This window comes from Zosterops lateralis, assembly GCF_965231275.1.
Source record: "Zosterops lateralis genome assembly, chromosome: 6".
Lineage (NCBI taxonomy): Eukaryota > Metazoa > Chordata > Aves > Passeriformes > Zosteropidae > Zosterops > Zosterops lateralis.
This window is the reverse complement of record NC_139761.1, coordinates 56,306,553-56,377,271: the sequence shown is the minus strand read 5'-3', so window position 1 is coordinate 56,377,271 and position 70,719 is coordinate 56,306,553. Positions and strand designations below refer to the sequence as shown.

The window sequence follows — 70,719 nt, the reverse complement described above, 5'->3', positions numbered from 1 at the left end:
AATGAATCTATCGAAGTCTGGCACAAATCTGAGGTTAAAGATATAGGAATAGTGCTTTTGAAACCTCAATTTTTCAGCTTTCTTCTCAGGTTTGTTCTCTGCAGAAAAACAGGGAAAGAAACTATGAGAACCGTGCACTGCTTTTCTGGAGAAGAAGATGAAATTCTAGATTAAATTAAAGCCACTGCCATTTTATCATTGATTTTGAAAGAACCAAGGTAGAGAGAGACAGTAGAGTGAGAAAGGCCAAAGCAAATGGCCTGGATTAGGTCTGCAACCTTTGAAGATGAGCATTTACAAGACACATTTGCTCCCCTTGCAGTGAGATTCACGAAGATTTCCCTACAGAGCCAATTTCCAAATGTACACAAAGGAGGCAAAGCTGGGCTCCCAGGTTTAAGGAATAATATGTAGGAGCTCTTGAACCAAGTGAAAGCAGTCAGCAGAGGTGTGGGTGCTCATGGATTTGTGCCTTTGAGGCCTTGAAATTTTGCTGAAGAAGCACAATTGGTTAATAGGGAGCAGAGGTGTTTCACTCTGGTGAGGTGGATGGGACACAGGCTCATCAAAGACTTCAGAATCCAAAAGCTCCTGTTGTTCTTGAAAAGAGTGGTAATGTAATGTAAAGAAACAAGAGTCCAGAGCTGTTTTGTGCCTGAGCAGCCTCCTGGTTTAAAAAATTAAAAAGGAGTTGGTGCTAGAGAAAGGGCAGGCAGACCCGTGAAGTGGATACTGATGTTCCCCATTTGCTTCTCATTCCTGCCAAATAATTCTTATACAGTGTTGGGAAAGACAATTCAATTTCCCTGGGCCAGTTTTTCTGACATGGAGGCAATAAAGAATGATTTCTGTCCCCAGTCCTTTTGTTCCTTTTGTCCATAAGAGCAGCAACTGTTCAGGATCAGGGCAGCATCTTATTGGATGTATTTTCAGTGCTCAGCATAGATGTCTCCCAGTCTCAGATGTGGCCTCAAGGCACCACAGTACTACAAAATTAATTACCTGAGCTTGTGTGTTTATTTAGTTAATTGTAATAACTTCAGTTGGGGTAGTGGGTCTAATTTTAGCTCAGTGTAAATCAGTTCATATTTATTGATTGGCCTGTTCTCTCCATTGCTTGTGACAATATTGGTTCACAAGCAGGATGTCAATAGGCACATGGACTTTTCTATTGTTTGGGGCTTTTTTTTTTTTTTTTTTCCTGTGAAATGAGCAGCTGAGGATGCCTTACTGCCTGAAAGTTAACCGACTTAGGACATACTTCAAATATACCTGATGCTAATCAATCTATGGAGATGTAGAAGGGTTATAACACAACCAAACAGCTTCAGGAAGAATGCCTGAATTGCTGGAAGGTATGTTGAATGTGTGCTGACTCACCACCCTAAGAGGCATCCTCCTGTGCCTCACCTCACTGTCCCAACCTCTGCCTTACTGGCACAAAAACACTCTTTATTATCCCGGAGAAAATCGGGTCAAAGTGCAAAGCAACCATTCAGCACCCAGGGAAGCCAAGCAGAATTATTTCCTTGATGACAAGAGGCAGAAGGATTTTTGAAGACCCTTCCTGTGGCTGCTGGCCACTTTCTCTCATCGGACTCAGTTGTGGTTTTGTGTGTTAAGATGTGCTTAGCACCTCGCAGTTTTCACTCCTGACAACTTTTCTGCCTAGTTCAGAAGGGTCGCTGAAATGTTTAATCAGAGAGTGCTTGATATTAACACTGTTTTCCAGAATGCTGTCTCTGAAGCTGAAAGAATATAGAAGAGAACAAATTATCACCATGATTAGCAGTAGATTTATCACACTGTGGTTGATAAATCACATCATTCCAATTTGATGTTGCATCAAATCAAACTCGCTTCTTTTTTTGGGGGGAAAAAAAAATCCAACGGATTTTCATCTCCAACAGCCTACAAGTTTCACAGAGACATCAGAAGTCTTTAATGCAGGTTTTCAGAGTAAATGAAACCTTTTTTTCGGTGTGGTTGCCTTTGTAATAACAGTCTTCTTATTTGTTGGATACTTATGTAACATAAGATGAAAAGACATTTTATAGCCTTCTGGCAAGAGGACTTAAAATTAACAGCATACCTGTGGCTGCCCTAAGCCAGGGAGGGAGTCATTTTCAGGCCATGGGAAAACTGCAGGTTTGCATCCTTTCCCTTCTTCTGGCTCACCGGCCTTCGGTATTTCCAGGGACTTGATGTTTTCCATCAAAGCATCGCCTTGCACGCACAAAAGAAAAAAAAAAAAAAAAAAAAAAAAAAAAAAAAAAAAAAAAGAGAAATTAAGCAATTGGTTCTGGTGAAAGAGCAGGAGAGCAAGGTGACAACTGTGACCGAGGAATGTGCTGGGTTAACCCATGCTCAGGTGTTTGTTTGAATGCCCGGCGGGGCTCTCAGGCTGGCACAGAGTCTCTGTCCCCTCCCCGGTCACCTCTGGCAGCAAAGCCCAGCAGAGGCGGCGCATCCCGGGGGAGGAATCCTGGCCATCCCTTTTGGGGGCTTTATGGGCCATATCCTGTGGGCAGGCGGCCTCCCCCTGGATCCCGAGGGATGTTTTACAAAACAATCGATGGCCTTTCGCGCTGACTCCCTCTCAGCGTGCGGAAAAGGGAAACCACAAAAAGATAATGATCTGGGGTTTGATCTCACCCCTAGCGGGCTGCCAGGAGGGCAATCCCATTGACTCCAGCTGATTTATTCCAAATGACTTTCACAGGCTTTGGGCTGGGCCTTTGAACAGATGTAAACTTGATCAGAACCAAGCCCGATCACATTCATGCCCATTCTTGCTTTGAATATTTGTCTTCCCGTAGCACGTTTTCACCTGGAACCCGAATGACCTCAGCACAAAGCTCTTTTTTATTTAACATTAAGTTGACAACTATTTTCAAACAAGTTAATTACTCTCATTACGAACGCGAGGCGCTTTTAATCCTCAAAGCGGCGGGGCTGGGAGATGGAATTCCCTGCACATCCCCATTGATTACTGACAAATAGATCCGTCGGTGCTGCGGATCCCAAAGAAATGCAGGTCACGGAGATGTGTCTGAGCTCGCTGGGTGGAGCGGGATGTGGCCAGGAAGAAAAGCCAGGCTCCTTGGAGAATTCTTTGGGATCCTGGGCTGTCCGAGCCCTGGTGATGCTGCCATCGATACCGGTGCTGGCATTTGGGAGGCGCCCACCTGCGGGCAGGTAAAGACAGGGCTCTGGGGAGTGGATGAAGTGACCTTCGGCTTCATCCCGGCGCTTCCAGCGCTCCCAGGATCAGCAGAGCAAAGGTTTTACCCTTCCCACCCAAGACTCTGGAGGTGAGGGATGCCGCAGTCAGCAGAGCATGGACAGGATTAGGAAATCCTGCCTGGAAAAACAGCTCTGCTCCCACAAAAGCCCAGTGAGATCAGTAAGGAGGCCAAGCCCCTGGCATTCCCAGCTCGGGGAATGTTGCAGAGCATCCCCTGGGGGATCAGCCCTCCCGCTGCTGCCTCAGACAGCCCAACACTGGTGGCCCTGCAGGATTTGGGCTGCTGGAGCTCCTCCTGTGAGCAGCAGCCAGGGCCCAGAGCACGGGGGATGGCAGCGCCATTGGATCAGAATGTGACTCACCATGGAGCGAGCCCCGTCAAGCAAGATAAATACAATTTGGTTGTCAGCTAATCTATTTTTGTTTGTGTTCCCCATGCATCCAAGGCACTGATTGCATTGCAGTCTACCATGCTGGCAGTAAGTGCACGCTGCCACAATGCTCTTTGCTCTGTGAGGAGAACATTTGTGAATACAATGGCAGTGTTTGTCTGTCAATATTACATCACTGCTGACGTACCCCCGCCCCAGCTCTCCGGGTGCAATAATATTTTTTGGGTTTCCAGGAGTTAAGTTATGGAAAGGCAATATTTCAGCATTTAAGTAACCAAAATTCTCGTCTAAGAAACACTTCTGCTATCTGTCACCTTCATCTGCCAGCCCTTCCTTCCTTCCTGCATCTCTGTGACTGTACTTTCGTGGCTTGGTAGAGCATAGCTTTGGACTTTGATCTAAGAAAGCAGGCCTGGCTGGGGCTCTTGCTGCTTTAAAGAGGCCTTGTAGGATGCTTTTGCACCTCCATCGTTGAACTTTTATCAATGCAAGCAGCTCTCAGGGGTGCTCAGCACCTCCTGAGAGAATTCAGGCTATGCATTTGGGTTATTTCTGCACATTGTGCTTCCTCCCACTTCGTTTTTTAGTTTTGTTTAGCATTCACTTTGACTTCAGGATGGCTATTTATGGAAATTTAAAATTTTCATGATAAAGAAAGTGGTTTGCAATGAGAATGAGAAGAAACCATTAACAACAGAGAGGGAAACTTTCTATCTTGCATGGTTGGCACATCCACTACCAATCGCCAAATTTTGCAAAGGAATAAACAGGCAAAGGTGTGTGGCAAAAAGGAAGTGAAAAGCATCATAAAACGTGACAGTTTTGACTGTTTCTAGGACACCAACAATAAAACAAACATGCTGCCTTTCTCCAGGTGATCTTCATATAAACCAAATTGGCACACCAGATCAGGCATTTATCTAGTGCCACATTTTATAGAAGTCTTTTTAGACTCAAGTGAAAAAAACCTCGCTGCAATCACTCCATGATCAAATCTTTTTCTGAGAATCACAGGGAGATAACTGATTATTTGTGCAGCCCAAGAAAAAGCTGTGGCTTTGCAAAGCTCTGCCATACCCGTAATAGGACTTCAAGGTTTCTGCTGCTTCTCCTAAATCTGGCTGCAACAAATGTGGAAAGGATTGAAACTAAAATATTAGCAAAGAATTTACAGCAGTTTGGAACCCAGATAGCTGTGGGATACTTTTCAGGAGTGGCATGAGCATGCACTGACTGCCCATCATCCTGTTTGCCCTCCACTGTGGTCCTTCAGGCCTTCTGCTGCTGCATTTTTACTGATTGTGGGAAATTCTTGCAGAGCCTGCTGGTTAATCATGATGGGTTTAAACAAGTTGTTAAGTGATGTGGGAAACCATTGCAAAGACATTCAGCTGAGGCTGCAAGGCTACACAGGCTTGTGTATAACCCCTTTCCATCTGATAGTGCTATCGTGGCTGTGTGGGAGCCTGCAGCTCCTATCAGCCTGGGCTGATGCTTCATGCCACATTTCTCATGCAGATGATTCTGTCTCCCCGGATTTAAGCCCTAGGCTGGGATGAAAATGAGTGAAGTAACTTGTATTCTCCCTCTGAGTACATAACACTGCATTGTGTTGCTTGTCAGGTACCTTATGAGACAATAGCTAATTTTTCTCACATGTGGCATAAGATATTTATCATCATTATCATTACTTTTATTGTGTGATATCATTTAAACTTGTCCAAAATTGCATACCTGGGTGTAATTGCACCTCTCTCCTGATCAGATGAGCCAGACATATGAGATAACTATGCCATGAATGGAGCCAGGGCCCTGAGCTGGTTGGGCTCCCTCAGCTTGGGAGCAAAGGTGCCTGAGAGGGTTTCTAAACACTCTTCTGTCAAAAGAGCAGGAAAGAAGGTCCAGCCTGAGCTGAGAATCTGGTTTTCCTGCTAAGAAGCTACAGTGGAGCAGAAGAGACCTGTGTCTGGCTGCTGTTTCCACTGGGGTGAGGACTGGAAGTTCAACAGCCCCACCATGGTCAGTGCCAGGGAAAATGCTGAACTCCCAGTGGGGGAACAGAGCTGTGGCCTGATTCCTGACCTCTGCCAACTCCTGCCTGCACTCTCCAGTGGGTGTATCTTAGCAGGGACTTTTCCTGAGGGTGACTTGGTGACTTGTAAAAGGGGGATGCCTCAGGGGCTGCCTGCAAGGCACACAGTGAAACCAACATCTGTCTTGGCAGGTCTCCTTATCTTCAGGCTGATACTATCAAAGGTCTCAGTCTATCCTGGTTTGGGACTGCTTGTCTCTCTAGGCAGTGAATGACTCCTGAAAGTGGCTAAAGTTTGGATTTGAAGGTGGGTTGAGGCACTGTGATGGCACCCAGTTCTGAGGGGTTTGCTCCCTTTCCATCACCATGTCCCGTGGCCATTCCTAACTGAGCCCAGCCACCAAATCCTCCTTAGGGCAAAAGCAGCTGAGGTTTCCTGCATTTCTGTGAGGGAGCCCTCCCCAAGCACGGCACCCTGCCTTTCCTTTGGTCCCTGTGTTCAGAACTAGAACTCTCCCTTTGTCATTCTGCCTCTCGATCCTCCCAGGACATGCCTCACCAGAGATGGAACTGGCTCCCATGGCTCAAGATGAAATTATGGAAAGGATCCATGCAGGCTGTGCTGAGGAGCTGCCATGGTCAGCCCTGGTTCTCCTGCACTCCATGGTGGTGTTTTTGGGGAGTTTGAGAGGTGCAATGGGATCCTCTGTGAGGAACTTCACCATAAACTGCTGGGATCAGCTGCCTGAGTTATGGATGTGTGCTTTAGTTTTCTGTGGAGGAAAATCCCAAGGTTTCAAACCAACACATTTTTTCACCTGCATTTTTTGCTTTCCACTGAGGTTGTTCCAACTGTGGAAGCATCAGCAGGGAGTAATATGACTTAAATTCCTGGGAAGCCTTACAGTTAGGGGAAATCACTGCAGACCTTTTTTAACAGTTGGACTTGATGATCTTTTCCAGCCTAAATGATCCTGTGGTTCTATAAAATCACACCAGCAGAGATAGCAAAGGAAAAGCACACCAAAGTCCCCACTCTTCGGCACTTGCAAGCTTAATTAAAGGGTAATGTAATCACACCAGTGATTAATCATAAACTTTTTATCAATGGCAAATGAAAGACAGGGACTCCAGCTCACATTTTGCTATTACTGTAACTTCATCAAGTCCATGCCCTCAATCATTTCCCACCTTCCTAACTGTGAGTCAGAAGCAGCTTCATGGAATTATACCAGGGTAAAACCAGCCCAAGGAGATCCTGACAAGGTAATAGGATCCCTTCCTTAAACTCCCATACCTACAGAGAGCCAGACAAATGGATCTGAATCCATACTCCTGCCGGGTGATAAGGGACATTTTATGGCACAAGCAGTGCATTGCTTTGTAGATAAACTGCACGTTCCTTAAGGACACTGAATTCAGAATCCCTGAGGCAAGGGAGTGCATTATCCTTGTTCCCAAAAGCACAGGCATGAAAGACACCGGGAACCTCATCCTGCTGAATAATGCTGTTACTATAATAGGAGGGGAACAGAGGGGAGGGGGATACTCTGCCACAGCCAGCAAGGATAAGATGGCCAGGAGTTTACATATTCAGCTTCCCATGAAAGGAAAATAACAGCCTGCCCAATCCCTTCCTGCAGCTCTCCTCCTTGTGCCACTGCAGCAAAGGCCAGTGCCAAGCTGAGCCAGCCCGTATAGGAACATATAAACACAGCCAGGAATCAGACTTGGCAGCAAATAAAGCCTGGGGTGGGAAATACCTCTCACTTGAAAGTATCTGCTGCTTGTAAGAGGGTCTCTTTGTAACAAACTCCCACGCTTCAGCCTTAAAGCTTAATGGCCTGTGAAAGTTATTATGCAACGTTTTTAGCATTGGGTTCCGTTCTGACGGGACTTTATGATCTGTATTACAGGGGAACGCTGCTAAGCTAATCATGCCCATAATGAATCTCTGTAATGGAATAGGTCCTAAAATCTCCACTTTTCAGAAATGCAGAAAGACAGAACTGTCACTGGTGTTATTTTCCCCCTGCTTCCCCCCAAGTCCATCTGTTAGAGCTGCTAAAGATCAAGGGCCATCATTTCTTTTCTTCTGCAGACTGAACGGTGGAAAAGGCACTTGGCTTCCAAGAGCCTAATTCTTCACTTTTTTATTCCCAGGCACAGACTCTTCAGGCACTATCAATTTGCCTTTTTCTCTTTAAGGCATGCCTGGTATAAGTCATGTCTGAAATATAATTCCTTATTTCTGCTACTGATGACAGCTTAAATGATTAAAAGGAATTTTTAAGTTCTTTGTAGGTTTCTCATTTTCATATTATTGTTATTTTCCTTTCTGCATTTCATTCAGTTCTGGTAGTAGCAGAAGGAGCCTTACTGGAGTCACTTTTTCCTTCTGTTCATTAAAACTAATTCTATTCTGTTTGCTTTTGATGAGCAGTTAAAAGAAAAGGAAATAAAAACGCAGGTACTAAATAGCCTGAAACACTCACCAACTGCATATACTTACAGAAAAAGTGAATTTGCATCCTACAATTATCAAGAAGGGCCCTTTAAGCTTGAAACAGGAGCAGATTCTTTTAAACTTTCCCAGAGAATAGCAGTGACCTTGCAGATCAGATAACCCATGGTCTCCAAGAGTTCAAATATGTCATCAAGACTTTATTTTACTGCTCGATGTTCCTTGGCCTGGTTGCTCCAACCAGGCTAATTGCACCACTCCCCCACCCCTCAAAAAAAAAAAAAAAAAAAAAAAAAAACAAAAAAAACACCAACCCCACAGCAGGACTGCACAACCAGAACCAACGTCAGCAGAGCAGAGCTGGGCACATGGCAGGAATAAGGATAAATGAGGCACTGTGTGGAAGGCTGCAGCTCTGCTGAGTGACTCTAATCTGATGGGTACCACATATTAAAGCCAATGGAAACATCTGATTAAAAACCTGCTAGGTCTTTGCTCAGGGTCTTATCACAAAGCCCTCACAGGCAGGCAGCCAAATGCTAAGCAGGAGCACAAATGGTCCATGATGGAAATCCACAGGCCCACAGAAACCTTGCCTGAAGGATACCTGGGGTCCTGAAACCTCTGCTGCCTTTTAGTGTCTGCAGGGAGAGACTGAGATCTGCTGTCACCACCCCTAAGAATCCAGACAGCTCTGCAAGCATCATCTGCCCCAGCCCAGGACTTCTTGGGGTGTGTCCAGGAAGCCTCAACCTTTCCAAGAGGCCACGTGCCTCTGTGTCAGGTCAACACCCTTCAACTGCTGTGCTTTTACTTCAGAAAAATTCCAGTCAGTCTTTTCAGGAGACCAGGGTGAGCATCCCAAAACTCCAGCATCTGCTGTATCACACTAAGACGGATGAGCATCCCAAAACTCCAGCATCTGCTGCATCCCATTGAGAAGGGTGAGCATCCCAAAACTCCAGCATCTGCTGTATCACCCTAAGATGGATGAGCATCCCAAAACTCCAGCATCTCCTGCATCCTGCTGAGAGGGATAAGCATCCCAAAACTCCAGCATCTCCTGCATCCTATTGAAAGGGGTGAGCACCCCAAAACTCCAGCATCTCCTGCATCCCACTGAGAGGGGTGAGCATCCCAAAACTCCAGCATCTCCTCATCCCATTGAGAGAGCCAAGCCTTTCAAAGCACTCTGTCTCCTCTCACTTGCTTTGCAGCCAGCTTGCTTTCCCTGACACATTTTCTGTGCTGTTCCCTTCCCCCTGGATATCCCTGGCAGCATGGAAGAGCCCAGGAGCACAGGAAATAAAAGCTTCCCAGTCGGCGGCGTGAGAACTGCTCCCCTCTGTTCTGTCTCCGACAGGCTGGAGCTTGTGAAATCAAACAGGGGCTGCATGTTAGCACAAAGGCTGACTCCAGCCCATCTCCCTGGGTTTTAGCATTCACTGAGACTTTTACTTTCATTTTTATGAGAAATGGATGCTTTTCAAAGCTGCAGAGGAAGTAGCTGTTCTTGTCAACAAGCTGTGTTGGTTTGACTCCAGGATGGGCATTTTAGGGAAGTCAACCAGGAGAAGAATAATCACTTTCAGCAACAGCTACTGTTGTCTAGACTAGTTTAGCCTTAACTTTAAACCATACCCTTAGGCTCCAGTTTAGCAATGCATTTAAACATATATTTAATTTTTTAGGCACATGAGTAATTCCGGTGCACTTACTTATTTAAATTTGGGCACATGTTTCAGTCTTTTCCCGAATTAGCTTCTAAACCATTCACAGTTTAGCCTCATTTCCATCAGTGCAAATCATTGTGCTACATCATTTGATCACTGCAGAAGTAGGAAAAAAATATTCTTGGGAATTTCTTGAGGAAGAATTCCTGCTTTTATACCAACACTTTGCTGGGGGTTCAGCTTTTTAAACCAGTTCCCTTCTCCAGCTTGAACTCAAAGGCAAAGCTGGGATTCGATGAAATACTTTGGTTGTGAACGGAATATGCTCCAACTATACACAGATTTTAAAGAGGAGAGATGAGGTGGGGGTGCAGCTTTATTGTGCATTTCAAGCAAAGATGCAGCCACTCCCCTTTTCCAGATTCTCCTTTTCCCCACTATTATGGGAAATATTATTACCCCAATATTCTGAGACATTACCTGTTCAGAACTCAGACTGTGACACCACCAGTTCATGGCTGGACGAGACCTCTGTGTGTATTTTGGGTTGATGTAGTTGTTGATCAAAACTGACATTCATAGTTTATTTTGATTTTTTTTTTTTTACTTTAATCCCTCTGAAATGGAATACACACTCAGAAAGATGATTTCTCTTTTTATTTTCCTTCTCCAAAAAGAGAAGCATTTACAGTCCAAGGTTGCAAACCTGAGCAATTTGGTCAATGATGTAAACACAAATGAAAATTAGCCAACAAAAGAAGTTCACTTGAGTTAAATAAGAGTTTATTACTTGCATCCTCTTCTGTAACTCCATGGAGTTACAATGAGTCAGGTTAAGAACCAACCAGAGGGGACAAAGCAGCTCCTGCTGACACTGTGTAATGTTCCAGACACAGCAAAAAGAATATAAAATAAATATGATACAAAGATGTAATTCTAGGATTTCGTGTTTCCCAAAAAAATGCTATTCCATACTCATTTTTAACCAAATTGGACTGCACCTCAACTAAATAAGAAAATACCAGTTGCAACAAACAACTGCTTTGCTCAAATTAAACATAAATACTTCTGGAGGCTTCACTAAAACTATAATCTCATCTCTCAAGGTTCTCAATTCTTCACTTCCTTTACTGATTTCTGGAAACAAGTGGACCAGATTCCCCAAACCTCGCCACGCTGCATCATTATTTATATTTCCACCAATGTGCAGATTTGAAATGGCAGCACCCCGAGCCCACTCCTTTGGCACACACATAAAAGTGCACAGACACACACGAGGCTGAAGGTGGTAGAAAGTCCAGGCCAAGTGAGTTTATTTAATTGTAGTCATTAGTGCTGCACATTGCGGGTTCAGGTAAGAGCTAAGAAAGTAAGAGGTAAGAGAGGTAAGGGAAGAGGGTGAGGTCCTTGTTAGGATACATTATATCTCCTTTTGTGTTGAATATTCTAATTTACAGTGACCAGCCGGCCCCGAGATACAAAACCTACAGACTTTGCATGCAGCCAATGAGAACTACTATATTACCGTATCATCCTGTATTCTAAACTCTAAAGACTACTTTTCTCATCTACCTTTTCCCTGATACCTTGGCAGGGTGGAGAGGGGCTACACCTTTGGGTCCCTTGGTGTCCCTTTGTTTGTTATCACTCCACAGGTCTTCCAGCTAATCACTGTCTTCCTGCCTGCCATGATCACATCTCAAAGCTGGCTTTTATTTCTATTTCACTCACAGGTTCTATATTTTTAGTATTTCTTGCCAGGCAATCATATTTGTAAGCTTTTCCTGTCTCATCTTTCCCAACAGGGTCAAAACTGTAACCCAGTTGTTTTAAGACTTGGTTCCGAGCCAAATTATTCTTACTGGAGGTTCAAAGAAGGCATAGTTGTCCTTCAGAGAGGTGCCAATCCACTTTACAGCCAAGGAGCAGAGTGGTTGAGCATCTCAGACTGGTCTGAGGGATGCAAACACCTTGCAGATGACCACAGCAACCCCATGGGAGACCATCCTTTCTCAGAGAGCATTTCTGCAGCCTGTGTGATCCACACTGATTTACTGTCACTCATGGGGAATTGTGCCTAAAATCCCTACAAATCATCTCCCCGTGTTTTTGGGGTTTGTTTGTTTGGTTTTTTAAAATAAAAAATAATAACATTGTACTTCAAAACCTTCTGAATAAGCAATTCAACAGCGAATTTCCAATGGTATTTATTACGTGTCTTTGAGATGCTTTGCCACGCTACAAGAGCCAGTTTGGGGAATAGAGAAAATGTTTCTGTACCTTGTAAATCAAGTGTAAATGCTCCATGTGGCCAAGATGTGCTTTTTTGGTACCTCACACATCCCTATCAAACCCCAGTGTCTGTGTTGGCCATTTTCACGCTGATATATTACCAAAACATCCTACCAGCTGAGAAAAACAGAAACTCTACCTGCTGGTTATAAAATCAAAACATCCTCCACTAAAACACTTCCACTTCGATGATGCTGGTGCTTAAATACACTGTTTATTCACCTTGTCACTGTCTGAAAGCCAGGCTTTCTCTGGTGCCTCTCTCTCCACTGGCTCACTTCTGGCATGGCCTAGCAGGAGGTTTCCCTTGATGAAGAAAGAAATAAAACCTTGTTCCTTCCATTTTGGTGGGTTTGGGTTTTTTTTTTTTTTTTTTTTTTTTTGTGGGTTTTTTGGTTGGTGGGGTTTTTTTGGTTGGTTTTTTTTGGGGGGGGGTGGGTGGGTTGTTTGTTTGTTTGTTTGGGGCTGTTATTGTTGCGCTTTGGTTTTTTTGTTGGTTTGGTGTTTTTTTTTGTTTTGTGTTTTGTTTTTTGTTTTTTTTTGTTTTTTGGGGTTTTTTTTGTTTGTTTGGGTTTTTTTTTTCATCTCCTACAGCTATCCCTTCTGCGTTTGCTTAGCCCCAGGATAAATCTGGGCTAAACTCCATTGGCCCTGGATCCGTCCCTGCCTGTCTGGTGCCATGTCCCCATGCCGGGACACCCCAGCCATCCCTACCCTTCCCTCCCACCCGCACTTGTGCCTCTCCCCCGCTTGGTGATGGTTCCCCTACAGAAATCCTCTGTGAGCTTTGCTCCATCACATTCCTCATTTCAAGGGCTGCCACTTGGGTGGCTCCAGGTGGGTTTGGGATGTCTCCAGACAGGGAGACACCCCCAGCCCTCCCTGGGCAGCTGTTCCAGAGCTCGACGTAAATTCTTCCTCCCGTTGGGCTGAAGCTTCTTGTGTTTTGGGATTTACGGCCATTGCTCCTCATCCTGTTGCCGGGCACCCTTCAGGAGCCTGGCACCTTCCTCTTGGCCCCTCTTGGAGATGTTTGCTGGGATGCCCTCGCAGTTCCGCAGCTCCCTTGGTCTCTCCTGACGGGAGAACGGCTCCAGACCCGCCACCCTCTCCAGCAGCTCCTTCCCTTTCTTCTCCAGAGGACTCGGGACCAGGAGCGGGTTTTGGGGGGTGTTTTTTGGGGGGTTAGGAGTGGGAGGTGCGCTGTTCCGCGGCTCAGGGAGGCACGGCTGCCCCGGCGGCGGCACGCCAGGAATGCGCGTTCCCGCGGCGGCGGCGGCGGCGCGCATCGGCGGGGGCGGGATGACATCATGAGAAAGTGGCGGCCGGGCCCGGCGACGCCGGCAGCGGGCGGGCGCCGCGGGGAGGGGAGCGCCGGGCGGGCAGCAGGCGAGGGGAGGGGAGGGAGGGAGAGCGGGCAGGAAGGAAGCGCCGTCGGAAGCCCCCGGGGGCGAGAGCGGCGGAAGCGCATCCCGCATCGCGCATCCCGCATCCCGGGATGGGCCGGGCCGGGGAGCGGGGCGGGCGGCACGGAGCGCACCCCGGGGCTCGGCTCGGGCAGGCAGCGGCCCCGGCGGCCTGGGGCGGGCGGCACCGCCCCCCGGTCCGGGCAGGTGCGGGGCCGCCCGGTGCCGCTCACCGGGACTCGCGGGGGCGGCCGAGCGCTCTGGCGCTGCCGGCCCGGCCCGGCCCCTTTGTGTCGGCGGGACCGGGCGAGCCCCGGCCGAGATCTGCCCGTCCCGCCCGGTAACAGCCCCGCGGCCCCATTGGCTCCCGCGCCGCCGCTTCCTGCGGCCGCGCCGCCCCGCGGGGGCTCCCCGGGCCCCGCGCCAGCCCCGCCCGCCGCCGGCACCGCCCGCGCCGCCCCATGAATGGAGCGGCCGCGTGTGCCCGGGGGGAAGGCACCGCCGGGGAGAGCCCGGCACAGGGCCGGGGCATGGACAGGGCCGGGCTGCCGAGGGGAGAAGGACCCGTGTGCGCCACCCGTGTGGATGGGCAGCGTGGCCCCGGACAGATGTTGGGAAGGAAGGAGCTGCTGGCACCATCCGAGGGAATGCGCCCTCGGAGCCCCAAGGGCGTCCCCAAAGCAGCTGCTCAGCAGAAAGGGTGTTGGGGGTCTTAATTAAAGAGGGTCACCCCGCATGTGCAGTGGAAGCGTGTCCCCAATGGACGTGGGGTCGTGCGTGTCTCTTCTTTTAATATCAGAGCCTTCCCGGCCAGCTGAAGTGGTGGAAACAGCAGTGCCCGTCCTGTGTGTGAGGCACAACAGACAGGCCAGGGGACAGGGGACAGGGGACAGGGGACAGGGGACAGGCTCCTGGCCCAGGGACCCTGCAGTCGCCCCATGGCTGTGGCATGTGTGAGGGGAACTGAGAGCCGGGGCCTCCACATCCTCCTCCTCCTCCTCCTCCTGACAGATGGAGACAAAATGGAGACAAATGCTCCAGCCAACGAGCACAGGAGGAAAGATGGGCAGCAAGGAGATTACATAAACACACAACTGTGCAACAACATGCCCTGTGATCTTTGGCACCGCTCTCCCCGCGGGTCACGCAGGAGAAGAGATGCTCTGTGTCCTCCATGGCCAGCGGCCCTGCCACCCGCCAGAGTTGGTGCCACCAGGGCCACCAGGGCCACCAGGGCCGGCCAGTATTCCAGACAGACCCCGGGGTGATGCCAAAGCACCGGGACTGAGGTGAACACCCCAATTTAGGGCCTTCCCGCTCCTCCTCTGCTGCAGGACAAGGCGCAGGCACCGGCCTGGCTCACCCCGGCCTCCCCGCAGGCCTCAAGCCGCGCTCCCAGCCCCTGGCAGGGCCAGGCTTCTAAGGGATGCCCTTTTTATAACAGGAACAGTGCAAAGCACAGCGTCCCCAGGTACAGGGAGCCGGAGTTATCTCCAGCAGGGCCCCATCACGCGTGGACAGCGTGTCCTGGAGACGCGGATGAGGCCCCTGCAGGCTCCGGCTGCTGCCGGCATCTCCCTCCCTCCCTCCCTCCCTCCCTCCCACCCAGCCATCTCAGCTCGTCTGCCCAGAGGTGCTGGAGGCAGCCCTGGACACCATTTTGCTGGGATGTTTTTCCCGGCTGAGGCTGGGGTGCTAAGCATGGCCTTTCCCCAATGATTAGCCCTGGCCTGTCCCCTGCCACCTCCGTGCCCCTCTGGGAAGGTGAAACCTTCAAAGAGAAAGGAAAGACCTTAAAAAATTAAATAATTTAAAAAAAAACCCAAACCGAAAAAAAAAAAAAAAAAATTAGAAGAAGAACCGTCTTGCAGAGGGGTGGACGCCCCAATTATTGAGAAATTTTGGTGTGCAGCAAAAACCATCCTGGCTGGGAAGAAACAGGGCTGGGGAAACGGGAGAAAGGTTTTTCCTTGGGATCAGCTACAAAGAGTAGACATTCAGGTAGGGAGGGTGCCTTTTTAAAGGGCGGTGTGGCAGGTATGCACCGGTGACAGCACTAATAATAATAATAAATAAATAATAATAATAATAATAATAATGGTAGCAAAGAGCAAGGCACTGATGCTGCTGCGCTCCCCTCCCCGGCGCCCCCATAAAATAATACTCAGTCTCCTTGCATTTCTCTCCCCGGTGTCTGTGTGTGGCCTTAGCCCCATTCATCATTTGGCTCCCAGTGCAGAACTCGCTCCATTTTTAAAATTATGCATGATCCACTGAAGAGACAATTTGGGTTTCCCCCACCTCTCCCTCGCCCTTGAAGAAAGCGAGCCCTTGTCTCATTTGCATTAAAACCCTGCTCTCTATAAGCCGAGCAAAGGGGAAGGACTTGAAGCCTATGGGATGGCTTTAGGGCTCTGCCCCTTGCTTTTGGCTCTCTCTCTCTTTCTCATTCTCTCTCGTGCTTTGATCTCCGCTTAACAACAGTAACGTCACAGGGACTACACCAGGAGAGTTTTGTTGGAAGTTAGAAAGTTTTCCTGCCTCCAGAGGGCTGTAGCGGCAGTAGCAGAAGCAGCATCCAAGGGACTCCTGGAAGGGGAAGAGAGAGAGAGCGAGCAGAGCGAGCGACTGACTCAGTCCTGCAGCAGAGAACTGACTCGAGGCGACCCAGGCAGACATGGAACATCAGCTGCTGTGCTGCGAGGTGGAGACCATCCGACGAGCCTACCTGGATGCCAACCTCCTCAATGACAGGGTGCTGCAGACAATGCTCAAGGCGGAGGAGACCTGCTCGCCCTCCGTCTCCTACTTCAAGTGCGTGCAGAAAGAAATCTTGCCATATATGAGGAAAATAGTTGCCACTTGGATGCTGGAGGTTTGTATCTTTTCGGGGACTTTTCCCTTTGCGAGCTCCGCCAGCGAAACGAATTAAGCCGGGGGAGCTGCCGCTGCCCCATCTCCGGCCCCCCGTCCCTTTTCCTCTCCCCGGGGATCGCTTTCCCGGCTGGGCACACGCTGCTCTCCCCTCGGAGAGCCCTCTGGAGCGGGGGCCCGGCCCGAGGTGGGGTGGCCGCTGTCCCGGCTCCGTGTCCTCGCTGCTGCCGGCTCCGGGCGCCGAGGGGCGGCGGGCCAGCCTGTCCCCCCTGCCCGGTGCCCCCGGGGCTCGGGGGGTGCCCGGCACCTTTTCCGGCCGTCGGGGCGAGGCGGTGCCGGGGCACGGCCGGCTCGGGGCTCCCCCGGCCCGGCCCGCCCGCCGAGCCCCCCGCCCGCCCGGGGCCGTGCCCGGCTCCTGTTTTCTGGGGGGATTTTATTTTAAATTAATATCCTTGTACACGTATGCAAGCGGCTGCCCGTGCCAGTATTATGCGCCATCTTTGTTCTTTTATTTGCGAAGCAAAAAAAAAAAAAAAAAAAAAAAAAAAAAAAAAAAAAAAAGAAAAAAATTAGAAAAAAAAAAAAAAAGTGTTTATTAATCGAGAGAGAAAAACCGAAGAAAAGTCCCGGGGAGCAAAGCCAAGGGGGTGTGTGTGTGTGTGTGTGGCGGGGGGAGCGGGGAAGGGGCCGCGGGACGAGGGTCGGGGGTCCCCGCTGGGGCTGCGGGCAGGGGACCGGCCCGAGGGGTCCGGCCTGCCCGGGGGGAGCCGCAGGGTGAAAGTTTCTTTGTTCGGCGCGAAGAGAGGCCGGAGCTGCGGTCACCCCTCAAAGGCACGCTTGTTGCCGCGGCGGCGAGCGGCAAGGTCGCCTGGGAAAAGCCGCTTGGAAAGGGCCGAGTCCCTGGCCGGACACGGCCGGCGGGGCCCCCAGCGGGAGCCCCGGGACCTGGGCTACATTGTCGTGCCTTTTCGGAAGCCCTGGGTGCCCGCGATGTATTTTTAATTAATTTTTGAAAGCGCGGCGCCCTGCCTCGCTGTGGGAAATGTCGCGCCCGGCTGTGCTGCGGGGCGAGAGAGGGGAGGCGGTGGATTTCACTTCGGGGGATCCCCCCCGAGCCCCCCAGCAGCACCAGAGCCACGGGGCTCGGTAAAGGACCCCCGCCGCTTCATTTTCAGCCTTTTTTCGGGCCTCGAATAATTTTTTTAATATTTTTAAATATTTTTTGAAAAGATGACGTCTGGGGAAATGAGGCTGGACGCCACCTTTGTGTCTCGACCGGAGAGGGGAATCGGCGGCACAACGGCAAATTAAACGAAAAAATAAAAGCGAAATAAATAATTCCGGGGCCCAGCCCGGCTCTGCACCCCGTTACCGACCACGGGGATTCGCATTTTCCTCCACTTTCCGTTTTCTTCCCTTTTTTAACAAATTGTTCTCAGGGGCTGGAAAAGTGGGCACAGACCCCCTTCTTCGATCACCCCCCTCCCCTCCTGCCATGAATCGCCTGCGGGTTCCCAACGCAACATTTCCCCCCCGGTTTGTCACTCGTGACTTTCGTTTTCTTTTGATGCCGCTGCTTTTCCCATATTTATCCATTTTCCCCCGGCCGCCGTTCCCCCTCGTCTCCTTCAACCTTGCCCTGCAAAGCCTGGGGCTCCGGGAGGGCGAGAGCAGCGGGACGAGCCTGGCTTTCGCCTCAATTCAATTCATTCTTCAACGATCTCTCTCCTTCTTGCAGGTTTGCGAGGAGCAGAAGTGCGAAGAGGAAGTTTTCCCCTTGGCTATGAATTATTTGGACAGATTTTTGTCGTTCGAGCCGCTCAAGAAAAGCCGATTGCAATTGCTCGGAGCTACCTGCATGTTTGTGGCTTCAAAAATGAAGGAAACTATTCCTCTGACCGCAGAAAAACTGTGCATTTATACAGATAACTCCATTAGACCCGACGAATTACTGGTAATTTCACGTTTCAGTCACTTCAAGAATAAAAAAAAAAAAAAAAAAAAGAAAAGAAAAAAGAAATAAGAAAAAAAATCGAAACAAATATTAAATATATATTAAAAAGAAAAAAAAATGAAAGAAAGAAGGAAAAAAAAAACAGGAAAAAGAAGGAAACAAAAAAATCCCCAAAAAACTGCAACCCTGCACGTTCGGAAGCGCCTGCGGGGCTGTGGATGCGGCAGAGGGCTGGGACAGGGCTGGGATGGGGTTGGGATGGTGGCGGGATGGGATGAGGATGGGGTTGGGATGCGGATGGGATGGAATGGGATGCGGATGGGGATGGGATGGGATCAGGCTCGGGATGGGATCGCCCCCCCGCTGCCCGGGCTGGGCGGTCCGCGGGCTCCCCCTGGCGGCCCCTGGGGGCGCTGCCCCGGCGCGGGGGGATCCCCGCACCCGCCCCGAGCCCGGGACAGCGCTGCGCCCCCGGCTCCGTGTGCCAGCGGCTCTAACCGCGCTCCCCCCGCCTCTCTCCTTCCTCTTCTCCTCCTTCCCCCTTCCCCTCCCTCTTCTCTTTGCAGCAAATGGAGCTGCTGCTGGTGAATAAGCTGAAATGGAATCTGGCTGCAATGACCCCCCACGATTTCATTGAACATTTCCTTACTAAAATGCCTCTGGCAGAGGACACCAAGCAGATCATCCGTAAACATGCTCAGACTTTTGTGGCTCTGTGCGCTACAGGTATGAGCCCTGCACGTTGCGCAAAGCGCGTTGTTGCTCCCCGACACGAGCCCGCCCCCGGCTCCTAAAGCTGCCCGTGCCTCTTGGTCCCGGGCGCGCTCGCAGGGCTGCGGGGAGGGAGATTAAAGCCCCCGGTTATTGCCCCTTGTTTGCAGAAGGTGGATTACTTTGCCAGAGGTAAGTTTCTCTATTCCAGGAGATGTTTCGCTTCTTGAGTTTTGGTGCGGTTGTCAGGGAGGGAGAGGGAGCGCACCCCAATGCCCCATCCCTGCTCTCTGTAGCCTCCCCACACCAGGGTGATGTGGGGGCTGCAAAAGGCTCACTGCCCCTGCAGGGGAATCCCTCCCCATGTTGGATCCATTCTTTAGGACCAATTTTTAAAGGCAGAGGGAAAGAGATATTTTTCTTGAATAGCACCACGCGGGGGGTTTTAAACCTCCCCTCTTGAAGCCGCCCGTTTCCCCCCCTGTTCCCCGGTGCCTGGTGGATTGGAGGAGGGCCACGCGGCACGGAGGCTTTTCCTGGCACGGGACCGAGCCTCTGCCATCTGCACCCTCGTGACCACGTGCTGTGCTGGAGCCATGAGCAGGGCCGCCCTCCAAAGACGCCCAAGAGTCGTGGATATCCACACTCCAAAAAACAAAAAATCCTCGGTGGTGGGACGTGCGCGGCCGGTGGCACCCCTTAGTGCCTGGCATGGCTTGGCTGCCCGAGGTCGGAGTCAGTGTAAAAAGTTTTGAAGGAAGATGGCAGGCACTCAGAAGGAGAAAAAAAAAAGTTTTATTTTGCAGAACCCAGCAAGGCCTAAAGATAGAACAACCGAGCCGTAAGAGAGAAGTTTATAAACGCTGGCATTGCTCTTCATCTTGGGGCTAACCATCAGCTCGTGAGGGGCAGCTCCTAGTTGAGGTGGCCTGGAGTAATGAATGCTCTGTGCTGGGAAGCACCCACAACCTTCAGACCACTGGCAGCAGCATTTTGGGAGAGTCCAGTGTTGTCCCCCTCCACGCCAGGTCCTACCAGGGACGAGGCCACTGCGACTCTGGAAGGCGCGATTTGCTAAGTTTGAAGCTAAAAAAGAATGGCCACCCGGGCTCCCCTTTGGATGTGGGGATGTTTAACCTAGGTTGTTGTGTTGGCAATGACAGGGATGAAAACAAGAGTAGTTCAAAGGTTGGAGACTTGCTAAGAGTCCAGTACTTTGATCTACTGTCGGTGTTGTTATGTTTCTTTTAGGAAGCACATCCAGAGCCTTTATTTAACACTGCTACACACCACAGCTGGAGAATGGATCAGTAAATGAGAACCATGTTCTGGGAGTTTTACTTAGCTTTTTCTAAAAAAAAAAAAAAAACAACCAGCGCTGAGCTCACCAGAGTTGGGGCCCTCTTCAGCTCCCTACTGAAGTTGGGAATATTGCCTGGGGAAGGAGCACTCAGAAAGGCTGCCACTAGGCTGTGTGTTTTTATTGTTATTTTTGGATGTCAGAGGTTTTTCTCTACCTTTTGCTTTTCTCATGACTCCTTTGTTGGCTAGTGAAGATCACATGTGGCTTAAGCAGCATCTGGACTTTGCTTTGCTGTTGCTGGGCTGTGCTGCATTTCCCCTTGCCAAAATGAACCTAGATGGACTGCAAATGCCATGTGCTGCCTGGATGCTGTGGGGCCTGATCCAAAGTCCACTGGAAACACTGACAGCTCGCTTAAGTGGCCTCAGGGGCAAGTGCAGTCTCTCCTTTGCCTGTGTCCTCTTCTGTAAAGGAGGTTCTCCTCAGAGGAGACTGCAAAATAATGCTTGCTTAGAAAACAAACCCTCGGCCAGTTGGCTCACCAAGGTGAAGGCTGTGGAAGTGTTTGTAGATGAGTGTGTATGTGTTTGCTCCAGAAAAAGAAGGTTACGCTGCAAGGTGAAGTTGAGGGGAATTCCTCCTAAGCTCCCTCTCCAGTTGTCTGGCTAGTAGAAGTAGAAATGGGTTTGTTTGATTTGGTTTGGTTTTGAAAAAAAAATTCCATTTTCACCAAAGGATGCCTTTGTGCTGTGGTAGGTTTGGGAGAAAAAGCGAAAAAGAAAAAAAAAAAAGAAGAAGAAGAAGAAAAAAATTACGAGGGGTTGTTTGAAGTTAACACATAATTGAGCTTAATGAATGGGGCTTTGGCATGGCCGAGCAAGGCAGGGAGAGCTCAAAAGGAAGCAGGCCTCTTTTGGCCCAAGTTAAGACCGGTGTTGAGGGAGAGCTGCAGCTCTATACAAGCATAACAATGAATAGCAACAAATATTGGAGCTTCAGCATTTCATTATGTTCCTCTGGTTATCAAAACATACCAGGCTCCTTTTTATTACCTATTATGATTATTATTATTATTATTATTGCTGTTATTATTGTTGTTGCTTTGGTCTTCTCCTAAGGAGAAAGAAAGATCCCCCTTTGAAAGGAGCGTGTTACAATTCTCCCATTCTCTGGCCTTTATAAAATTGGAAGTCTCAAGGTATGTGACCAGTTGGAACCTGTTGCATCTTGCAGCAAGTGATTTATGTTCACAGTTTTGATTTGCCTCAATGAAAAGATTTTCATTCATAGCCCCCAGCTCTCCAGACGGATGGAATTGCTGCTCCATTTAAAAAGGAAAAGGGGTGACTCGCCTTGTTAGGAATTTTTTTTAAAGCGCTGCAGCGCCTATATGCCTGCTTTGTCCTCCCTTCAGGGTGGCTGGCATTCTTCTCTCTCCTCCCCCTCCTCTCTCTCTCCCTCTCTCTCTTTTTAACAACGCTGAAGTTGTTTATTCTTTTTGGATGAAGTCTCAGATAGGCTACTGGGGATGTGTGCTTCAATTGATGGGGCCCCCTACCCCATTGTGGCTGTGTCAGGTCTAATTCATCTCACCGAAGCCCCCTTGTTCCTGAGCGCTCAATAGCGCAAGATGAGGCGATGGAGGCTGACAATGATGCCACACTCTTCACTTGGGGGCATCCAATTACAGGCGAGAGGGGCCCCCTGATTAATATGCTGAAATTAGTGGCCTCTGCCACAAATAATTCCTTGTTGAGTCGCAACAAAAAGGCAGTCCATGCTGCTTGTCTGGAGTGGTTATAGGGACAGACACAAACTGGTCATTTAAACTTCATTATCACTTTTCCACCTTGGAAAGAATGAGGGTGTGACTATGAATTCGTGTTCTTGTTTACTGCTCCATTTAAAGGAAGGACGCAAATATTCATCCCAAACGTGGTCCTGTCAGGACGGGCTCATTAAAGTGACACATTTTTGGTCGTGTCCCGTTTGTGGAGCTCCGTAAACAGTGTCGGGAAGGCGCTGCCACCCCACCCCTCTGAGCAACCCCATCCTGGTGGGATCCATGCTGGGAATCCCCAAGTTCCACCTGTAGCTCTGTCAGTGTTTCAGTTCAGGGCTGGTTTTGGAATGGGTACAGTGTCATAAGCAGTCTGGACTGCCGCTTTTTCTTTTGTTTTGGGGGCAATGACAGCAGCTTGCTAGAAGGTGGTGGCGGTGTTTATATCCACCCAGAAACGGGCAGGTTGGGAAAAGGGGGCAAACCAAATTTATTTTGATAGGTTTATTTTAACATAAACGAGGTCACTTTAGCTCCAGCTTGCCTTTTTGCTGGCAGTGCATCCTCAAAGCTTGGCCAGAATTTTGTGTATCGGTTTAATTTTGGAGGTTCTGGGCAAAGTGGATGCTGAGCAAAGTGCCCCTTGGAAGGTGGGTATTGGTCAGGGCCACAGTGGAGTGTCAGAGGTGTCTGAACAAACAGATTCAGAGCCAGGGCTTCCACGGAGTCCTGAAGGCTTTAGCTCCACTGGTAAAACATTGACACAAAAGTTATTTTATCATAATAAAGGAGATGCATGATTTAATACTTAAACTGTTCTGCTGAGCCCTCTAAGCTGTCCATTCCTTTGATTTCATTCAGGGGTTTGACAGATGGTTTATATTTTTCCAAGCCAGAGGAAGTTGTGTTCTGATAAAAGCTGAAGGAATGTATCTCAGGTTCTGGTGTACATTGTGGCCTTCCCCTTTCTCCCTCACAAAACTGGACCTTGACATGTGCCACTTGCTCCCTTTGTTCCTGATTCTCCTCCAAGGTGTTCACTGCCACAGGATCAAATGCATTCCTGTTCAGGGGAAAAAGAGTCTTGTCATTAAAATGTGGGCAGTTATTATTTTTTAAAAATTTAGAAAAAAAACTCCAACCAAACCAAACCAAACAAACCCAAAGGAAAAAAACACGCTAAATGGCAGAGATAGCCCCCTTAAGGGATCCTGGGAGTGGCTTTGTGGAGAGACCTACAGCAATGCAGTCTGGAAGGGGGCCCAGCCTCTTGTCAGCATGGTGTCACATCAGAATGTAACTGATTGTCCGCCAATTCTTGGGACCCCCGTCACTTAGTTATGCCACATTTACATTAAATCCCTGTTGCCAGGATGGATGGCAGCCACTGACAAGAGGCTAGGTTGAGACAAAGCATTTTTAAGATGAAACCTTAATTTAAATATGGATTATCTGCCTCCTGACGGGGTTAAGCAGTCTCTCTCATTTCTTTCTTTTTGTTGATGTTGTTGTTCATTAAAGCAATATTCCTTTGAGTGTCAGAGCAAAGGTTTCTGCTTTAAAGGGCCCCAGGACTCGTTGTTAGAGTGCACCTTGGATCTGGCCATGCAAAACCCTGCAGGATGTGAACAGGTTTTCTCAGATGTGCAGTGCCATTGACCCCCGTGGCATTATTCACAGGAGCAAAGTATTTTAACACTGGAAGAATGGGGGCCCTGCTTGTGATAAAAGTACCTCGAAGTGATGAATGGCCTCCCAGACCCAGTGCTAGGAAGGGCCACTCTCTGCAGAGCAGTTGCTCTTGTGGATAAGTGTTTGCAGGTTTGGACCTGTAAGAGTTTTAGAGCAGGAGGCTCCTTTCTGCTCACCATTTCCCCTGCCTTTTGGGATGCAATAGTTGGCAGCTGAAAGCCATGCTGGTACAAAGGGTGTATGTGTATGGACAGGCTTCTCCTAAAGCAATCATTTCAGTCTTTTTTTTATTTTTTTCTTTTTTTCTTTTCTCTCCTTTCTTCATACAGATATTAAATTTATTTCAAACCCACCCTCCATGATCGCAGCTGGCAGCGTGGTAGCAGCTGTGCAAGGCCTGCATCTGGGGAACACTAACACTTTCCTCTCCTATCAATGCCTCACACATTTCCTATCACAAGTTATCAAATGTGATCCGGTAAGTGACTCCTTCTCTCGGTTGATCTGCTGCATTAAGGGTTTTTAAGAATGAATGCCTGCTTGCTGCACGGGAGCTAATCTGACAGTAAATCTTGGGAAAGGTCAAGCCTCGGAGTGGGGGTTCTCTGTGTGTTCTCTTGTGCCCAGCCTGCTTGTTTGGCTGTCATGATGCCCACTGATAATCCAGGGTGATGCTGCTGCAGCTCCCGGGTGGGAATGGCATATCCAGCTCTGCTGGTTGGGAGAGGAGGATGCCCTGCACCCACTTAGGATGTGGCAGAGGCTGTGTTTGGCTGGGGGATAATTAAACCAGCAGCCCCTGTAAAACAAAACTTGGGGAATAAGGCCAGGAAGCAAGTTACTGAGACTTTGTGGTATCTCTGACCTTATCTTTGACCATTCTTGAGGCCTTTTATTGTGCCAAGTGGTGTGCAAAAGCTCTTCTTAAAAGAGTTCTAATGATCTAATTTGGTTTATTACGTGCTGGACCTGCACAGTAGCTGGTATTGAATTCCTTTTTGGAACAAATGCTCGTCCCACGACTCTGTGACAAGGTAGATGGTCCTCACAGGACTCTTCATTTTGCCCTGCAGCTTCCAGGAGATGCACATCAGTAACTAGTGAGCAATAAACCTTTCATGAGTGAATGGGCCAGGAAGGGAGCCTACAAGGAAGACCTAAAGTCAATGATCCATGTCATAATGGTGTGTGAAGTTGGGGCAGAGTTGAGCTTTGTTTTGTAACAATGTGGAAGACCAATAAATAGATGCTTTAAAAAGGTTCTTGTGAGGTCTCCAAGCACTGGACAATGAGTCAAATAAAGACAACTCTGTGGTTAGGGGCAGAATCTTGGAGATGCTGTTAAATTATTTTACATGTTAATAATAGAAATGCACGGAAAGCTGAGCCAGCCCAGCCACTGCAAAACTGGATTTGTGTCATTGGGCTCTGTTGACAGGATTGAGCGATTTCATTTCAATTAATTATTCGCAAAAGAATATTTTACTTCTGATAGACTGTGTGAAACAATTGCTGAAAAATGAGGCATCTCAGCGTGTTATTTTGATCATCTGAACAGTGCCTCAGTATTGAGCACGTTAGTTTTGCCACTTACATCACTGCAGCTGAGGTAACACAGTGTGGAAGTGGTAAACATTCTAAGAACCCGAAATGCTGAATATTCTAAGAAATGCTGAAGTAATGGGCTGCTCAGTTTGGTTATGCACGTGTGATGCTTTCAGTCAGCTTGTGAACAAGGCAGATAATTCCAGTGTGGGGTTGGCCACTGTCCAGGGTGAGATGTTTGAAGCAGGTACTGAGGGGAAATACTTGCTAGCTGTTCAGGCAGCATCTTGATTCAAACAAGATGATTTAACCATTCCTGATACTGGGCACTGAAGTGAATTCTCTCACATGGTGCACAACAAGAGCCTGTCCTTATGTGACTTGACTTAGTTGATGACAGAGCTCTTGAAAAAGAAAACAAAGTTGCTTTAGCAAGAAAGAGGATTTTTGATTATTTCATTTTAATTGTCCTGAGTCATTGCAAGGCCACAATCTGTTTGACCTGGGCTTGGTTAACCGCTTGAAAAGGGAGTAACTCCCCTCCAGCTTCCAGGGCTAAATAGACTGACGTGTTAGGTAGAAATGAGGATTTTGTACGGATTGCTACAGAAAATTAGCATCACAGAGTTCTGTGTGTGTACAGGTATGTTGTTGTGTTTGGAGTGGGATAAGGGAACAGCAACTCCCACTGCAGTTGCTCTGGGAGAGGAACCTGCTTTGTTTCCTACAGAGCATGATTCCTCTGCAGGGAGACTTTCCCCAAATACCTATGTATATACAACCCATGGTATCAAATGCCTTTCCTGCTATCCCATTTCACTCGGATTTGTCCCAGTGAATGAGGTGTGTTGTGCCCCGGTGATGGTTCCCCGTGTCAGGGAACATGTTTTATACTGGATAGTCTTGGAATGTTAAGAGCAGGGCTGGTGTTCCCCCTGATGATCTGTTAGCTGCAGCAGCAGGTCTGTTGGATTTCAGGTTACATAATTATACTTTTCTACCTTTAGTCTCAAGGAAAGCTGAATCTAAAGTAAAATGAATATCACCTGATTGGAATTCCTTTATGGTTCATGTTTATATGTTGGTAGGAATCCAATTTCCCATTTTGCCTTTGATCAGGGGTAATTAGAAGTCAGATAATCACAATTAGAAGTCTTGGGCTGTCTTCCATCATTCTATTCTTGACCCCATCATCCAAACAGATGGAATTTTACCTGACATTCATTTCCAGGCCAGAAATTTACTAAACTAGATTAGATTGGGTCTCCATGCTGTCTGTTAGTGCATTGGAATTCGCCTCCTGCCTGCCCCTTCTCAGAGGCACCTTCAAACATGTGCTTGTTATCCAGAACAGGTCAGGCAGGAACAAAGGATTTCCAGGCAGTTCCTTTTTTGTTGTTGTTTGTTTCCTTTCCTATCTGACCCTGGAGTCTGATCATGTCCACTGTGTCTTAAAGGTATTTGACCACATCAGTTATCAGTTAAGTTAGCAAGTCTTTTTTTTTTTTTTTTTTTTTTTTTTTTTTCTCTCCCTTCTTCTTTTTCACTGAGGAGCTTAATTAATCCAGGAAAGGTTTATGACCTTGAACAAACTGTGGGCATTGAAAATTTGGGTAGTGAAGCAGAAAAGTTGTTGGGAGAAGTTATCAGAGTAATGCACAAGTTTTGTATTTGCTTTTCAGTGTTGGGAAGTAGTGAGAATGAAAACAGCTTTGGTGAGGTTGTTCACAGTGGATTTTATGTTTTGCTGTTGTTTTTTGCTAGCTCTAATGCATTCCTACAGGGAAAAAAAAAAAAAACAAAAACAACACATTCATCTGATAGCCATGTGAATAAGACATGGACAAAATACCTTAAAGAGTAAAAAAACCTTTTCATTCAACTGTAGCTTAAGACAATCTGTTCATAATAAATTGTAAAGATTGTTTTCAAAAAAAACAGTTACAGCATGCCACACTCTGAGAATTTTAAATGAAAAAAAAATTCCGTGGGTAAAAAGTACCTTTAAATTACACAGTTCTACGTAATTATTCATAACTGGACTCCAGAGGGAGAAGAATAGGTATTTATAGAAATTCTTTTGAATGGTTTTAGTTTTCAGAGCTCAAACATGCTATATGCAAATGGTCAGGACTAAAAAAAAAAAACCGAACTCACGAAGTTCCCATCAAAACTCACCATAAAATCCACTCCCACCTGAAAAGAAAAACCCAGAACAAAACCCAGGAGGATTAATTTTGCTCTGAAAAATAAAAATGCTTTCAGTTTGGAGCACTGAGTGTGCTGAAAGAGAATTATCCTCAGAAGTGTCTTTGTGAAGCCACTTGAGGAACTTTTAGGAACACCTAAAGCTGTGCTGGTGTGCTCCTCTTCCATTGGGTCTGACTCCAAGGGCCAGGCAGGGTCGTGGTACAAGGGGGATCTTTCCTCACAGTCAGGATTGATCCGTCATATCTGGAGGAGGGCTGGGTGCAGGGACTTTACAGAGACCTTATTGTGGAGGCCAGAGGTATGCAGGAGCCAAAGGCATGATGACTTTAGGATATGAGGCGTTTCTTTTTGTCATTTAAAACGCTCTGTGTCTCTGTCAAGAGGAAATATTACACTAGGGTTTAAACCAGGAAAGGTCATAGGTTATGTGTTTTCAGTGAGCTGTAACTGATGGTCTGATCTGCTTAGAGGTAGGATTAACCTCCCTCTCTCTCAGAAAGGACTTGCAGAGAATTGTTTGCTTGGGTTTCTAATCTTATTTTACCCCAAATGCCATGTGCCCTTATTGGTGGCAGAGGAGATTCTTGTGGTAGTGGAATCAGTGAAAAGCTGGTAGATCACACAAGAAGCCTCTGAATGAAGGCAGAATTGAAACTGGGAAATAAAGAAAACAGCAGGCAGGTCACCCTCTCAGGAAAACAACATTCATTCTCAGTCATGCACATCCTAACACTTTTGACGGCAATTTATCATGGAAGACTGGGTTCACCGCAAGGGCTAACACATGTCATAGGTTAAATCAGAAAAGGCAATGCTGAAAGGAAACTTCAAAGTCCTTAATACACAGAGTTAAAGATGTTGGGGGGAAAAGCTCACCATGTTTGTTATGAAGATGAGGGTAAACAGCACGCTGGATGGGTTTTGGCAAAATGCTGTGGGATTGTTTGGCCTGTTTAGGGCACCATTTCTGTGTCGCTGCAGTGGGTGCCACAGGCTGCCACAACCTGCAGGAAGTTGTGCAGGTTTGAGCTAAAAGGCCTTCTGGTTGCTGGGAATCTGATACATCTCCTCATGGTATGGCATAATACCCAGAGAGAGCTGCCTTTCCCCACCACAGACAGGATGGTTCTTAGTTCTTTATGGGTTTTTTTAATTCCCAGCGAGGCCTGTGCACCCTCCTGAACCTTCAGGAGGATTGTGTGCACATCCAGCTTGGAGAAAACACTTGGGAAGTGAGAGGAAAAGGTCTCACCCTGACTGAGGTAGCGCACAGAAAGCTTGAATGGACATGGTAGTGCATGGTTAGGGAAGTGCTTTGTGATGCTTCTGAGAGACCTCTCCATTTTGGGGTCTCCAGTCCATCCCTGGAGATGCTTTCAGAGTTAGGAATTTATCAGCTGGGCATTGCAGCAGCTGGCAGGCAGCTTTGGGCATGGGCATCTCAACATACATATGGCATTTCTAAGAACTTCCTGTCGTTGGAATTTAGCCTGGGGGAAAAAAGTCACTGTTGGTGGGCATCGTTTCTAGCAGACTGCACTGCTGAGGGATTCCTGGAGTAAAAGTAGAAATCACAGTTATGAGGAGTGCAATCTGCAAAAAAAATTGGGCTTGTTCTTCCAGTCCTGTCACTGTTGGGTGTTCCTGCTCTTCCCACCCTCCTTTCCAGCCTGCTGCTCTCCCAGATAACCCAGATTTCTCCTGCTTTGTCAAGAAACTGCCGTTTTAGCCTGTGATCTTTCTAAAGGACCCTCTTGGGTGTCTCTCTCTCTCTCTCCCCTTGCACTGCACCCTCCTGCAGGATTGTTTACGAGCCTGCCAAGAACAGATTGAGTCCCTCCTGGAGTCCAGTCTACGCCAGGCACAGCAGCACAACGTGTCCTCAGAAACAAAGACTGTAGAGGACGAGGCAGACCTCTCCTGCACACCCACTGATGTGCGAGACGTGAACATTTAAAGAGGACTTCTTCTTCTCCTTCTTCTCCTTCTTCTTCTTCTTAAATGGATTTGCTTGGCAAAAGAGAAGCAGACAAAGAAAGGGCATCTGAGAAGGAATCGGCCATCAGGATCTCCCCCCTAGAAACCCTTTTCTCCAGGACGTTTTTATACCAGAAGGGAAAACCAGTTTGTTATATTTTTTTTCCTTGCTCTGTCTCCCTTCCATCTGTGACTTCAAACAAACAAATAAACAAAACAAAAAAAAATACCCCAAAAACTGTCTTAAAAAAAGAAAAAAATAGTATTTGCATTACCCCCAGGGGTTTGTGCTACAAAAATAGAGGATTTTATACAATAATAATCAACTAGTTTTTATATTAAAGTGTTCTTGTCTGTATGTTGTAAAAATAGGCATTAACACACGAAATGTCTCCAGGGGAGGTATTAGATTTGATTTCTTACATATAAAACAAACCAACCAACCATTTTTAAAGTAGAAGAGGTTTTTGTTTTTGTTTTTGTTTTTGTTTTTTTAACTAGTAAATGAAATATTCTTTTTCTTTAAAAAGCATAGCTTTAACGCAGTTCTAGGCTTTTCTGTATCTTGCTTGCTTATGCATTTAGTCACTTTATAATTCATCTGTAAATGTTTATTTTATTTCCTTAGGTTTTTTTTTTATCCTCTTCACCTTATAAATGGTTAACGTAACCCATAAGTTAGTGTATGTTAGTATGCAGCATTATTATATGTTAATCTTTTTTTTTTTCTTTTTTATTTTTGTGCCTGTGGATTGCCTGTGCATTAAGGCATTTGTAGGGTTCCAGCTTAGCATGGTTGGGAAAGGCCAATGTACTACTCATACAGGACCCTATTATAAAGAGAAACCGAAATAGTGACATAATATATTATATTTTTGTAATCTTCCTATTTTTGTAGTTACCTGTGTAAAAATGCTGGTCTGACCCCACAGATATTCAGCCTAATTATGGTCAGGTTCAATCCACAGTTCAGTCTTTTTTTTTTTTTTTTTTCTTTTTGTTTGTTTGTAATATTCTAAAACCATTCCATTCAAAGCACTTTCAGTCCATTAGATATAGGAAATACATTCTTTTATTGTGTGGGATTTTTTTTTCTGTTTGTTTGTTTGTTTGTTTTTTTAATGGAATGGTTTGGAAATATATAAAGTGCTTGTTGGCAAACTTGGAATTGCAAAGCAAGTGCATTTAACTATGGTGTTAGAGGAGAGGTGATTCTTTTTTTTCCGAAGGTTGTGTTCCAGTGAGAGAAAATTGCATTCACAAATTGCCAGGATATCTTTCCTTTTCTATAGAGAAGTTTGAAGTTTAGAACCCTTTGGTGCCAACTCATCTTTATAAATTAGGGGCCTTAAAGGTTCACATATAGGACACATAGTTTTAAGGATTATCGCTAGATGTTTTTACAACTGAAGGTTTTTAAACACTAAAATATATAATTTATAGTTAAGGCTAAAAAGAATATTTATTGCAGAGGATGTTCGTAAGGCCAGTATGATTTGTAAATTAATGCAATCGCCCCTTTTGAAAAAGAAAATCTTTCTACCCTTGACGTTGCAGTTTTAACCCAGCTTATTAAAGCAAAAAAGAAAAGGACACGCTTCAAAGAACAAACCCAAAACCAAGCAGTCTATTTGGCCCCTTCCTATACATTTTCAAAAGCAGTCTAACCATGAAAAAAAAAACGCCATAGTTAATAGATATGAAAATTGGAGTACTTGAAAGAAGTTTTTATTCCAGTATATGCCCCATTTTTTTTTTTTTTTTTTAATTTAGCTACAAATAGAAAATTTGCACATCTTGGCTATGTATCTTTTTATTATTATTTTAGAAAGTAGCTGAAGGGACGTGGACATAGCTGTTGAAGTTGATGCTCGAGGAGAATGTGATGGTGAAATGTATGTGAGAAAACTGCCGCTAAGGTGTTGATTGTAAAAAAAGAAAAAACAACGACGACAACAACAAAAAAAAGAACAAAAAAAGGAAAAAAGATAAAAATTTCAAAATATAAAAAAAAAAAAAAAAGAAAAAGATAAAAGAAAAGGAGTGGATGCTCCGGTTTTATTGAGCTGCTATGGATAAATTCCCAGCATGGTTTGAAAAAAAATTAACATTGCTTTTCTGTATCTTTGTCATTGTGTTTTGCTGCTATTTTGTGGATCAGTTTTTTTTTTTTTTTTTTTTTGTTATACAATGTCATATACTGCCATGTAATAGGTTTTAATTTTCTCATAGAAAATTATATTATTGACATCATTTTTTTTGTAGATTTTTTATGTGATCAATTTTTACTTAATGTGATTACTGCTCTATTCCAAAAAAGGTTCCTGTTTCACAATACCTCATACTTCAGTTACCCGTGTCTAGACCAGGTTTTGATGTTCTTACAGTGCCTCATAGTTCTACTGCAAACGGAAATGCATCGAACGTTGCTCTGAATGGGTCTCTGCATTAATTTAAAAACCAGCAGACATTTCAGAAGATTGAGTAATGTCAAGGGTTGGTTGTTTTTGGGGGGTTTTTTTTGTTTGTTTTTGGTTTTTTTTTTGGTTGTTTTTTTTTTTTTTTTTGGTGGGTTTATTTTTTGGGGGTTTTTGGGGGGGGTTTGTTTTGGTTTTTTTTTTTTTTTTTTTTTTTTTTTTTTTTTTTTTTTGTTATGCATTTTATAAAGCTGGATTCTTTGTCTGATCTGGGGTTTATTATCATAGTAGTTTTAAGCTGTGTTATTAGCCACATTGATATATGAAAGGTGCATTATAATATAATTCTTGTGTGCCACCTGATGTGGTTCTCCCTCAGCTGGGGACACATCATTTGGTATGATAGGTTATCTTCTGGAACTCTAAGTATTTTGTGTGTTTAATCTGTTATGATATACTAGGGGTTTTTTGTTTGTTTTGGTTTTTTTTTTCTTTTTAATTATAGCATAATGCTAATTTAAAAAAAAAAAAGCCTGTAAATCTCATAAATAAGCCAGCTAACAGAGTTGTATGCTGAAGAATAATCTAGCTGTTGCCTGTATGCTGCTAAACCAAAACAGAATTAGAACTCATTTTGAGGCAAATGCAGTTAAGATCCTACATAGTGCATAAATAAGCGTTGCAATGCTACTAGCAGTTGCAGGACCCAGGAGGACTGGATACATTCTGTCCAAATTTCAGGAACATTTCTTACTGCTTACCTCATAAAACACTTCTGTTCGTGGCATCTCTGTGTCTCTGAACCAAACATGATTATTGAGTTTAGTGCTTGTTGGTTTTTATTATGTGTTACACTGAGTGGCAGTGTGTACTGCAAACTTCTTTTAAAATATTGTATGTACTGAAAAAAAGGCCAAATCCAGATAAGTGGGTTCACGTGCCAACAGAGATGCTTTATTTGTCACATTATTATAACAATCTGTAGTAAGCAAAAGCAATTCAGATTTGTACATTTTTTTATATTGTACTTATTGGCATCACTGGTCTGAAATGCACATTTTCACCGACAGACCTGTAACAGACAAGTTTCCAGCAAAAAAAAAAGTCTAAAGTCTAGAAATAAAATTGGTAAAACCCAACTGCTGTCTTCTTTTAATTTACTTTTTTTTTTTTTCTTTTGATTGCCTAAAAAATGCTGAATGGTTGTAACTCCCCAGTGCTGTGAGTAAAGCACATGACATTTTCTAGGTTGGACTCTCCACATTTTAAAAGCTGAAGACCTTTTGTTGTTATTTTAGGAAGCTGTGGGTGTTTCGAGCCATGGGTAGGTAACTGCCTTGCCTGTCACACCAGCATGTCCTTTTAAAGAAGCAAAATATTTTTTTCCCCTGCCTGAAGACTTTATTTTTTAACATCAAAGGAAATTAGTCAGAGTAAAAATGCCCTTTGGTGGTTTGTATAAAATATGAATAATAAAGGGTAAAACAAAGTAGGTGTTGGATGGCATGGAATGCTTGCTGGTATTTTCTCATCAGTGGAAGGTTTTGTGTCCTAGAAGACGTTTACAGAAGACAGGTGGTTTGAAAAGTTGGTTAAGCTGCCTTCTTCTCTGTGCCTTCCCCTCACACACAGCTTTAACAGCTAAGATAATAATAGCAACAAACCTGAAAACCATGAAAGCCTACTAAAACTATATAAAAAAAGAACTGAACCTAGGACAGGAATTAGATATTATTACAAAGTAAATCAGAATAAAATTATAACTTATGTTCCAATACACATTCCAAAATATCTCTGGAAATAGGGGATGCATGTTATCTATTATCATTATTATTATTATTATTATTATTATTTTCAAAGCTGAACACAGCAGAGACAGCTTATTTTCAGTGGAGATGGTCAAGCTTATAACCTACATATTTGGTTATTTATCCTGCAAAATTATTTCTGCCTTAAAAAAAAAGTCTATATAAAAGGCCAAGTGCTTGTCCTCCCTGTCACAAATTAGAATTTCAGTATCTGAATTTCTTCTGAGTTTCCCATTGACTAATCTTCACGTTACAAGTGATTCTGTGCAGCGAGTGCAGCACAGGAAATGAAAAATGAAACTCCAGAGCTAACTTCTAACGTGTTAATCATTGTCTAGTGCAGAACAAGCTCCTTTCAAGGCAGTTACCAATAGATGGGAAACCACCTGCACCAGAAGAATCCCAGATGAGCTTGTGTGAGCTCGGTGGTTTCCCAGTCATTTCAGCCAGAAACCTGAAGCCTGTGTGGCCTGCTGTAAAATCCCAGGTCAGGTGAGTGAAGTAAAACCAGTACAAACGGGGTCTGGTTTGTTCCATCTGAAATGGGCAGCTCTTCTGTACCATGAGTTACACTGGGAGGTGTAAAACACTGAAAGATGACCTGAACTAAACTCACAGGGACTCAAGTCAGAGCTTAAATTGGTCTGGGCCAAAAATGATTCATTTTTCACAGCATATTTAAAAAAAAAAACAAACCAAAAACACCCCAAAACCCCAGAAAGAACAAATAGCTTACTTTTTTATGGCTGATGGGTCAACCCTCTGATCTTCAGTGTGTGAAAACCAAGTGAAGACACACTTAGGGGATCTTGACTTCTGACAAAAACCTTCTGCTGATAAAAACAGTACAGTGATTCAGTGAGAAATGTAAACCTGTGTTTGGTTGAATGTGTTAAGTGGGTTTTTGCCATTCCTATCTCTTTTATAAATGCTATTAAGCTGACTAAGTGTTGTGACTTAAGTAGGTTTAAGCCCACATAGTCAGCTCTATTATTTACATTTTCCTTCTCCTGAACATCATCTCTTAAATGCAGATTCCTGAACTGGAACGTTGGGTGAACTATGCCAGTATTACTCACATTGCAAAGGGCAGAAAGAAAGAATGCAGCAAGAAAAACAATTCACTATAGGCTGCAAAAAATGCACATTCAGCTAGGCTGAATTATTAAGGGGAAAACTACTGTATTTTTTTGTATCAAATTGAGACATGTATGAAGAAAAACCTCCAATGGATCTCCCAAAAATCTCCCTAGTTCCATTGCTGAATTCAGGCCATTTGACAAGCTTGGACCTCTTTGAACATTTACATTCAAATGCTCTTTATTACAGAATAAAAAAGAACTAGCAAATGAAAAAATCTTGTAATCCACTTGCATTCAAGCACAGCTGGCATTTTAAGTGATAGAAAACTCCAGAAGATAGAGAATAAGTAGAAGGTTGGAGTTTAAGAGTCACAGGAATGATACATGCATGTGGGCTACATGCTCTGAGATTACTACAATGGGACAACAATGGAAGTAAAGTTATAAATGGCATTTTAATGAATTTAATGAATCTTGGCATCATTTTATGAGAAATGTATCTCTTCAGACAAACAGGGTGTTTTTATGATCTCACAAATATAATTGCTTGCAGTAATTGCATTGGCATGGCCAGCACAGATTCCCATGTGGTTCCTGACTGAGTTCCACACCATATTTCAATCAAGTGATGAGAAAGGGATTGCAAATTAGTCAGTGGGATTGCACAGATAATGTGACATTTGCCAGGCTTCTGATTTTGTTCTTTATGGCCAAGCAGGGCCACATGGAGGAGGAAGGCAAAAGTGACCCTTTTGCTTCTTTAATGTGATAAACATTGAAGAGTGAAAACAGAAATAGATTTTTCTGATCCTACAGCCCCTGCAGAGCCCTACCCAGCCCTGTCCTCCTTTCTGCCTGTGTGAAGACCAGGTATTAAAACATCTCATATTTCAGGGAATTCACCAAGAGTATTCACAGGCATCATTTTCCTGAAGGCTCTCACATGAAGAAGGAATTACTGGCAGGAAGATGCCATCTCCATTGCAAATTGGGAATAAGGCACATGGGCAGCATCTTTACTCTGTGGGGCCCTGCTTGGTGCAGGACCTTGACTACAGAAGAGGAGGGCGAGAGGAGCCTCCTCCCCATCAGGTGTGGAAAAAGAGAATGGCCTGGGAGAGCTTGTGCTGACAGATCCATGAAACAAGAACTAGCTAAGAGGACAATCCCTCAGGGCTGGAGAGAGCTCCAGGTACAGATGTCTACCAGCACCAGGAATGCTGAACCAAAGGAGGAATGGTGACATGCAGGAGCCAAGCTCCAAGCCAGGACCTGAGACGTGGACTGGCCAGAGAAGGAATCTCTGAGCTTTGAATCATGTTTGTAGCACATGCATCAAAAAATGGAAATTGCTACCTACCCACCCTTCCCTGCAGAGCAAATAAATTTTAGATTCTGTGTGTGTTTTGTTCCATCCATCCCACCTGGCAGCAGCCCTGTGACACTCGCCTTAGTTCCCTCACCAGCCATATTCCACAGCTGCTGCTTGTGGCTGGGGTGTGAGCTGTAACATCAGTATCAGTCTCCCAGGAGCTGGGCTGAGAGGGGCAGATCCTCACCCGAAGCCCACGAGAGCACCAGCAGGGCATTACAACACCCCAGAGCCAGCCCGAGGCAGTGACCTGGTGTCCTGAGCCACTGCTCTGATGGCAAACTGTCTGCAACGGGCAATTGAGCTTTTTGATGTTTCATTTCTCCTCTTTATTAGATTGTATCACTGCAGATTGTTCAAATACAGAGTATTATTTCTGAACAGCTTTCTTTCCTCCCCAGACACCCACAGGCCAAAGTTCTTTACATTTTGGCTATTTTAAATATGAAGAGCAAAGCTTCAGTCAATGTATGCTGTTCAATTTCCAGAAGAGATCATAAATTATTTATCCATAAGCAAATATTATTTTTTCTAAGTGTAATAAATTTATTTTGTGGGTTTGACTCAGTATTTCTGTAGTCATTTCAGTCACTCACTCTGACCATTTTATTCCTTTTAGACAACGCATCCATCAGCCACATATTTTATTTTTTTATGGAGACCCTTGGATTGAAAAGGATCAGAAGGGTTCTTCCCTTATGGATATGATTTTCCAATGCCAGCGGAAGAAGTTTCATCTGCCTTCACTTCATGGCAGTGCTCAGCTGTGCTGCAGAGTCAAACAGCACAAAGCCTCACATGTTCATGGAACGTTGTTTCTCTCCTCTACAAACAGCTTTCCAACCACCAAAATTCAGCCCTCCCATGCTTTTAAATCCCTCTGGGAACGTGCCCAACATGTCTCCAGGAATCTCTTTCCCCATGTTTCTGCTGAAGGAGCATTTCAGCCAAATCACAAGGCAAGGCTCCTTGAAAATGTCTCCATGCTTTTCTCTATTTCTTTCTCTTTCATTTGAAGAATAATGATGCTACTGGAATTTTATGAGATTTGTCCTCCTCCTACTGCATCAAAGAAGCTAAATAAGACTGAGACGTAAAACTATAATAAGCCAGGTTCTCAAACCGTGGTTCTAACAATGTGCTTACGGTGAAGCAGGTTAATGAACTCCCAAAATTGTGGTCCAATCATTCTCTACCCTAATCAGGTTCTCTGGCTATGACACATCCAATGATGCCATAATCCATGTGGGTTTAGGTTTCCAGAGTACTTGACTACCTGCCCCACAACCAAGGTCCCTTCAGGAAGGAAATACACTGCAGATATAACTCCTAGCTCTGCTTAGAAATGACTTTCTGTTCTGTTCTTAGTCTCAGAGCAATTTGCTTTTTCACTTGTATTTCAGAAACTGTTGAGTGCTTATTAACAGTAACTTCTGTACATGTGTGCGTTTTTAACAGAGGTAAACAGGGGTCTCAAAAATTCAATGTCTGCACATACATTGCAAAAAAAAAAAAAAGGCAGGCTGGTTTAGAGAACAATGTAGGCATGTGTTTTTAAACTACTGTTCGTGCAGTCTGGTCAGGGCTGTGTGACACAGTATATACAGTGTTTTGTCATCCAAGGAATGTCTTTGATCAAGAGTTTATGCAAGAAGAAAAAAAAAGCCATGAAACCCTAATCCGTTCCCACAGTCCAGTAAACGTGAGCTGGACAAACAGTGGACAATAGCAGCAAAGCTTGCTGCTGGAACAATGGCTGCAACTAAAAAAATTAAAGGGTTGCTGACTCACAGTTCCTACTATCAAGAAAGATTCCACATCGTGTTGATTATCCCCCAGAAGATGCTGAAAGTTAAAAAGTGTTGAGATAAAGCAGCGAAATAGGAGGCTAAAAATCAGAAATGGAAGACAGTGACAAATTGATTCTGTCTGATGCACAGTCAGGATATGCAGGGACTGAATAATCAACCTCCTTTCTGCTGAACATTTTGCTAAAATAAAACTCCATGATTTTATTAGGAACAGGTATCAGTTAAATTCTTTCAGACAGGAGGCCACTATTTCAGATGTCAGCCAAACAAATTCTGCATAACTAGAACAGAGCTTTCTAATTTTTCCAAGAAAAAAGTTTAATGCCATTGCTTATTCCTATTCAGAAATCTTCCCAAAACCAGATACACAGAATGCTGCACTAGTTCTCAATTGGTTATGGTTATAGAATGGGATAAAATAATTTAAAACATCTTGCAGTAAGCTGTTTTGGAATCAAGTGGCACAATGTCTGAGTTTTTTCCACCTTTCATATATTCCATGCATTTAGGAAATCTCCCACGTTTCAGATGAGCTTAGTGACCATGTCTCCTCCACAGAGTAGTGCAGCATTTGATAAGAAGAACTAAAGAATTCCAGCATGAAAAATGCTGAAAAAAAATTTATTTCCACACTAAGGGAATAAACCAGGAACATTCAGTGCGATGTCAAAGAGATATTTGGGTTAGCTACAAATAAACTGATTGTGCGATCTTTTAAAATAGCGCACAGAGTTTTTATTGTTATTATTTTTATTACCACCCCAGGCTAGGCTGGTTCTGCAATTCCAAAACCTGGGACACGTTGAAGTGCTTCAGCAGCGCATTGCTCCAGTTGGCCTTTACACACCAGTCCCAGACACCACAACTTGCAACTGGGGACCTGCTGAACTCCTCTCACACCTCCCAAATCCCCGTTTTCCCTGGTGATACATCCACTTCTGTGGGAATGTGTACTGTCACAACTTTATCCATTAGAAAAACAACTCTGGCAGACTGTAAAATGAGAATCTTCATGGTTACTTGCCAAACTATGAAAGCTGAAGGTTTAGGCTGCAATTAGACCAGAAGCCGTGGTCGTAAGAAATTGCAAAGGGCACTATTCAAAAGGCACTGAGAATAGAAAGAATTACAACATTACCAGAAATATTAAGTTCTTACTCTAAAGCACTGTGGGATATTGGGGTGCAGGCAGACTTTTGAAAGACGGGTCTCCCTTTATTCCAATACAGGAAGTTGTATTTCCAGCCAAAGTGTAAATAAGCATTCATAAATACAGGGCAGGCTCAAACTCTCTTGCATCTCTTCAAAAACTAAAACCTATATAAAAATTGGAACTCACTTATTGGAAAATTAAAACTCCAAATTTAATCCCATGTGGAAATTATCACAACCTTGTTTCAGAAAAACAGATCAGGATTCAAATGAGCCAGAGTAGCTCTACAGGGCTGGTTTTGAACACAGTTGTACACCCATTTTTTTATTTTTTTTTTTTCTTCTGGTTTATTTCACCCATTTCTGTCAATTACATTCATTCATTCAAAGCTGAAATTGATCACCTTTAGTACAGCTGACAAGAAAAGGAAAGGAAGTTGCTTAATGAAGACAGAACAAGAATTGTGCTTAGGAACTTTACCAAATGGTATTCCAGGTTTACCTCTCTGCTGATGCCTCAAAATTCACTATTTCTTGTACCCATCCCACATTGCAGAAAGGAAAATTACAACTCTTCTGGATTGCAACGACTCCAGCAGCCTAGAAGTAATGAGCTGTGTATGCACCTTTTAATAAAATTCTGTATTCCACAGGCTCGGCTGGGAGATGATCATGAAGAGGCAAAACAAGCTAGAACTGAGTCCAGGCAAGTCAGAAATTGGTGAGGGAAATGTTTCAAGCATTCCTCCCTAACTGCTGAGCTATAACCAGGGGTGGTGAATGACTACAGAGATATATTCTTAAGACTTACTTCTGCAAAATTTCAAACTTCTTGGACCATCAGCACCAAGCCAGTCTTTATGTCCTGCTTTTTAAATAACCAGTGTCATCAGGTACAAGGTTACATATTTTCTATATCTCCGTGACCCTAAGACAAAGACAAATGAATATTCTTGATGTGAGCCAGGCTTTAAATCAGGCATACCCTAAACCTCAGCTGTAAATCAGGCATAAAAACACCTCTACAGAACGCTGGGAATGTTCCACTGCCACAGCCCTGAATGTCACACAAACCCCCACAACTCACTGCAGAAAACAAAACAAAACAAAACAAAACGGCACTGAAGAAAGCACACAACTGCACATCCAAGAGAAGTTTGAACTGTACCTCATTTAATAAACCAAATCAGGCCCACACAAGGTGTGAAACAGCAGATATTTAGAAAAATACAGACTCATGGAAGAAGAGACTCCATCAGTGTGTACACATAAATGAAACTTAATTAAAAAAATTAAAGACCTAACAGATAACCCTAAACTTGGTACATCCCAGCTGGAAATCCTGGTTGATACAATACTTATAGTTCAGTATATACACACATGTATTTATATAATAATTAATATTATTTTATTAAAACTTAAAGCAATACAAGAAAATTAGCCACCAAACTAATTTTCCAAGTAACAGTCACCACCTGACAGCCAAAGACCCTTTCTCTCCTGAGCTGAACAAAAGTAATTGTGTTGGATCCAATCTCTGAAGCAGCACCTTGGCTTGTCACTCACACATCCCACACTTGTATGAAACAAATGCTCCACTTGGAGCTCTCACAACCCTGGCCCTTGCTTTTACAGACATTTCTGCAAATGAGGAAACAAGTACAAACGAATTCCTGCCTCAGTGTTGCTTCATTTCAAAGAAATTCTCCCCATCATTGAAATTACCACGAGTGTGCACGTTCTGTACTGTCTATTTTAACAACTTCACCCACACAAATATTTGTGAGCTCCTGCAATCCCACACATCCACTAGATGGCCCTGACACTGCCTGTGTGCATCAGAGCTCACGTGCCAGGCAATTAAACAAACCAAAAACCTCAAATATGTCCTCAGGAGGCTGCACTGTGCCGTGCAGGCAGAGCCAGACACACACACAGGGTAAAGGAGTTAATCTGGAATTCCTTACAGAGCTGGAATTGCAAAGACATCCAGCAGATGACCCAAGCCAAAGCCTGTTGCAGGTATTTCTCTCAGCTAACAGAGTTAAATACAGGCAGCTGGCAGCATCCATTGATTTGGAATGAGACTAAAGAGATCACTTTTCAAGGCTGGCACATGAAAAGCTGTGTAAGAGGCACTAATAAATAGAGTCAGTCAGAACCAGAACTCTTCTGGCATTGTGTTTATCCCACCCACCATTTAAACTGGTAACTCCTTGGGGTTAGATTTGATGGCGTTTGCTCCCTTCCCCCCGCCAGTCTGGAAAATCCAGGTGCAAATTCCATATTCTGAGCAGGTATTTTCATCCTTCTCCTCTGCATTCTGACCTCCTTTGTCATCCCATCCTCTGCCCACAGAAATGTTGCCTGCTGCAAAGTCTGCAGGGAATTGATTTTATTTTCCTTCACCCACAGCATCTACACATTGTGTAAACTGAATGATCTGCATACACAGATTTTTTAGGTAACAGACATCCTTCAAAGGAGGAAACTGTGCAAATGCTTGTCTTCATTTTGAGGAATTATCAGTAAAAGACCAGCAAAGAATTAAAACAAGCATTTCTGTTTAACGGATTTACACACTAGTGTGTGTAATATCCTAAATAAAACTTGATAGAGATAATAAATGTTAAATACCATTGCAAGTCCAGTGATTTTCCCCTTTAACATTTAACATCTCTTCACTGGTTTGATTTTTTTTAATATAAGAGTAAACACTTTTCCAGTTCTGTTCTTTTAATTTTTTTTTTCTTTTGTCATCCACGTTTCTCTTCATCTGTTGCATTCAAAATGTTAGTGAAGATCTCTCAGGGCCAATTCTAAAATCAGACTGAATATTTAGCATTGAACAAACCTAAAAAAAGAATACACAGAAGGGTTTCAAAGAGTCTGTTTTCCAAGAAGAATGTTCAAGAAAACTCCCAATTGCTCCATTTCTGGTCCCACTTGCAGTTCAATTTGTCAAAGATTATTTCCAACTTGCTTTTTCAAGAATTTTTTTCCTCTATTTTGCATTTGCTGTTGGTTGGGAAATTTTCAACTATCAAGGATTTTCACTTAATTTAATCTCACTTCAAGTATTTTGCTATGATTGCAGAAGAGGAACAATAACTGCTCAGCACAAATACTGTGTTTTGGAGTGGCCTTAGAAACTGGATATCTTCAAAAACGAATTTATGTGCTAGAATAACAACTTAATCCTACAAACCTGTTTAAATTTTCCTCTGATTTTTTCCAGGTCTTCTTGCAGCTTATCATAAGTGGGGTCTTCATATGGGAATTTCTGAATCATCCCTATTAATGAATCCAGAGCCTTTATCTTTTTCCTAAGGGAAAACAAACAAACAAACAAACAAACAAACAAAACAAAACAAAAAAAAAACAAAAAAACAAAACAAAACAAAACAAAACAAAACAAAACAAAACAAAAAAAAAAAAAAAAACAACCACCAATGATCATCACACAGGAGTTTTTCCAAGCCATCAGTATGAAAATTATAGTGATATAAAATAATCCAGAGCACAAAATCCAGCCCTCCATGCCTCTTTAAGCCAATTTCTCCCATTTATAGCCCATTGTCAGGTGTGTTCCATACATATTTAACAAACTCTCCAAACTAGGAATTATTCCAAATTGGGAATCAAGCACAACTGACAGATTTAAGGTCTCACTTTCAACTTACCAGTCCAAAGTTGAGAAATATTCAAGAATCAACAAAAATGCTGATTAGATTATCAGGCAAAATAAAGAAATGCAACCAAAAAGGCAATTCTGACAAACAGATTAATCAAAATGAGACAGGAAAAAAAAAAGATATGAAGAAAAGAATGGAAGTCACAGCAAAATGACTTTTAGCCTTTTTAACCTCACCTGTTCTTTTCATCTGTGCTTTTCTGGAGCAGACAGTGCCACGTCAGTGCAAACCCATGGTAGCAACCAATCTGAAAGTGAAATTAAAAGAGTGAATTTAAAATGAGGGGAAAGAAAAATCCCCAAAGAACACACAGCATACACAGCTGAACACAAATAAAGCACTACACTGCATCTCACTCTTCAGGAAACTAAACCCTGGGTACACAAACATGTTTCCAAGCTGGAAAGGCTGACAAGTGTTGGATTACCCAAGTCATCCTCTCACTTGATGTCTCTAATGCTGCCTCCCTCAGCAGCTTTCCCAGTAGGAGGAGATTAGAGCACTTCTCTCTGATGGTCTGTCCATTTTGTACAAAACCATCCAGCTCTGGAGGCTGCTGTTTGGCATTCTCATCCTGGAGCTGGACATATGAGACAAGCTGAGGTGCCTCCCCAGCACTGTCCAGCCCCTGAATTCCTAGGAATGGTTATTGATCCAGGTGTGCCAGGAAGAGGGACATTGCCACAAACCCTCCCAGCATTAGAATTCACAAAGAAAGCACGAGGCACACGGAAACGCCTCTTTATGTCTCAAAATTCCATGCTTTTCCCTATGCTGACTCACAGGAGATTGGGTGGGGGGAAGGACCTTTAGCCATAAATTTGGGGAAAAAAAATTACCAAAACTCTGTACAGGAAATAAGCTCAGAAAACACATACACATCTAGGGAACTCCAGCTCCAAACAGCACCTTTAAAGCAGCTTTATGGGTGCTCCTGGACACAGACAGAGGTGGCAGTGAAACACAGCAGGCCTTGCCTGGAAGTGTCCGTGTGTCTGTCATTTCCCAGGGACAGGAAGGTCCCAAGGCTGAAGGGTTTCCCATTTACCTCCGAGCCCACCCTGGCCCCGTGCAGAGCTCCGTGCCTCCTGCCCTCAGCCAGTCCAGCGTGGCTGCCCTCAGCAAGGCCCTCCTGGAAGCCTTCCCCGTGGAACCTGGGAATGCAGAACCACAGCTCTGTTCACCTCCTGAGGAGCTCACAGCACCCACCAGCAACTCCGGGCATCGGGAACGTGCATTGCCTCCAAAGCTTAGAAATGCCACATAAAATCGGCTCAAATTCCAGAATGATAGGCTCAGTGTGGTGGGGAAAGACCTCTGAGATCAGCCAGTCCAGCCTTTGAATGATCACCTCTGTGTCAGTCAGACCAGAGCCCTGAGAGCTGTTCCAGCTGCTCCTTGGACACCTCCAGCAATGGTGACTCCAGCAGCTCCCTGGGCAGCCCCTTCCAAGGCCTGGCAGCCTTTTCCATGAAGAAATTCCTCCTTAGGTCCAACATAAACTTCCTCTGGTGGAGCTCGAGGCCACTTCCTTTTGTCCTGTCACTTGTTACCAGGGAGAAAAATCTGACCCCACATGGGGGGCTCCTGTCAGGGAGTTGTAGAGAGAGAGAGAAGGTTCTCCCTGAGCCTCCTTTTCTCCAGGCTGAGCGCCCCCATTCTTCCTCAGCTGTTTCTCATCAGACTGCTACAGATCCATTCCCTTCTCTGGACACTCTCCAGCAACTCAGTGTCTTGGATTAAGGTGCCCAAAACTGACCCCAGAGTTCTCAGCAGTGCCGAGAGCAGGGGGCGGTCACTGCCCTGGTCCTGCTATTGCTGGCACAGGCCAGGATGCCACTGTCCTTCTTGGCCACCTGGGCACACCTGGGCTTGTGTTCAGCCGCTCTCGGCCCGCACGCCCAGGCCCTTTCCCTCTGGGACGCTTCCCGGGAACTCTCCCGCTATCCCAGAGGGGCTGAGGTGACCCAAGGGCCGGACCCTGCACTTGGCCTTAACCTCGCTGCTCTCGGCCCACCAATCCAGCCTGCCGGGGTCGGCCCCACTCTGCGCTGAGAACTATTCCCTCGGCAGCCTCTTCCAGCGCCCGGCCACCCTCTGGATGAAGAGCCTTTCCCTGACATCCCACCCAAACCTCCCCCGACTCAGCCTCAGGCCGTCTGGCGCCGGTCGCTCTCTCAGAAAGAGGCCAATTTTCCCCGCCCTCTTCCTCGGGCTCAGCCTTCGCCCTCCTTTCCTTGACCCCCACCGGCTGCTCGCACAGGGGAGCACAGGCACGGGGGAGCTCCAGGCCCGCTGTGTCCCCTCACCTCTGCTCGGCCATCACGATCCCATCGAACAGGTCGGCCATGGCGGCGCGAGGCACGCCGGGAGCGGACGGCGCGCGGGAGGGGGCGTGGTTCATGCCCAAAAGGCCACGCCCCCTCTCGCGGTAAGCCACGCCCCCTCGCGCGATGGCAGCGTGCGGCCACTAGGGGGCGCCCGAGCGCCGCCACAGAGCCCGGCCCGGGGTGTCCGTGGGGAAATGTTGGTGTCCCAAAAATCCCCAAAATCCCACCCCGCGGTGCCAAAAAAAGCGGCTCAAAGCGGCACCCTGAGCTCTGCCAGCCTTGGTGCTGCGACCCTGCGGAGCCTGGTCCAGTGCCCGACCGCCCTCTGGGTGAAGAACCTTTTCCCAATATTCCCGACCTGAGCCTGTCCTGACACAACTTGAGGCCGTTCTCTCGGGTCTTGTCGCTGGTCGTGGAATGATAGAGTTTGCACATCTCTCTCACGTAATAATTGCTATCTGTGGCTCCCAATAAGTGTATTTTTGGTGCATCTGCCCACAGTTTTTCCCACAGAGTGAGGGTGGTGTGGCCCTGGCACCACTGGGGAGCTGTGGATGCCATCCCTGGAAAATGTGCAAGGCCAGGTTGGATGGGGCTCTGAACAACCTGCAAAAAAATGATCTTTAAGGTGCCTTCCAACCGAAACAAGTCTATGATTCTAAAACATAAATATTTTTTGTGTAAATACCCACCCAAACTGTAGTGTGCTGTTCTAGGCTGCTCCGTTAAAACACTTACGATTTGTTACAGATCAATGCTGGTCAAAGGAAACATTCATACTCATTCAAAGTTAAATTATTCTATTACTTTCTAGATACTTAATGAAAATGTGGCTCTGGGTCACACTACTCTGCCAGCGTGGTGTTGGAATACGTGTATTTTTGAGGGGAAAAAAAAGGGGAGATTTTATTTGATTTATCATGTTGTTCCCCATTCATATGCAAAGCACACTGGCAGAGTAGAAAGAGTGGCCCCCACATTTTCCACCAGCGGGGTTTCAGTGATTTGAGCAGAGGTAAAGTGGACACTGCGACTTTTGAATTGATTTATAGGTTTTCACACTTCCTCCGAGTGGCAATGAAGACGCTCAGTATCTCCTTTCCTGCAGCCTCCAACAACTCCTATTTGCACATCACAGCTTCCAGCTGAGACTTCCCAAGGAGACATTTGACACCTGAGCTTTAAAAAAAAAAAAAAAAAAAAAAAAACAAAAACAACAAACCTTTTAGGGCTGTAAAGATGTGCTGCTGGCAAATGAAAGCACCGCCATTGTCCGCCTGTCTTTGAGGAGCTCTGATGGACCAGGGGACAGGGGACCTGTGTGTGCTATGGGGTGGCGGTGGTGTTTACATTCCCACACAACCAAAGGTGGGGATTTTTGGAGGTTTTGCACGCCCGGTTCCTGACCGAGTCAGGTGTGGCAGGGCAAGGGAAGAGTTTCCCAGCAATCCTCCCACCTCAAGCCGAGCTCTTGTCAGATTTTATAAGCAAAATATCCAGGTTTGGTGAGGGCTGGGATGGGAAAACTCCAATGAAAACCGAAGCGCTCCAGGAAGCGGTGTGGGTTAATTTAGCTCCTGGCATTCTTCCCTCTGTCTGAGTAAATACTGAGCCAACCTCTAACCGTGCTGTTGCAGGAAAAAAAATCATTGTGCTGCCGGTGGAAGACGGTAATCCAAAGGTGTCAGCAAATAGGGCTGCGAGAGAGCTCAAGATGCTGTTCCCGAAATCTAGGGTTCCCTGTCTTTGCGCCCTTGAGAGATATTCACAATGTTACACCCACTTAAAAAAAATCTCTCACTGGTGCAATTAAACTGTGTATCCTCCAAACTCCATTTTTTGCCATGTTTCCTGTCAAGTCTGTGCAATTTTTTAGCGGAAAAGTAAAAGTGACTTTTTTTTTTTTTTTTTTGGCACCAAACTTTGAAAGTTCATTCATTAAAAAAGAAGTTCATTCATTAAAAGTTCATTTTATTTTGTTTGCTGGTTTGGGTTTTTTGGTTTTGATCTTTTTAAAGAAAGGCCTTGAAAGGCATTCAAAGAAATTATAGTGACTGATCAAAACGGGAAATGAAAACCTCCTGAAATGTGAGAAGTCTTGGGATAAAACAACCTGAAAATCAGAACTCCCTCTCCTAGCACATGAGGAGTGGGAACCCTCCGGATGTGTGGCAGTGGCTCAGCACAAAAGAGAATGGGAAAACACCATGGGAAATGTTTGCCAGCCAAGAAATCCGCTGTTCCTGTGACTCACAGCATTTCCAAATGGAAACATTCGGGCTCTTTTCCTGCCAGAATCTGACATCTTTTTTCAGGCAGAACTCACCACTTTTCTCCCTGGCAGCACTGGTTAGAATAGCTCCCATTTTTAAATGGGAGCAACCTTCTACCCACAGGACCTTTTTTTTGTCAAGAAGCTGCCCAGGGAAGTTGTTGAGTCACCATCTCTGGAGGTATTTAAAAGATGTGTGGATGTGGCACTTAGGGAGAGGCAAAAGAGTCAAGCAGATTTCAGTGTTGAAGATTATTTTCTCTTTTATTGCAATGTACATGTTACACTACTGATAATTCACAGAAATTTTAAAAGCTATTGTTGGCTAAAATTCCATTGATTACAAAACTTCACAAGATTCATTACAACTTAAAAAAAAAACACTTTCAGGACTATATAAATAGAATTTTGAGCATAAATAAGAGTAACAAAATAAACAGATGTATGTATTCAATAAATTAATCATAAATATTGCATTAGCAGTGAAGTGCTAGGTCAGAAGAACGCCAGTATTTCCAGAAAAGTTTTTTTGTTTTGTTTGGGATTTTTTGGTTTGGTTTTTTTATTGTTGTTTTGGGGTTTTTTGTTTGGTTTGGGTTTTTTTGGGTTTTTTTGTACAGACATCTCTAAATGAACCTTTGGAAACAAGTAGAATCCCTGGACCATCCTTTTTTTTTTTTTTTTTTCTTTTTTTTTTTTTTCCCTTTAGCTTCACCTTGGTTATTCCTTCACTGAATCTTTTCAAAGGGAGAACAGAACTTGAAAACATCAGGTGCCTTAGCCAGAAGTACTCACAATCCCTTCCTGCAAGGAGAATCCTGACCCAGTTCTGCAGCTTTTAACTCACTAAACCATCTCTCCACTGATTCCCATGGATGCTGAATCAAGCCTGGAAATGACTTGAAAGAATTCCTGGTGGTGAAAGGTTAAACACAGAAACCTATTTTACAGCTGATTTGACCTATCCATCCGTTCTCAGTGTTTTTCTCTGTTTGCTAATGACATATACATGCTTATATACAACAGAATCTTCATTTACACATTCATTTGAGCTGCTCATTCCCTGCCTGATGAGCATCAATTCTAGCCCTGGGCACCCTTCCAGCCACACACTGAGTTCTCACTGATTTTGGTGAGAACTCTCTGCTAGATGATTCTGATGCCACAGAGAACATAATTTAGGCTACAAAAGAAATCAACAATCGAGTTTCCCAAAGTACTTTTTAGCAGTAAGGGAAGGGGGAATTTTTTCCTTTTCTTTCTGTATTTTCTAAGGGAACAAAAGGCACAATATACAAGCAGATTTTCTTTTTTTCCAGTAGGATGCTTTCAATAGAAAGTTTCCCCCAGGATGTTGTTAGCAGCCTTTTAAGAAGCAGCATTAATTCAAGTTATATCTGGTAGGATGTTTTCCTTCATCTAGTTTTGGTCCAAATGTTTGAGTTTGAGGTCTCTGAAGAGGAAAAGGTTTTCTGCATTTGCTTATATGAGCAGATATAACAAGTGAATATATGTGGAAGTGAAGCTGGTGTAGAAAAATTATAGTTATTTTATCACCACCTATGGAAGAAGTCTGATAAAGCTGCTAAACTTTTCCCATTAATCCTCCTTTTCCAAATAGAACCATGGCTAGGCAATTCTTTAGACTATAGAGCACTCATTTCTTACAGGTACAACAACAAGGATGAGGCTGGCTCCATACTCAAATACACAAAAAAGTTCCCAAATATCACTACACAAAAAGCTAAAAAACGCTCAGTACTCATCAATATTACTGTAAAAGCATGTGTGGGGGGCACAGTCACTTCTGGAAGCTGGGGCTCTTCACTGGGGACAGTTTGGAGGCGATGCCAAAGGGGTCCATGCTGTCCGTCTCCAGGGGCGAGGAGAACGCCTCTGGCTCAAAGGCCTGGCTGTAATCCCCATATTCCCCAAAGTCTGCCGACTCCACGGGCACGGTGTTGATCATGGGCAAGAAGTGAGACAGGGGAAGGAAATCTTTCCCCTTGAACTGCTGTCTTTGTTTGGCGCTGCTCAGAGACACTGATATTCCGTGTTTTTTGGATTTATACACGTTGTAGCCATCTGGGCGAATCTCCTCCTCGAAGGAACAGTCTTCAGTGGAATACCTGAGCTGAACAGCAAGGAATAGCAAGAGTTACAAATATACCCACCAGGCTGGTTTTATTCAACCACAAAACAAACCTTGGATGGGAAAAGTCCTTGTCCCTCTCAACAGGGGTGTCCTTCTAGCTTGTCCCAATCTCTATTCTATTCTATTCTATTCTATTCTATTCTATTCTATTCTATTCTACTCCATTCCATTCCCCCTGAAGTTCTTTCCATGTCCATCCCATTAAATAAGCTTTGAAGCCTGGGATGTGCTTCTCCACAGCCACCACACTTATCCTGTCCTGAGCACTGGGAAAAAAAGAGTCTCAGATGCCAGGGTTGATTTAGATGCACTGTCCTTAATTGCAGTCATGAATCCTAATCCAAGTACAGAACTGCTGCTGTGTTAGAGACTTGCCTGTCCAAAGGCTTAAGGATCACGTCTGTAAAAAGGCAACATGGCCAGTCAGTAAAACAATGCTAAAAGGTAATTTCTGCCTTTTTCCGCTCAAAATTTACTGAAATTGCCAAAAACCCTTACAAAAGTGTCATTTTCATGTTAACATGAGAACTATTGAATTAATACTAGCACAGGTTAGGATTTTGTACATAAGAATGTATTTTCTTAGGTACAAATTTGTAGGATTAAATCTGCAATGGTCTGTACAGATATTATATATCTGTAACACCTTCAGTTATATATATATAATATATTGTATTTGTGTATTAGACACATATCAGTAGGTCAGACCTCTCCAGGTCTTTACAACAGCACTGCATTTCCTGCAACTCTGGTGTTACTTCACCCTCAGCCACTGCAGGTGAATGAACCTGTGGTCAATAAAAGAGAATTGCTGATTATGTCTCAGTCTGCAGAGACAGAAATGTCCTTACATGAATGTTCTGTCTGTCTGAACAGAGAGCATATTTAATACTTTTGGGCCTTTCTCAGATACCCTCAGTAACACAGAGTAAAAAAAATAAGGGCAGGCATTTAGTTATCTTTTAAAAGCATGTTTTGAATTAATAAAGTAATTTTAAAAAATATGTTTTCCAGATAAAATGGTGCAATATTTATCCTTACACACACACCTCATATATCAGAAAAATATGTGTATATAACAAAAATATTGGGGCTGGATTGTTAGCTGTCTCTATAAGTACTCAGTCTCATCAAAGAGGATGATGAAATAAAAGAGATCGTTGCTCAAAAGTGCACACTACAAACAACAGATATTGATTGAGTCCCTGTGTCTCAGCTATACCTTTCCCTTTCCACTTCATTGGGATGGTCTCTGGTCTTTTTTTTAAACAAGTACCAAACACACTAGTTAAGTATTTTCAGATTTTTTTTTTTCCACAGGGGGGATTTTTTTTGCACAGGAGGAATCACAGTATGTCAGTATATTCCACATTTCCCCTAAACTACTGACTACAGCACACAGCACATTCAAAAACAGTCATCAGTTTTCCTGTGTCAAAACAGGCCGTGTTGCAGGAGCACAGGTTCAGCCCCCAGACACTGTGTTTGCCCTTTTGTTCTCCCAGTCCTGAGCGTGGTGCTGATAAGGTAAAGATTTACCTGGTGGGGCTGTGAGCACAGAGGTGACAGCAGGTGTCCACAGCACCGAGATGGGACAGCACAGCTATGTGCTGTTCTCTTTTCAGGATAAAACCCCAGCATGCATCTAGTACTCTAATGCAGTTCCAGTCAACGTGTGTGCCTTCCCAGTGGTGTTGTTATAGGAAAGCCAGTTTAAAATTCACTGATTGCTCAAGTTCAGCTGGTAGCTCCAATGGGAGCAGAATCCAGGCTCTGATTTGTTTAGGATTTACATTAAATAATTAAGCTAATAATTGACCTGCCATATCATCTGAACATCATCTGTGCACTTCATCTGAGCCTCAACTGATTTGAGTCCAGAAAAGCAAGGAAATTCAGAAAGAAAGGGTTAATTCTATGTTCACCCTCTAAGTTCTATCCTCATTCAGAAAGATCAGTGTTGCTGTTATTAAAGATCCCAGCAGTTCTGAGAATAGCCAAGTCCTTTCCTGACTGAAATCAGCAGGAATTTTGTGGAGTAATCAAAAAAGAATAAAGCTGTATATTTACTGCGGCATCATGAAAAGCCATTGCCCTGTGAAACTCAGGCTTCTGTGCAAACTAAATCTAAACCGCACCTGTCAAATTCTAGAGTCAATGATGTATTCACATGCCCGAAAATGAGTTTATGTCAACGACTATTTGCTAAACCTAGTGATAAAGCTATAACCGAGTGGCATCAGTGGGGCACCTAACTCCCCAACCCCTCAGAGTCGTGCAGGTGTGCTGTCACAGCAGGGCAGAAGTGAGGCAGTGGAGAAACATCCCTTCCCCCTCAAAATCCTTTTTCTGACTGCAACTTCCTAAGAGATAGGTAGGGCTAACTCCTGGCAACCCCATGTTCCCGGGAGTTGTATGCCCGGCAGCCAGCTGGCTGCAGATCTTCTTCAAAGGAACAATCTCTTTTAATTTTTTTTCTTTCAGAACACCTGACCTGAACAGTGAGAAATTATTCATAATTTACAGCAGAGAGCTTAATCTATTTCTGCAGCAGAAACACAGTCTCCCACCGATGAGAATTTTAAACCTAAATGCAATTTTGCCCTGGGCTGTACTCTCTGTACTATATTGTGGCAGAGGACACGCAAAACATCATTTACTTTCTAAACGCCTTTTCCTTCCTGCCTTCTAACAATCCCCACAAGCCTTTCGGGCAGCGAGGGCGACGAGAGCAGCAGGTCTCAGGGAGAACAGGCGGGGGAGGTGGGGGAGGGAGGCCGGCGGACACCTGAAAGCTTTGTAAGCCCGTTATTAGAATTCCAAGGCGGAGAATCCCCCCGGGGACGGCAGCGCGGGTGCTCACCTGGCCGTGCAGCCGCCCCGCCTCGTCCATGCACAGGTACCGGGAGCTCTGCACGCCCTTGATGGCCACGGTGCGCACGGCCACGGCGCGGATCTCCAGCAGACCTGCGGGCAGAGAGAGAGAGAGGGGACAGCAGTGTCACCCCCGCGGTCCTGCCCCGTCCCCGTCCCCGTCCCCATCCCCGCGGCCGGCACTCACTCTGCGGGCTCTGGCTGCCGGCCGCGTCCACCCGGCCGTCGGCGCCGATGCGCAGGAAGCAGCTGAAGAGGCCGTGCTTGCTGGCGGTGTAGAGGTGCCGCAGGCGGATGGGCTCTCCCCAGCCGTAGTTGAGGTGCGGGCCGGCGTCGGGCAGCGGCAGCGGCAGCGCGGAGGCGGCGGCGGCCAGAGCGAGCAGCGCCAGCGCGGCGGGGCGCAGCCCCATCCCGCCTCCGCGCCTCGGGGCTGTAGCGCGGCCGCAGCCGCCCCCCGGCCTTTTATAGCTCGCCGTTATCAGCTCCATCGTGCCGGCCGCATCCGATACAGAGACCATTTCATAGCCGGATCGGTCACTGCCCTCGAAGATACTGAGCGGGTGACACCGTTCCGCGGGGGACACCCTAAAGCCGCTTCCTCCGCATCCGCATCTCCGAGCTCTCCGCTCCCGCGGGGCTCCGGCCGCGCTCCCGGGGCGCTCACTCACTCACTGCCTCCCTCGCTCACTGCCCGTCCCGCAGCCCCGCCGTGGCGCCGGGCCGGGACCGGGGTGGGCGTGTGTGTACCCGGCCCACCCAGGGGCAGGAGGCTGCTCCGCTCCCCGCCGCGCCTCAGCCCCTGCCTTCCTTCGCCTCTGCCCGTCCTGTACTTCAGTTCCCTTTTCAGAAAGCAAAGAGCTGCTGCCTAAACCTGCGCTCGCCTCTCCGGCGGCGGGGGCCGAGGCTGGGGCAGCGGGACGGCCGCTCCCGGTGCCGGGCAGCCGGCGGGGCACGGGCGGCACAGGGCGCCGGTACAGCCCGTCCGGCCCTGCGGAGCCCGGCCCGGCCAGGTACCGGCGGTGCGGGTGTCCCCGGCTGGATCCCCGGCCGGCCATCCCTGCATCCATCACTAGATGGAGCCTGGCCCCCGGGATGCGGCCGCCTCGCCTCGGGGGAGCCGCTCCGGGGCCGCTCTCCAGCTCCTGTGCGTCCCCACTCCTTACAAAGAGTCTGGGGGGGATAATGAATCCTGAGTGAAGTAAAGCTGCATCGCCCGATTTAAGCTTCAAACAGAAATTTTCTTCTGGTCTGCCCATGGGTTTTTTCCATGTGGGCTCCTCGCAGAGAGCTCGCTCAGCGAGTGCCCCTGCAAAGAAGAAAACACACATATTTGGGGGGTTTCCACCACATTTTGTATCTCAGAGATATTTAAAGGGATTACTGCCGACTTTTCTGCTGTACATCCAAAGTTTCTCAGATTTCAAAAACGAAAACTGGTAATTTCATATAGAAAAAAAAATTCCTCCACAAGACATTAAATGCCAATTAAACAAGACATAACTCCATCTCCTGACCAGCTTCTCTGAAACACAAAGCTTCGGTCAGCTTCCACATACTGTTTTTATATTCTGCTACTTGTTTGCTTTCACCCTTTTGTCCCTGCACTTGCATCTCCCTCCTGCAAACACCCCCACAAAAACCTTTTCTTCATTAGCTCAGTGAGGATGAGCACATAGACAAGGCCACACAAAAACACAGAGGCTTGTAGGATGATATCTTGCACTTATTATCATGTGCAACCTCCAGTGTATTTAACTGGAGTTAACGATGAGTTTGGATGAATGATCAGAGCCTTGCATAACAAACTCACTGAGGGGAGTGAGGGATTGAATCTCATCAATCATTTCAAAAGCAGCTACTGCTTTTGATTCGCTTTGGGCATTTATTTTTTTGGTGATCAGCTTGAAACACCCAGAAAAGATCCTATTTTTTTTCTCCTGCACGGTTGCAGGATAATTAATAAGGATTAAGCCCACTTTTCATTCAGGTGTCTCCTGCTGCATCCTCCAGATCATGTGTGGGCTTTCCTACCAATTCTGGCCTTTCTTACATCACGGAAGTTCACAGTATTATAAGCCCAGTAAATAATACTGAGGCATGCGAGTCCCTAATTCTTTTTTTCCTCTGCAATGTTATTACATGGCTGCTACAAAGGCAGTTCCTGCCCTGCTACCCTGGGCCCCACAGCAGTTGTGCATGTAACTCATCCTGGCATTCTTCAAGGTACTGAGCACCCACCACACATGCAGAGGTTATGGTCTGAAATGGATCTGAAAGGCTTCTTTGCCTCAATTTTTCTGTGCATCTCAGTAATTAGAAGCTATTTTATGGTCACTACTTCTGCTCTACTCTAGTGGGAACAACAATCATGATCATGAGTTTTATTTCCTTCATCAAGAAGTTCAAGCTTCTTTCAAGCAGTAAGGAATTGATGCTTGAAACTTGTTCATTCATCTCTGTGAGGATCAAAAATTGAGGCAGAAAGGGCAAATCATTTGCACTAAATGATATTTCAAATCAGTGATAAAGCTGGCCATAAAGGACAATTTCCCAACAATTGATGGAGAGCCTTTAAAAATTATTTTCGTTGTTGCTGTTGTTACATGGACTGATGTTAAAGGGCTCATTTCTAATCAAATTAAAACAAAAAATTAAGCACTTAAAAATTTTTTTGGAATGGCCTCTCTTGTTAGGGGAAGGTTTCAACCTAAATAATTTGTCCAAATTCACTTGTAGCCCCCCTGACAGAGGTAAGTGCCTGCAAACACTTAATTGGACTGAATAGTACCAATCCTATCACAAAACAGTTGCTGAAGAGATATGGGTTAAATATACCCTGGAAGGTATATTCATATACCTGTTTATTTCTTTATTGCCTCTGTAAAGAAAAAAAAAAAAAGCCTAGATTATTAACTGGGATTAAGGGCCTTATTTTTAGCTAGAGGTAAATGAGCTAATGAATGTCACTGAATTCAAAATACAAGAGTTGCAACACATGACTTTAATTTCAGTTCCTGTCTGTGTCACTGACCTTTATCATTTATTGGCATCTTTTATCAAAGTTCAATAGAAAGACGCACGCCTTTGCATGTTCCTACAAATGCATCTGCAGGAAAAAAAATATGTTTGCAGAACAAAAGTACTGTAGGGTAAATCCCACCATCACTTCCAGTGATGGACCTGCTTCCTGCAACAAGGAAACCTGGTAGTGTCAGATTTTCTGCTTTTATGAGGGTAGGAAAAACAACCAAAAACCCATGAGGGAAGTCTTATAGAACAAAAATACCTCCTGACCAAACAGTACACAATTGCAAAAGCATTTTCACCTGTTGCAATGAATCATTTATTTCCACTGCACTTTTCAATGTCCCAGTGTAATTTCTGCAGAAGGAGAAGCCCAGCTTTTTGTAATAATTGAGTGTGTTTTGGAAGAATAAATTTAGCTATAATTAAAAGTTGAACACCCAGAGATCTTTGGACCACACCAAAAAGGTAACAGCTTGTGCTGTACTGGATAATGACATCATTGAAACCAACCGAAAAGAAACTAAGGAAAAGAACTTCTTGTCCTATTTCCTCATCATTTTTGTGGCCACAGAAATGACAAGGAAATAGGACAAGAAGCCACCCATGAGTCAAAGTTGGTCATAGCAGGCTACCTTGTGGTAGAGATCAAAGGAAAAACTATATAGGTGAGTCACTTAAGACTGAGTGAGGGTCAAAATGTGATAAACTGGAGGTGTTTAGGATGAAGAGACATTTTCTCAATTATGGAATATCTTTGGAATATCATAGTGAAAGCTTTGGTTGTACAAGTCACTGCAGGGAGAGGGAAATATCACAGAAACGTCAAAGACTTTCTGCTTCCTTTGGCATGTCTTTGGGACCTCATGCAGATTTTGTAGCTGGGATTACATGAGAGTCATCCAATATTACTTTTGTGAAGAGATCTGTCAGTCTTTCCCCCTTTTCTCTGAAGTCAGAGGTGGGAGAATTACAGAGGCTGCAAATACTCTGAGGGCACCAAGGTTCCAGGCAGGGCTGGAGATGTCGGTGTTAATGCTGCTGGTTTCTGGTTTCTGCTGTAGTTCCTGCCAGTCATCCCAGAAGTGACAGAGAAAAGAAAATTATTTTACCCATGGCAGAGGGCCAGCAGAGCAGTCCAGCCTTTTCTCTTGCTTCTGGTGGAGAAGAATATGTCAGGAGAATGAGGGAAGGCAGAAGTGAAGACACAGGACACTGCGATACGCAGTTATTCGAGCACGAGCTTGTTCTATAATGAGCCTTATCAGCATAGCACAAGTTAAAAAACCTGCCTAAGAAGGAGAGGTTACTCCACCATATGTCAGGGACTGCTCTGCTTCCCAGCTGCTTCTGCAATCCAAGAGGCATGGAGGTGACAATATTTCTCCCCGGGCTGTGAATGAGTGCAGAATTGAGATTCCACAGCTCCCGCTGCGTGCGCCCACTGACAGCGTGTCACAGGATAGGACGAGCACTCACCGAGTCTCTCCCCTGACACCACAGTCCTCGCCGAGTTTGTAGGATTCAAATGCATCAGATACCTACAGATTTTCCAAATGACCCACTCCCAGAGGGGTTCTGCTTCTAAAGCCACTCTGCTAAGGCAGGTCAGCACGCTGGGGAGATTGTTGCTACTGTAATTGGTGTGTGTTGTTGCTGGTTCTTTCCAACGAGCACAGCCAGACAACCAATTTCAAATATCTCTCACCATTCTGTTATCTAATGCTTCCTCAGCTATTGCTATCAGTCAATGCATTCCGGAGAGCACTACTGAGCCTGGAATCGACTTGGAGCTCCCACAGTCAAATGGTATCTTCTGGTTAGGTCTGCTCTAAAGCTCACAAAACTCCCATCAGCTTCAAATAGCCTGGATGTGCTTTTTTCATCACTCTGAGCCATTATTTTGTGTTTTAGAGGTATTTCATCCACCCCATCTTTTCTGTGTGCTTTGAAATCCTTCATAACTCTGCTATAGAAAAAACCTTATTGGTTTTATGGGGTCATATTTGGTATCATGCTTCTCCAGCACCTTATTTACACTAAACCAACAAAAGCTGGATTTTTTTCTTTTGTTTATTTTTTCTTATGCTTTGAGCAAACGTTCATCCCACAACAGAAATGAATAATTGCAGGTTTCTCTGCCAACAGATTGCATTTTGATTTCCAGCTTGACCTAGAGAGTAATGCCCCTGGACTTTGTTTACACAACATGTTTGTGGAAAGCTTTTCTGGAAGAGGGTGACTCTAGATCATCAGCTTCTCAGTCAAACATGGTTTCCTTGGAGCATTTACCTGTATTCTTTTCCTGGCAGTAAATAACGCTGTCTTTATGATAAGTTCCAGCTTCACTGGAAATATTTTTCATTTAATAGACAGAGAACCGTAGAAGAAAATACACCAGAAATGCCTCAAACTTGCAAGAGTACATACCTAGAGCTGTAGTCCTGTACAAACACATCTGGACAGGCAGAATTGATCGGGTGGTCTTATTCAGCCTGATATAGTGACAATTCCCACAAAATCACTCCTGAAGAGCACAGTAAGAAGCCAAGATTTGCAAAGACTTTGGCAACAAGATCCACTACAGGCCCATTAAAACAAAACCAATCCTGGAACAATTTCACTGAGTGATATCTGGGATGAATTTGTCCCACAGAGGTCCAACTTTCACTGGAGGTGAATTGTTAAGAAGGGCACTGATCCAGGGGCACTCAGGTGATGATTTTTTGGGAGTCAGAAGTAAGAAGGAGAGGTATGAAAGGGGTTTAGCTCTTCCTGTCTGGTGAGACACTGAATCCCTCCTTTCCCTTGAAGTTAAACCACCTCAAGGAATGTGATTGTACCTTTGCTTAAAGGCAGATGTTTTCTCAGAAACACCTGGGATAATAATCCTGATTTGTTGTAAAATTGATACTACAAAGTCTTCTAGTCATTAAGATGATAATGAATTATATCACTAAAGGTATTTATTCTGCTTATGACCATCTAAGTGGTGTTTTAGCTGGAATCAGTAAGGCTTGACTGAGAAACTGTGGGAGACTTGTTATGCCTTATGTGGTGCCAATGATCAGACCACCCTAGAGGGACAGATTGTCCCTACAGAGATTAGTTCTGGATGGCTCAGTCCTGTTACAAGGATGAAGGATGAAGGATGTGAAAGGTAAGAATTGTACCTGTCTGGGGAATTTAGATAGTTGTGGCTTATTTACTTATTTATTTATTTATTTATTTTAAATTTGGGCTTCAAATATTTGATGAAGATCAGATAAAAATGAGTGTCTGCTGAAGACATTACAACAATTTACCATGTTGTGGTGTAAAAGATGTAGAAAGAGAGCTAAGAAAGTCAGCCAAGACTCACAGTTTTCCTGCTGTTGTATATTCCATGTTACACCACTGCCTATCACTACTAGGAATTGCAAGGCACCAACAGAACTATATAAGTTGTTAAGAGATGTAAATGATTATCAAATTCAGCCCACGAGTGCTTGTTGACCTGCTGTCATCACCTTTGATTATGATGATACTGCAGGGAAGACTGAAAAGGTGAAGCCCTTTATGAAACAGTCTGAACAAATGTAAACTCGAAAACGTAGTACAAAGTTTCCTAATGGTTGAAGGCTGTTAATATTTTGCACACAGACAAATCCTCAGCTTCTGGAGAGCAAAATGATTCATCTGGGTCAACAGAAGTCTAACCTTTCACTTCAGTTCATACTGTGGCCTAAAACCCTGGAGAAATATCTTAGAATAAATAAAATTCTCATGCAACTCCTCCAAATCTGTTTAGTACGTGGAATTACTTCACCTGGATTTTAAAAAGTGCAATGTTATCTTGCCTTCTTTCTCAGAAGACCCCCAGACTCAATCCTTAACATTGGCGACAACCATGTAGGAAGTTTTACAATGACTTTGCTCAAGAGAGAGGAAGATTATTAATAAACTGTTCTCCCTCTTTGAGGTCATGGGAGGTAATTTTCATCTGAAATGAAGCCTAAAGCATAGCCTGGGTGTAGCTGCACAGTTTGCTTGAATTGGGAAACCAAATGATATTCTCTGATGTTCCTTATTCCAACTGTTCCCCTTTGCTGCCACCAAAGGTGGCTGTGGGACATTTGGGGTCAAGAATTGAAGGGCAGAGGTTACTGAAGCATCCTGCCAATGCAGCTAAAAGTGACCTTTGGCTGACAAAGCAGAAGTAACATGGGATCTAAAAGAAAGGTATTCAAATAGCCAGTCCATCCAAAACATTGCATTTGGATTGATCCTAATCAGCCATAATTTCCTACTTTAATGGCCAATTAAAAGGCCATTTGAAAGCAAGAGAAGCAGAACAAATCAGCATGGAAAGAGCCTGCATGGTCTTTAGAAAGTAATTCAAGTTTACTTAGGTTTTACACATCTGACCAGAGAGGAAATGAGTGAGTAATGGATGTCCTACTCCAAAAGTAATTTAGCTTCATTAAATAACTTGTTTCAGCAGAGATAAAATCTGAAACACCACTGGAAAATAAAATGAAATATCTGCATTACCATAAGGTATTTATGTACCTAAACATCACAAATGTTGGAAGGAATATAGAATCCTCCACTATTTGGCTATTGTGTGTTATGTACGGAAACGGAATTAAACTCAATATTTTTTGTTGTGTATTCACAACTGTGATCAGACACATAATGGTCAGAACAATTCTATTTCACCATTTTTTAAACGCCAATTATTTTAACGTCAAACATGTCTTCAATTTGTTTTCCTTTTCCCGGGAACAAAATTCCTTGAGTGTTTCAAGCCCAAAGTGGGAGCCCCATTGCCTCTGGGCCTTTCATGTCTGGAGGTACCAGGAAGAAGATCCATGCACAACAAGAGGCAGAGAGCCCTCAGCTGCTGAGGTGGGCAAAGCAGACAGACGTGCTGAGGATGGAAAAGTGGAGTCCCTGGTGCTCCTTTCACAGGTATCAGTGTGCAGTTCACACACCCTGGGTTGTGGATCTATTGATTTGGGCACTCCTTTGGCCGAGGGGGCTGTAAAGATGGTGATACCACACACATACACAGACTCCCTCCAGTTAATCTAGAATTTAATCTGCTTCAGAACATTTCCAGAGCAGAGCAGGGATCCTTCTCTCCCTGTGTTGGGCACCGAGGTTTCAGTCAATAGCAAAAGCTCCCTGAGACCTGTCTATTGCTCTTTATCAGAGGCCTCCAGCAGATAAAGCCTGTCACAAAACAGCTACTGATCGCTGCCACTGCAGCCTGGCTCCAAGGAAGAGCTGCTGATGCAAGGCAGGAGATGCCCTTTCTCCCATCCCCTGGACTAACAGGACACAGATTGCCACCAGTGTGGTTTGGGGCTGTATAATGTTGTAGAAGGAAGCAACCAGTACTAATGACATAGAAAGCAACAGAACTGTGACTGAGCCCTGCACAAACACTTTCAATTCCTGGCTCCAGTGGCAAATCCAGCACCCAGTTTTCAAAAGACAGTAATCCCCAAATTTATGAGTTTTCCTCATACAGGCAGCAAAAAGCAAGACCCTTTTCACAGCAAGTAGCAGATATAAAACCCCACTGATTAATCATTCTGCCCTCACTCCAACTGCCTGACTTAGGTTCCCTGTAGAGCTGCAATTTAAGTTAATATTTATAGTTTAGTCCTGTTGAGGCTTCATGAGAATGAAGGTTCCATTTTTGCCTCATATCTTTATGAGCATGAAAAACAGAGCAACAAAGGTATCATGTTTTCCCCTCCTCACAGAACAAGGAGTGGGCTTTGTAGTCCCCCAGGCTGCACATTTATTCCTCTAGAGAGTTCTTGCTGTGGACACACATGGCTCCAGCTTTTCCAATTTCAGATCAATGAGCCTCCCTGCAAACCTCCCGGAGTTGGCAAGTCCCTGGAATTCATCTGAATGAAATGAAAAGGAGCTCAGGTCTTGGCTCCAGTTTTCTGTCACTCCATTGTCATTCAACAAAACGGACCAAAGAGAAAAGTGATCAATCCATAAACTCGTGAAGCCTCAGTCTCCAGCTGTCATCAGCTTTGAGCCCCCCTCCACTGATCTTATCTGTTGCAGAGTGATTGAAAGTAATTTGTTTTGGTTGAAAGTAATTTGTTTTGGAGAGTAATTAGATTATCTCTTGGGGGGCTTCCTACCTGGTGACCCAGTGTTTCTCCTTCGCTGGCTGCTCATTAACATCAATTACCATAGAGACACTCTTCAAAGGAAGGCTTGCACTGCCCAGGGTGGGGAACCTATTAAGAAATATGCTTCTCATTCCTGCTAGGAGATAATAAACCTTCTGGTGTCACACAATTATTTGGGGGTCGCATACGTGTGATCCCATTGGGACTTCAACTTTCCGTTTGCCATTCCGTGTGAAATGTTTGGCAATTGGGAAATGAGCTGGATCTCTCTCTATCACGGTGTATATGGAATAGAACAGGCTCAAGCATAATATCTGGGAATATTTCCTGACACTGGACGCGTATCCCACACTCGCAGAGAAGTACTGGGATGGCAAACAAAGTTCATGTCTCTAGGGGAAAAGCCAGAGAGGCTCAAAAGTTCACGCTCCAGTTCTTGTCCCCAGAATCACCTCTTTTTAATTGTGAGACAATTATTGGAAAGTTTTATATGGTTTTGTAAATGACACAGCCCTGATAAGCATCGTCATAAAACCGCTATCTGTTTCTTTTCTGCAATAATGTGGGTGCCAAGTGAGTCGTTGCCTGACTGGGACATTTTCTGGTAGTGATTACATCATTACTACTGTGCCATCCTACAGAACAACACAAAAAAACCCCAACCATAGTGATCCACCTTTTGGACCAGGTCTCTTTTCAGGAACAGCAAATCTGAGTAACAAATGGCCCTGGTTATCCCTTCACTTAGCAACATTCAGTCCAAAATTTTCTCTCGTTGCATCTGATTTCTGTGCCACTCAGGAAGTAGAAAAACACGTAGAAGGAGCAGAAATCATCTCTAGAGGTAACGTTTGCTCGTGTAGATGTTGTGTGGACGTCCCAGAGTCACTGAAAGCCCCGGGCTAGCCCAGGGGCGTGAGGGATGATCTGGGATTGACCACAAGGAAGCCGGGGGAAAGACTTGGTGAAAACATCCTTGTTGTGCAGCTCACGGTTACCTGGTCCATAGGGACAGGGGTTTAAGTTGGGACAGGAGTTTAAGTTGGGACAGCCTGAGTCATAATGGCAAGGAATCATCACCAGCGCTTCCAGTCATCAAACCACACCCACCCTTTTAGGTGATCCTGATTCTCGAGGTTTAACTCCCTGCTACAAGTCCTTTAAATGGCTTTTCTGAAGAGCTAAATGCTAACGTCTGAAGTAAGTAAATAATTGTGGTGGGTTTTTTTTTTCTTCTTTTTCTCATTTGTCTTGTTTGAGTAATTAGGTCATTATATCTGAAAGTGATTGTTTCATGCGTGCCAAGAGCGAATAATGAAGACCTTTGATGAATCCAGCAAGCAGCATGTAGATGTGGGGAAGGAATGCAGAGGCAAAGGAATGACCTTTCTGGAAGAGAATTTCTCCCCGCGCCACCATTTTTATCCACATTAAAGTCAGTTGATGTGTTTACTTTTTCCTGCTGTGTGTGTATTCTTCAGCGCTTCCTTTTCCTAATAACATGCACATTGTCCAAAGGGTTTTCTTTAAATGGCTGCTGAGGGCTTGTTGGGGAGCCAGCCAGTGGCTGCTTGTACAGAGCTAAATGTTTCCTCTTTTCACAGCTTTCGAGGCATGCTTAGATACACATTTCATTGAGATTCCATCAGATTGCATTTATATCATGTTGGTATTAATGCTGAGCTTTGAGTGATCTGTAGCCACCTCTCCAGATCCTAACCGTGGAGGTAAGTGGAAGTTAAAAAAAGGAAATTGATTTTATTACTCATTCCATTGGTAGATAAAAAAATAAAACACAAGGATCAAATATGGAAAATAAATAACCTTTTGTTTCCTCGGGACTGATCCTCACAGGGAAAAGGTGGATTGACTTATTCCAGTTAGCAGCTCGTGTGAGTGAGTGACTGACTCTACAGCCCAGTGAAACTAGACTTTTGTTTCTGTGCAGCAAGAAAAAAAAAAAAAAAAAAAAAAAAAAAAAAAAAAAAAAGAAAAAAAGTCTGTTTTGGCATCATTTAAGCTTGAGTCAAAATAAATGGTTTGAAGGAAAATGCTCCCCTCCTTGCTGAGCTTCAGTTTGCTGTTTGGAGTAAGTGGCATCAGAGCATGGGGACTGAGTTCTCTTTGGAATAAACCAGGCCTGGATTTGTGCTCACTGAGGTCCCCTGACATGGTGTTACTCCCAGTGGCCACTAAGTCCATGGGATCAGGTTAGACCTTACCTGAAGCAACTCCCTTCAGCCATGTCCAGTGTGGATACTGGGTCCTCAGCACCCAGGAAAAAACATGGGATAATTCAGGATATCCACACCATCTTCTGTCTTCTTAAAGAAATACTTTTTTTTCCCCTGTGACATACAGCAGGTGCAGTAACTAGATCTAGTATCAAGTATCCAAATCTACTATCTAGTATCTAGTATCCAAATCTAGATCCATGTTGCTCTGATTCTGAAGAGTAGGTCTAAGGAATGATGGGGGTGATTATCACTGACTTGAGATTATTTACTTGTGGGAAAGCTAGCAATGTGACAATGCCAAGCAGGCTGCTGGATAAAATAATAAAAAAAAGTGGATCCAAAGAGATGAAATCTGTGGCAAAACTCCTAAATTACCTATGGGGAAAATTACAGTTTTCCCAGCCAGAAATTTGAAAATTGCTCGAAGTCATTACAGGGACCTGAAGCAGGTCACATATCTCAGAAATATTGTGGACAATATTTTGTTTACAGCTGGCTTGCAGTTTTGGGTTGCTTGTGGGACTATAGAAGAGAGAAGCAGAGTTTTAGGGGTGAGCCTCCTTTCTGGAACACTCTACAGCAAGTAGGAGCTAATTCTGAAATTATTTTCTCAACTACGGAATCATGGGACAAGATACTTTCTCAGTAGTTTTGTTAAACCTCATGCAGGTTTTTTTAAGGTTCCTGTGGGCCTTAAATCTACATTATCTAATTTTAATATATCTAATTGTAATATATGTTTTAATAATAAATCTAAGATTTAATAATGTAATATTTATTAATTAATTAGTGTGATCATTTATTTATTTATTTATGTAAGATTTAATAATTTAATAATGTAATAAAGGCTTAAATCTTAAGGAAAAAAAGTGACACAGAGGCACCCATTCATGTCATTTTTCCCACTGGGTTACTGACCACTACAAATGTAATGGCCAAACTATTTTCTCTGCACAGCCTGGAGGAAAAATATTGTTTTTGTGGGTGGTTGATAGGGAACTCTTTAGAAGCACAGCACAGAGCCTTTTTTCAGTGTGCAGGTTACTTACTCAGAGCAGAAATGCCACAGTATGAGTTAGGGATCCACTTGTCCTGAAGGGGAAATACCATGTATGTACACATCCTAAATACAGAAATGTCAGCAGTTTTTCTCTTTGAGACAAGTACCAGTCACAGACAGAGGTTCATATTAGAAAGTCTCCACTGACTGCCATTAGAACAGGCAATCACATGTCAATTAATCAACCAAAGTAATCAAATCTCTGTGGGCAATTTACTAAATCCCATTTGTTGCTCTCATGGCATATTCAACCACCCTGAGCTAAGAGGTGACTTCTTAAGCTCCAGAAAATGACATAACCAAATTACAAAAATGCCAAATGCAGCTGCAAGGAGTTTGCCAGCTCGTGCTTCCCCCTCATCCTGAGATTTCAGCGCTGGCCTCTTCCAACATTTCCAATTCATGACCACAGCTTTGCCCACCGTACCCTGTGGTGGCTTTTCTGGCTCTGCCTTTTCTCTCTTGATGCTGCAGGATAACCTGGGTGAATTCCCCACACCTAGAGCAGGGCTGTGAGGGATCCTAGCAGAGGAAAGTAAAGTGCCAGCACCCTCTTTATTTGGCTGACATGAAGGTCCTGTGCAATCTGGTTCATTAAAGGGATGCTGCAAGGTGGTGATTACAGGGAAAGTTCAGCTGGTTTCCCTTTGAAATACAAAAGGGTGGTGCTCAGGTGAACATCAGAGCTTTTGATGTCTTGCGGGCTTTGCACCTGCACATCTGGAAGCCTGGACACCTTGCTGGACCAGGCCTTGCAGCTGCCTCTACAAAAAGCCAGCAGGATGCACATCCCTCACAAAGGCCACCCTCCTTCCTCAGCTTGCCTCAAATTGTATCTTGTTCCCTTTCTTTGGTGGTGGTTTCATTCATTTCCTCTTTACTCACCTTCAAAGAAGAAGCAGTCTGGCCCCACAGACTCTGCTGTTGCTGTAGGGATGCCTGGGGCCAGGGTCCAGCATTTGTTCTTGGAAGCCCAAGAGGAGCACAGGAGGGCTTGGCTGTGGTGCCAAGTACCCCCAGCCCACCATGAAAGAACTGAGGATTTCCTTTGGAAATCAAAGGAGTTGTGCTGGGATCTGTTTGGACACAAATCTTACTAATTTCAGTCTCTGTACCCTTCTATTTAATTACCTTTTACTTTTAAACTCAACTCCAGTGAGTGGAAAGGGTGACAAAACATCATTGTCATTCAAAAACTGTGCTATAGGAGCAAACCTCTTTGTGTCAGGGCTCAAAAGCAAAATGCATGTTCTCACCCACAAGTGGGAATGACCATCACTGCTTTTTTTAAATACTTGGAGGAAAAAAAATGCCATTGCATCTGAGACACTGTTTGATTTAAAGAGTTGGCCACCTCCTCCCTGGTAAATGCTGCCTGGTGCCAGGTCCCTGCCTCAGGAGATTTGAGGCTTTAAGAAACAGAAAGAGTGATTAAATATTGGAATAGTCTGCCCGGGGAGGTGGTGGAGTCACTATCCCTGGATGTGTTTAAAAGGAAACTGGATGTGGCACTTGATACCATGACCTAGTTGAGGTGTTAGGGCTGGGTTGGACTCAAGGACTCATGATCTTGAAGGTCTCTTCCAACCTACACATTCTGTGATCCTGTGATTCTGTGATTGCTGTGTTAAACATCAGAGCTTACTCCACAGGACATCGTTTTCCAGACTGACAGTTTTCCTGCTTTCCACTTGGGTTTTATGCTGAACCATCTGATTTAGGGATTGGTTAAACATAGAACCTGGGTGCTCAGCCTACTTCAGATATTTTGCTATAACTGGAAGAGTTTGTCTGGGGATGCTCGAAAGGACCTAAGTTTGGCTGGAATGAGTCCGTCTGAAGATGAGTTTAGTGCAAGAGCTTGTCAATTTGGTTTTAGTTGGCCACAGATAATTACAGAACAAGACAAAAAGGAACATAGAGTCATTCTTCAGCCTTGGGTTTGTTAGAGGGACTTTTTGAAATAAAGGTTGCAATATTTTTTTTTTCCATTAGGGTTTCAAGCAAGGTATCCAGTGCTGATAATTTACTTATTTCTAATTTTTAAATAGCCTTTCCTTGACCCCTTTTGAAAACAGGCACCACATTTGCTCTCTTTCCTTCCTCTGATACTAAGGCTGGTCAAGCAGTGTCACATCCCAGTCATCAGTTCAGTGAGTCCATAGCTGAGCTCATCTCAGTTCTGATATCCTTTGGTCGAGAGCACTGTGGTTAATTACCCCACTGGATTTGCCCCAGGATAGAAAGAAAATGCAATGGATGGACACTTAGACAATTACAACATTATTTATACAAAAAAATGTGCGACAGCACTTCATCAGCTCATCTCTCTGTGGTACTCAGGGTGGTCTAAAATCTCCATCTAAGTAAGACTTTCAACATCTTTTTTTTTGACATTGCTCACCCATTGCAACTTTTTTTTTTATTATTATTTTTTATTTTTTTTTTAGTAAACACATAAATCAAAGACTCTCACATTTTATCTTCTAATTTTTGGAAACAAAACAGGAAAGTGCCATGTGTTTAGAGGGGTTTTTGAACTTCCCATCCAAGTGTGCCCATCCTCCCTCCCTCCTCCTTTCTTTTTCCAAGGAGCACATTCCTGCAGGACCCGGCCTGAAGTGGCTTTGTTGTTCTCCTGGGGTGCCCTGGCAGCTCCAGCCCCTGCCATGACACAGCATTCCTCCCTCTTTGTTTCGGCTGTGCCACTCCAGCTGACATTTAGCAGAGTGGCATTAATGCCTCCCCACACAAGGGGCCTTGTTGAGTGCAGCCAGCTGAGGCTGCAACTTTGAGTGGGGTGTGTGGAGCCAGGAATCCCAAAAGGAGCTCCTCCTTCACTTGGGGGTGTAGGGCTTGTTGTGCCATTTAGTCTGAAATGGGTGTAATCCCAGCAAGATGAACAGGGGGACACCTGCTTATGTTCCCTTTCCACCATCTGATTTAGGGCTTGATTTCAGTGAAGGATCCCTACTCACTCCACTAAACCCGAATCAGGGCTACAAGATAAATTATTGTGCAACTTATAAAGTATAAATAAAAGCATAAGAGTGTGTTTGTTTATTAATCAGTGCTGACGTGTCTTTGAATTAGCAGCAAATGCTGTTTAAAAGCCATCACAGGGAAAAATTTTCACAACAAACCATCCTCTCTGCCAAAGGAGGTAGCTTTTTGCTAATAGAGGCTTGTAGGTGTTAGCTGCAAAGGAGAACTAAATAGTAAATGTTTGCTTTCTACTTAGCGAGTGTCTGTCATAGCTCTGCTAAGTAGTCAGAAACAAATTATGTGTGAAACTCAGCATCCCTCTCCCTCTTTCTCTCCTGTGATTGATATTTGCTTATGCAAGCCCAAGTCTTTAATTTAATTAACAAGAATATGCTTATTTTACAAATTATAACCTTGTAATCTCCTTAGTGGGGAAAAAAAGGAGCGTTTTTATCACCTGCTGTTCTTTGTTGCACATCATCTTGTTGCAAACATTGTTGTGGCCTTCTATTACTTAAAAAAAAAAACCACCCATAAAACCAACTATAGTAGACTTCCTGATTATTTCCACTAACTTCCAAGTGGATTTTATCTACTGAAATTTTGTGGGAAAGACACAAAAATCTCCTGAGGCTGTGTGTGTGTCGCTGAACAGACTTCTATAATAGCTCAATTTTTTAAGTGCTTGTGTCAAATATAAAATGAATTAGCACTGACTGTTTTTTAACATTTTCTTTAGCAGGAGTATTGAGTTGGATTTGCCACCATTTTGAAAAAAGTTGTGGACTGTAAACTTCAGTGAAATTTCACAGAACCCCACGACAGGTAAAAAAGGAGTAGGTGTTGATTTTTAAGTGTGTTGTGTGTGTGTTTACATCTACAGACACATTCAGAGGTCTGTGGCTGTTGCATTTCTGTGACCCTGTATAAAGAACCTGTGCTGGATCTGCCTTAAACGTGGATTTATGGTGGCCAGTTTGTTCACTCTTCCCTTTTATCAAAGAATAGATCCTTCAGTGCACTCCCACCAGCAGCACAAAGAAATGAAAGAAATGTTTTTATTGATGTTCACATGCAAGGGTGATTGTGTTCATGCAGTACCACTGTCCCTGCAAAGAGAGTGGGGCTCTGCACAGTCGAGGGGACAGCATGTTTAGTGCTCCTATGAATAGAATCAGAACAAATTGGCGAGGCAGATGCATGTTTGCTTCTGTATTTTTCTTAATTAACTTCTGGAGAGTGCAAACAATGAATAAATGCAATTTTGTACTGCGTCATCTTCCAGAAATCTAATGGAAAGAGTGCTCAGATTTATGTCATGAGGAGAAGGGAGTGTGGTGATTTTCAATCTGCAGCTCTGACACCCACATGAACACCCACAGCTTTTTATTAAATGTATATCTGGTCCTTATTTCTTCATCAGCTTGCCTTTCTATAAGAGTCAGGAGATGATTCCAGCAGAATGTTTCCGTGACCAGTAAACTCTAATTCAGTGTGGGCCACTCAGTGACTGCACTGGGAGCCTTATTTATTTTCTGTCATCATTAAGCAGAAGAGTGTAACTTATTTAAAAGTTGAGCTTTAAACTAGTAATTTAATAAACTAATAATGCTTCCAAGCAGAAAGCTTCTTTCATTCTGTGAGCTCACTACTTCACTCTCACCTGACTTGCAAGTACAGAATACCAGGAGTTCCTTTTTGCCCCAGATCTACCTGAACAAGTATTGGGTGATTTTCCAGCCTTTATTTGTGAAGTGCTTTTAAATAGATTTTTTTTCCTGTTGTTCATTTTGCTGCACACCTGTGACTAAGAGTAAGCTGAGGCTTACAGGGTCCTGATTAAATCCTAAAGACACGTGATAATTATTTTATTAGAGTCGCCCAGGTTGCTCTAGGAGGACTTTGTTTAGAAGTGTGGTAATTACAGTCTTGTTTCTAAAGTGAACATTGCCATTGTGGAATTTATTTGATAATAAAAAGTGTAAAAGGCCAAGACTGAAATGAAATGTCTGAATTTGTAATCTCAGGGAATATTTTGATAGACTTTCATCACATTGACCTTTGTACTTGTATTTACTCCTTTAATCCATATTTTGGACTAAGATATATCCCAAAATCATAACACTTACCAAATAAGCTTTAGTCTAGTACACCCTCAGGAATAATCACATGAGATCATCTTATTCCATGAAGTCACATTCTTTGCTATTTAATAGCCATTAATCCAAAACTTCAACTCCATGAATTATTTGCCAATGGTAGTTTGTAGCTACAATACCCATTATATAATTTAACTTCTGTATCTCTGTTTAGATGTATATTTAAATGAACAGAATAAATAGCAAGAATTAATTTAAAACAAACCACTGCCTTGGATGTGACTCATATTTCGAAAGATTTGCAGAAGATGCTAAATTTCTGACCCTCCAGGTCAAAGGCTTTCAGTTCAGCTTACTCCGTAATTTCTTGGATATCTATTTATAGATCTGACTTCAGCAGCAATCAGATTCTTTCCAACACAATCACTATCAATCCCTATTGAACACAAAGCCACGTGAGGTGGCCATCTATGTAGATACCTTTCTGATGAAAACACACTTTGCTGTGATTATTCCATCAGGGCAAGCCTTCTCTGCGGGGCAAGAGACTATCACAGCTATATTTATAACTTACATAGCTCTATAAACACTTAAGTGCTTTTCCTTGGCCACCCCAAGCAGGCTGAAAAACCCTGTGCTGAAATGCC

The 70,719-nt window shown here is 44.5% G+C and overlaps 3 protein-coding genes across 5 annotated transcripts; 1 reads left to right on the top strand and 2 right to left on the bottom strand.

The window, feature by feature from the left end:
• Positions 1–15,140: 15,140 nt before the first annotated feature.
• On the top strand, positions 15,141–31,143 carry CCND1 (cyclin D1). The gene is made up of 5 exons (XM_083862818.1): positions 15,141–16,381; positions 18,119–18,334; positions 18,901–19,060; positions 24,150–24,298; positions 29,378–31,143. The coding sequence occupies exons 1-5, from the start codon at positions 16,184–16,186 to the stop codon at positions 29,531–29,533; spliced, it is 879 nt and encodes a 292-aa protein (XP_083718944.1). The 5' UTR covers positions 15,141–16,183; the 3' UTR covers positions 29,534–31,143.
• LTO1 (LTO1 maturation factor of ABCE1) lies at positions 29,479–45,266 on the bottom strand. Of its 3 annotated transcripts, none has more exons than XM_083862820.1 (6): positions 45,200–45,266; positions 43,939–44,044; positions 43,067–43,137; positions 42,404–42,521; positions 34,515–34,611; positions 29,479–29,586 (listed from the first exon to the last, which is right to left on the bottom strand). In XM_083862820.1, the coding sequence occupies exons 1-5, from the start codon at positions 45,238–45,240 to the stop codon at positions 34,519–34,521; spliced, it is 429 nt and encodes a 142-aa protein (XP_083718946.1). In that variant the 5' UTR covers positions 45,241–45,266; the 3' UTR covers positions 29,479–29,586; positions 34,515–34,518. The 3 variants fall into 3 exon arrangements, with proteins under 3 accessions (XP_083718946.1, XP_083718945.1, XP_083718947.1); XM_083862819.1 differs by lacking the exon at positions 29,479–29,586 and adding an exon at positions 32,431–33,611; XM_083862821.1 differs by lacking the exons at positions 29,479–29,586; positions 34,515–34,611 and adding an exon at positions 39,968–42,049.
• Positions 45,267–49,293: 4,027 nt separating this feature from the next.
• FGF19 (fibroblast growth factor 19) lies at positions 49,294–53,039 on the bottom strand (the record flags this gene model as incomplete). Its single annotated transcript, XM_083864192.1, has 3 exons — positions 49,294–49,626; positions 52,511–52,614; positions 52,709–53,039. 3 exons carry the CDS (start codon positions 53,037–53,039, stop codon positions 49,294–49,296), a joined length of 768 nt encoding a protein of 255 aa, XP_083720318.1.
• Positions 53,040–70,719: the final 17,680 nt, after the last annotated feature.

Coding starts and splice junctions, on each gene's coding strand:
- CCND1 (XM_083862818.1), top strand. CDS start 16,184: ATGGAACATCAGCTGCTGTGCTGCGAGGTGGAGACCATCCGACGAGCC. Junction 16,382..18,118: donor TTGCCACTTGGATGCTGGAG/GTTTGTATCTTT, acceptor TCCTTCTTGCAG/GTTTGCGAGGAGCAGAAGTG. Junction 19,061..24,149: donor TGTGGCTCTGTGCGCTACAG/GTATGAGCCCTG, acceptor TTCTTCATACAG/ATATTAAATTTATTTCAAAC.
- LTO1 (XM_083862820.1), bottom strand. CDS start 45,240: ATGGCCGACCTGTTCGATGGGATCGTGATGGCCGAGCAGAG. Junction 43,138..43,938: donor GGGCCAGGGTGGGCTCGGAG/GTAAATGGGAAA, acceptor TTTCACTTTCAG/ATTGGTTGCTACCATGGGTT. Junction 34,612..42,403: donor TCAGAGGAAAATTTAAACAG/GTTTGTAGGATT, acceptor TGTTTTTATCAG/CAGAAGGTTTTTGTCAGAAG.